The 72089-nt window shown below is 42.2% G+C and overlaps 1 long non-coding RNA gene across 1 annotated transcript; it reads left to right on the forward strand.

Moving 5' to 3' along the window:
- Positions 1–22108: 22108 nt before the first annotated feature.
- On the forward strand, positions 22109–40472 carry LOC125693810 (uncharacterized). Its single transcript, XR_007377256.1, has 5 exons — positions 22109–22303; positions 22703–22814; positions 34202–34271; positions 34401–34500; positions 39627–40472. It is a non-coding gene; the product is annotated as an uncharacterized LOC125693810 (long non-coding RNA).
- The last annotated feature ends 31617 nt before the right edge of the window (positions 40473–72089 follow it).

A 72089-nucleotide genomic window follows, 5' to 3' on the forward strand; every position in this document is an offset into this window, starting at 1 on the left:
GTGCATAACTTTCTTAACCTTAACCTCATCTGCTCATCTCTGGGGAATCCAGACGAGTGCAAGGGATAAACGAAAATCAATGCTGAGTTTGGTTCTGGTAAATGTTTATGTCTGTATGCAAAGGAAGAAGAGAGAGAGCTTGAAACTATCACTTCCCAATGAAAGCTTTTAATTAAATGAGGTCTTAGAAATGTGGAGTGTGATCTTTGCTGTGTTTTGATTTCGCTAAAGATTATGACTAGACTTGCCAAAACCAACTGCAAAGTCTTACATTTGTAAACTTTGCACACAACACTCACGAATTCGATACATCCCAAAGAAAGAGCCCAAGTGCTGCTGTTTACATTCCTAAAGTCTTTACAAACAAGGAGAACAATAACAGCTCTTTACAGATTACTGTGGTCAGGTTCTTGTGTACAGCACCGAGTGACCTTTCCAAGTTAAGCAATCTATATGTACTCAACCCCAAGTGTTGTAAAAAGCTCAGGTGTATCAGCTTACCATGAGTTAATATGAAATTCAGAAAGAATGATTTTTACAGTATCCAGCTGCCAAATATCAAATGATTGAATTTTCCATTGTAAATGAGGTCCTTTCTCTTATGTATGTAGAGTGCTCTGAAAGTAGTGCCTCTGAACAGTATCAAGGTTGGTTACATTCATAAATGCATCCTATCTTTGCAGCTAGGTTTGGACTTTCTTTTCATACAGAAGGAATGTGGAAACAAATACAGAAAACGTACAATACAGATTCTACTGTAGTACTCATGTATGCAACTATAATAGAAAGAAAATAATCACTGTCTCATACTGTCAGCAAGTGCTGTTCTGCTTCTGAAAACCTGAGCATTACTGGTTAGGTGGAGTGAGATAATGAGAGAAACATCCTGTGAAATGGTAACTCAAGCATTTGGGTGGTTGAACTTGAGGAAAGGGCACATGTTATCAGCCATATTCCATTCTCAATTCGCTACAGGAGACTGCGAGAGAAATGGTCTAAAACCAGGCAATCAATAATTTGTATAGTGAACACAGTGTGCTGTTAAGTGGTCTAATCTTTAGAACTCTCAAGCATGAGGTGATACAGAAGAGGAATTACTACGAAGGAGAAAGCAACCTGAGGTGTAACTCATAAGAACAAAGACTCAAAGGGAATTTGTACTACATTGTCTTTGCATTAGAAAACCTGATAGGTCACAGGGTTTAGGTGGTCTTTTGCAGAGAATTTTCTACAATGAAAGATTGTGTAGGAACATACTAGTTTCAGCCACAAATCCACCAATGTCTTCTGCAGAATATTTGTTCCCATGCATCCTCATACTGAGTAAAGTTCTGTAGCAGAAGTTTTCCAGTTCCTGAGGATGCTGCTGACTTCCTTTCCTAGCTTGCTCCACGGTGCTGGAAAGAACCATTTGGAGGACATCCTGCTAACAGGGGATCACACTCGTGTCGTGCGTTGAAAACCTTAACAATCTTCTCCAGAAACTCTCTGAAGAGCTTCTGATATTTGAAATGGAAGCACGATCCAGTAATTCCAGATTTTAACAACACTACTCATATAAAATCTCTCCGATGTTACAAAGAACATGAGGAAAAAGACTTCAGTTCTGAAGGCTGAATTGGCCTCTACCATTCTGACTTATTATTCTGTTAAGTAATTAAACAGAATCATAGACTCATCAGGATCCATCAGGCCAGAAATGGTGGCTGGCATCATTTAAGTTGATCCGTGTAACATGAACCATAAGATATCCCAGAATTGTTGAATTTGTTTGAATTAAATTTGAATTTCATTTAATTAAATTAATCTTTCAGGGGGAAAACTTAATCTCAGTTTCAAACCGATGGGTTCACTCATCTGAGGCAATAGTCCAGGGAAGAATTTTTCTTGGGTAAGGGACTAAGTAACTTGAATAACAATGATATTGCTTTTGTCTCCTTGTACTGTCCAAGTGGTGATTAGGTCTGAACTTTACTTTCAAGGCAATAACACGCTTCCAGGGGTGACTCACTGAGTGAAAAGAGAGTTTTCAGTACTGTGGGTCTGAGTGGATTAACAGACTGTCTATAAAATGAGGGAAGAGAATCAGAAGGGAAAGAGGAAAAAGCCAAAGAGAGAGTAGAACTTGGAATTGAAAAAGCAATTCCAGTTCCAGATGAAATATTTCATTATATCTGATGGGTTTAAAAGCAGTTTGCCCAATGATTTTTGATTTAACAAGGCATTGTGTGAAACATGGCGTTGTTCCTTACAGGAAATAAAGAACAAGAAATGTACTTATTTCTTGCATACTTGTATTGCGAGTGGAATGAAGTTGTAATGTGGAAGTAATAGCTCTGAAGCACAGTAACCTTGTGGTATTTCCTCTTGGAGCTGTACGGCTTTATCTAAAAATGAGAAATGAGACTACTGGGCCTGGAAGGATGTTACTAACTCCTAGAAGTTCAGCCTGCATTCTTTCTTTCTTTTCTTTCTTCCCCTCTTTCTTTCTTTCTTTCTTTCTTTCTTCCTTCCTTCCTTCCTTCCTTCCTTCCTTCCTTCCTTCCTTCCTTCCTTCCTTCCTTCCTTCCTTCCTTCCTTCCTTCCTTCCTTCCTTCCTTCCTTCCTTCCTTCCTTCCTTCCTTCCTTCCTTCCTTCCTTCCTTCCTTCCTTTCCTTCCTTTCCTTCCTTTCCTTCCTTTCCTTCCTTTCCTTCCTTTCCTTCCTTTCCTTCCTTTCCTTCCTTTCCTTCCTTTCCTTCCTTTCCTTCCTTTCCTTCCTTTCCTTCTTTCCTTCTTTCTCTCTCTCTCTCTCTCTCCCTCTTTCTCTCTCTCTTTCTCTTTCTTTCTTTCTTTCTCTTTCTCTCTTTCTTTCTTTCATTCTTTCTTTCTCTTTCTTTCTTTCTTTCATTCATTCATTCATTCATTCATTCATTCATTCATTCATTCATTCATTCATTCTTTCCTTTTCTTCAACTGAAATTCTTTATTAAATACCTTTAGTGTGCTGACATAATTCAGTCTTTTCTCATGGAGGTATTAAGATCCCTATGGAGCCAGCTGGGGCCAAAGCCTGAAGTGCGGAGCCTCTGCTACCTTAACCCAATTCGGTGCTTCTCAATTTCTGTCTTTTATTTCTCACAAATGCTGTGAAGAAAATGAAGTCCAAGATGAGTGTTCTGCACATTTCCATTGCAGCTCGAGGAGGAAGGGCTCAGATGAAGTTCCAACAAGGCAAGAGAATGTTCTGTTTTCTTTTCTCCTGAGGTTTATGCATGACCTTTTTGTTGTTTTACTCCATTGCTAACTCACCTGGACTGAAAGCAGAAAACAAAATCCTAAAAGCCCCATGCACCAGCAGAGGATGCCATGGAGGATGTCTTGGAGTTGGCTGAGCAGAACTATGCCACATCTGTCCTAAGCTCTGCACTCCTGGGTTGTGGGTGGGCAGTGTGATGAGCCGCGCGGTGCTTGGAGGTGCTTCACAATCCGTGCTGCCAGGTGTCCGTGTGCTGATAACTCTGGGGAAGTTTTTCACTGCCCTGTTTCACGAATGCATCCCCTTAACATGATGCTTGTTTTGTTGAAGAAGGAAATTTCGTATTTGCACTTGATTTAATTAAAGCTTCCAGTAATTCTCCCTTTCACGGGTGGGCTTGGCCTCTGTCTGCTCCTGAAGTGCTGTTTGTTGGTGTGAGTAGAGGCAAAGAAGAGTAGCATGGGCAGTTGGCATGGTGGTGAAGGATTGATGGTTGGACTGGATGATCTTAGTGGTCTTTTCCAACCTTAACAATTCCATGTAATTATGGATTTTTTCACTGATTTTTTCCCTTCCTTATTCTTTTCCAATTTCTTTACTTTCTTTACTGAAGAAACACCTTACTCTTTTTTTTTTTTTTACCTCCTCAGCCATTGGTAAGGTTTTTACTACATTTCCTCCCTGTTTATTGCAGGACCAAACTTCACCCTACGCTCAGCACTGCAGATTGCTGCACCATCTTTGTGCACAGGAGAAGCAAAGCACACGAGGAGGGAGCGTGCTCCCAGCTGCCAGGGGCTGACAACCAAAAGGTGCAAGATGGGACAAAGCAGAGCACAGAGAGTGATGTGGGAACATTAACACTTGTAAGGTACCCTCTTCTTCCCAGCCTGCTTTGTGAGGACGGAAAAGCTGCTGGGCCTTTGTCCAAAAAAGCACTTAAGCATGTGCTTGACCTTAAAACATGTGAAAATCCTCTTCACGTCCTCGTCCATTCCTAAGGTTTTCTGTTACCTGGATGTGCATTTAATGGAATAAGTTTTCATGTCTTTCACCAAATACTTAGGGAAGACGATCCGTATTTTTTACTCTCAGAAAATGTGAAAACCTGTTTGTTATATCCCAGCTGTGCAAACAACTTTCCAGGAAACTTAACACTGGGCCTTTATCATTTGGTGGGCTGCACCAACCCTTGATTAGCAGGGGAGAGTTATCACATGGAAAAAAGTGTGGAGGGATTGTTTTGATCCAATCTCGTATGGGATTGAGAAAGGGAAAGGATTAAAGTGTCTTAAACATAAAGCTTGGCAGCAACTGTCGAGAACCAAAATGGAAATAGTTTAAGAGAGCAGTGCAGGCAATAACTCACTTGGGGGGTCGGCAGAGGACCAGAAGAAGTGGCCAGACTGACATTGCTTGGTTTTATTAACTCATCCATAATTAGCCCATAGCTTAGATACAATTTAGCTTGTGCCATATGGGCTAATATAGTGCTGAAAGTTACCCCCCATGCAGGTGACAGTCTGTCACACTGAAGGAAGATTAGCATAAAACAAACAACAATGCACTCTTAATTATAGTGGCACCATTTGCAACGCCATACTTAAGGATGTATAAGCACCTCCATTATAACCCAATCTTCAAGATTTTATTAAGCAGACATAAAAGGCAAGTGCAAGGCACACATATGCATCCCCTATAGCCCAGTGAATCTCTTCTTCAGTTCACAGGCAAACGCTTCTTTTTTTTTTTTTTCAATTCCCCCCCCCCCCCCCCTTTTTTCTATTTGCAATTTATTATTATTATTGTTGTTATTATTATTGTTATTATTAATGGTGCCAATGCCTGACACAGACCCTTCTTAGCATTTTTACTGGTTTTCCTTACACAGTAGGTGCAATGAGTTGGTCTAGGTAAAACACGTTGGGCAAACAGATCCAGGTGGTTCCTGCTTTGATAAAGGCACAGCATAACGGTGGTTAAGCTCAGATAAATATGAGAAAGCTACACTGCATGTGTCTGTCAACTTGCTTAGAACTTTTTGGAGCATACATGAATCTAACCAAATAGTAACATTATAACCATGTAGGCAGTAGACGTTCTGAGAGTATAATTTACACTAGGAAGAAAGTAAGCCACCATCTTTATTGATTCCCCTTTATTGAATAGGAATTGCACTATTAAAATGATACCCATGTGTTGCTGATACGTCCTGCATTTATGTTAATTTGGCTACATATTGCCAATATTTTCATTTTAAAATCAAGAACGAAATCCTGTGCCAAAGCCTTTTCCAAATTGTTCTGAGCCTTTGACACAAAGCAGCAGAAGCCATTAGCATTCTCAGTTAAGGCTGATCAGTCATGCTGTTGAACCATTTCTTCTCTTCCCCCCGACATATTTGCTTTCCTGTGTTATCCAGATAAAAGGGAAGCTCTCCCTCCAATAAGTTGTATGGACTTTTCTTTTGAAAGGCAGTCTAATCATTTAAAATGTTTTAAATGAAGTGAGTTTTGTTATGCAGACAGGAGCTAAATTTTTTTTTCTAGCTCTCATCGGCTATTTATGTGACTCTATGGTTTTCAAATGGTATAATGCTAGAGGATGCCAAATGTCCTGCCATTTAATAACCAGTAGCATACAGAGCTCTTTTCAAAATGCCACCGCTCTGAGCATCTGTTGTTATTAAGTAAGATGATCAAATTTTGTGCAGGACTTCAATTTTGCTTTTCACATCACTTATAGAGCAAGAATAATATGCAGTCTGTGTATAAAACTAATGTGCTGGGATCATTGAGCCAATTGCTGGTTTTTGTGTTCTGCTTTATTGCAGATTGTAAAATAAACTTTGGCCTTTTTTTTTTTTTAATAAATGTTATAAAAATGCTCTGTGAATCAGGAGAGTGTCAGCAATCAAAGCAATTTAACATTGTAATAATTAAAAATGCAGTACTCCGATGTAGTCAGCTCTGGTTCACATAAAAAGCCACATTGATGGTCTTTAATACTTACATTATTTGACAGACATGAGAAAGAAATAGAAAAGGTGCACGCCGTTAGCATCAGACGAGCAACTAATTCTTATTGTTTCTGAAAATTGCACTTAATTCCTTTACTGTTGCTGCTTTTCAGCTAACAGATGTGCAGGAATGTCCATCGCTTTTCTCTCCAGCAGAATATGACTGACAACAGAACACCAGGGAACAGCTGGGTCGAAACGCATAATATTTTCCTGCTAGAGAAAGACACTGATTAGGCTGCAGAGTACCTAATTGGGTAAGATGCCCCTCATTTCCAAACTATAAAATTCAGATAGTGTATAGCAGCAAAGGGTGGACGAGCTGGCAAGAGCTGCATGTTTGTCCCGCAGCACAACTGGACCTTTAAATGGAGCGCTGCCTTTACAGTTGTGTGGGAAGGTGCCTGAGCTCAGGGCTGTGCAGAGCTGGGATCTTGGGAAGGGACTGCAATAGCACTGAGCATTCTCCTCTCTCTTCCATTTTTGCATAGGCACGGGGCAGATTTTCTCACTGGCTTCTTTTTTATTTCGAGGAAAAATAAAGCAAAATGGAAACGAAGCACAGATTTTACAGATGCAGGTATTTCTTCCTTGAGTATCCTAAGTGGTGCAGGCTTCTTCCTTTCTTCCTTCTCTCCATCGATTTCTGTATGTTGCTGCGCAGTGACCGTGCAGTAGATGGAGTGTTTTTTCCAAACTGGGTAGAGATCGAGAAGTTTTGGTGGTGGGACTATGGCAAGGGTAGAGCTAGTATCCTCACATCTCCTAGAAGTGATAAACTAGTAAATTTTGAAGGACAGTTAAGCCCATCCTGCCTCTGGAAATAGCAGAAAATAGGATTGAAAATGGACTGTGCTGATGAGGCATTCTTTGCCTGCCTGGAAAATCTGAGAGCTTTTTCAGTTCTCACCATTAGTCTGTGGAAACATTCCCAGACTTTGGCAAATGGATTTTTTTTTCGTTTGCTCCATCTTTATTGCTATTTTAGCCTACTATTTTATTTTTTTCCTTCTTTTTCTAAAATGTAGCTTTGAACATGTCTCCCATCCCACAGCCTGCAGTCTCTAGAGGTAAGCTGCAGGAGCGGTTGAAAACACGGCCACAGAGAAGTTCCCTACATCCAGTTCACAGTGCACATTCACTCATAGAACCACTTGTTTGTTGCAACCACTATTAAAAATGCACCTTGTTTTTCCTTCTGTTTTCACAAACATCCAAGCAAGCGAAGAGCTCCTCAAACTGAAGTGAAAACTGCTTACTGTTACGAGGCAGAGAGGGCTCAGCCCTCAGTACAGTGGCTGGGAGATGTACTTTGCCCACCGAACAGCACCCAACGGTCTGCAGGCTGAGAGCTGGGGGCTCAGGCGTGAAAATCTTGCCCTGATTTTTCTCCTCTTTCATTGCTTTGTGCATTCTGGAATGATTTGAACAGCCTGTCACCAGCAGCATTTGCTGTTCTTTAAGAAAACAAACGATTCAGCAGCTGCAGTTTGATGTTGGGATAAAGGAATAATAAATATTTGTGAAGTTTGTGATACATAAGTGTCACAACTGATCTGAAGGTAAACAAATCTGTGTCCCTCCGAGCGTGGCCAGAGGTGAGTTTGTGCAGGACTGTCTTGTCTGCAGCATCTCAGGAATATGCTTGTTCTTCTCGAGGTCTAGGCCTCGAATGATGGAAAACTAAAGCCAGCAGGAGCACACCAGTGAGCAGCACCATGTTACCAGCAGAAGTTTTGTGCCTGGAGGAATGGAGCGGTGGCACATCCCTAAGGCCAGGAACGAGTGCTTTAAAAGCAGTGAGAGCATCTGAAAGGCTGGAGCCCCTCCTGGAACCTTCCTCCTTGGGATGTAATTCATATGCGTGCAATTATTTTAGTTCAAATATTAACCCTCGATTTTAAACAGATTATAATTTTGTAGGGAAATGGCCATAATTATGTGACAGAGAGGGATTTGATTTGCAGTTCTGGAAAACAATTTGCTTCTCGAGCACCAGAAGAGTCTTTAGGTGAAAGTATAAAAGAACCACATTATCCTCTGATTAACCTGAATCAAATAATGGAAATACAATTCCATCTGCCATAGAAATCATAAATAATAAATACATTATTAAATCAATAACCTCGGTACAACAATGAATTTTAAATCTTATGTTGTGATTAAAGCCAGCTCTTTCTTTGGGACATATTAAACTATATTCACAGCACATTCCACTTGGGTTTTTTAATAGGTGATCTGTTTCTTTTTCAGGAAGTTCATATGAAGTTTCTGAACCTCCACTTTGGCCCTTAGGGAGAAACAGCCCGGAAATAAGGTGAAAGTGTTCTGAAAGAAACGAGGAAATCTCAAAAGGGGAAAAAAAATAGCACATTATAGAAATGCTGGTAAATAAAATATAACCAACGAGCAGCATGGGAAGCAGGTTTAACCCACTACACACCAGTTTTCCTGTAGTGCTAGCCAACTGAATGCTGAATGTAGAATATCAAGTATTATGGCTTTATATGTATTACTGCCATAAAGTGTGATACGAACATGAATCAATTAAATTAGAGGAAAAAAATAGCGTACAAAGAACGAATGTATGAAGCCATTGCTCTTTGAGTCCTTTGTGATAGCTGACCCTGATGAAAAATAAAATAAAATAACATAAGGGCAGAGATTCAACAAGAAAAACAGCATCAATATTTAAAAAGTTAGATTTTGGAAAACTGTTGTGGCTCAAGGGGCTTTTGTTGTACAATTCTGCATTCGTGTGACAGATGCAATTGCCAGACCTTCGGTTGGTCTACAGGAAACCTGAAAGAGATCAATATTTTATTGGAACAGATACGTAAATTTACCTAGTGCTTTAAAACCACTCTAGGACCAAATCCAGAGGTGCTGAGGATCTCTAGTCTTAGAAGACTGAAGTAGATGTTTTGTCTTTGGAGCTTCTTCAAGTGGTGCTTTATGAAATCAGAATTCTTTGTTTCAGATATGGACAATGACCCTTCCAACACAGTCCCAGACCTCTGCCTTGAAACATGGTGGGTGAGCAAGGAGGTGAGGAGGTGGAGCAAAGAAGATGGGCTGGATGAGGAATATGGTGACAAAAGGTAAGTAGGAATTCCACAAAAACAACCTGTTGTTGCAATATAGCATTATCCTGGGATTCCTCTGTTCTGGAGTGAGTCTTCCTGCCGGGCCCAGCACCAGAGGATACCTCAGCATCCTCCATCCCCAAATGTTTATTAACTATGAGCCCAAAGCTCCTGAGTGTTCATTTTCTCCAGGAAGCTCTGTACCTCCTAGACTGTCTTTTTTTTACCCACTGTCAAGATTTGTGGAGGAATTATTTGTGCCTTTTTTCTTGCAGTGGGATGAAACCTATATGATTTCTTCAGGTATTACTTCAAAATATCAAATCTTAAGCTTTTGTTGGCTTATAACCTACACCTGTTTTCATTTCTACCATGTCTAGGGATCCACTGACTGCTGCCACAGTGTGTGCTCTTGTTCCTGCCACTCTTCCAAAGAAGCTGTTGTGGGGATAAGAGTTCTTTTGCCAGTTTGGTTCATCACAGTGGATCTCACAAGTTTATGTAGCAATTTTCACTGCTCTTTGAGCATCCCTTAGATGCAAGGGCCTCCTTCCATCTTCGCTCTGTAGCCAAGACAGCCCTCCCACAGCATCAGTTGCCACCAATTCTTCAGCACTAGGCATTAATCCTTCCCTCACCGCTCCTATTCTCCCTCAGCCATACACAAGCATCATCCCAGCCCATAAGATCCAGTAGTAGAGACAGTCTGACTGGATTTAAAGGTCGCCGAAGTGGTGACATTCAGCTTGGCAACGTTTCTGTTGCGGAGGCTATGCTCCCCCAACTTATTTTTTAATGCAAATCAGAAGATGATTGGATGTGTTCTTACTTCACTGTGTTTATTTTCTCTTGTTCTTTGGCTGTTTTTCACGCCTCATCTTGGCTGAATTATCTCCCATTTTTCTCCTTTCCTGTGTGTCTCTGCTCCTGCTCTGTTCTCTGCCCTTTGTTCTCAGTGAGTGTTTCTCCCCCTCTTTCCTTCTGTGCCTCACTTGCATATTTTCTGCTGCTCTATCATCTCTGTTCTTTGTCTTTTCTTTTCTTTGTCTTTTCATTTTGCCTATCTTTGTTCTGCGTAGTCTTTGGTGTCTCCCTGTTCTTTGTCTTCACTTTTTCCTTGTTCTTTCTTTTCCTCTATCTGTCTCTTTTTATGATTCCCTTTTATCTCAGTTGTGTTCTGAGTAGGTTTGTCTTGATCTTTGTCTTTGCGGAGAACGTGCTCAAATGAAGACAAAACACGCCATTCAAACAGAAATTGCTTATTAATTATAACATGGACACACTGCTGAAACCCAAGCCTCCCACAAAGCCTGCAATCCAAATCAGAGGTGTTCAGATACCAGCATGGGATTTTCTGGTCGTCTGAACTCTGTGTAAGGCCCATGCATTGCCCCGTGGTGGAGCATTCAACATTTAAAAAACATCCTACCCCATTCCCCTAAATGTTGCTGTCAGGCGATAATCCCATCCTAATCTTTATTACTGGCCTCATGGCTGAAAACATCCCAGCTCGAGTTCTGCATCACCTAGGAGTAAAAGCAGATATTTTGGTCTCCATTGTGGAATCCACACAATCTTCACGTCCTAGATTTGCCCCTTCAACCTGTGGTAGGGGGTATAATTTACTGAAGGCGTCTTTGACCTATCATCAGCACAGAATCATTGGTTGCTGATAGAAGAAATGTTTTAATTCACTAACCAGCTCAGCTGGGAATGGGCAACAGCTACAGCCGTGTGAAAGGCAGGAATTCTTGGTACACTTGGCACTCAGTCATGTTATTGTTAATTTTTTCATATTTGAAAAACAAAGCATCTTAAAACATCTGCCCAGAGAGGTCGTGGATACCCCACCCCTGGAGGCATTCAAGGCCAGGCTGGATGTGGCTCTGGGCAGCCTGGTCTGGTGGTTGGTGACCCTGCACACAGATGGGGGGTTGAAACCAGATGATGGTTGTGATCCTTTTCAACCCATGCTATTCTATGATTCTATGACTAAAAATGTGACGAACATTGCAGAGTTGGTTTGGTGAAGGAAGGTCTGTTTGGTCCTCCCCACTTTTTTTTTTTTTTTTTGTGATCTCTTTCATCCTAGCAAAGATTGATATTTCAAACAGATTTCAAAGTTTAAGATCAAAACAAAATATTTCACATAAATAAAATTTACCTTTCTGTTCATTTTCTCCCTCAGTTTTCCCTTCTAATAATTCAGTATAATCTCTCTGCCTGTATGACATTTGATTAATTCTCATTGCAGTCTTGGCTGAGAAACATAGCCTAGACCTTTTGAGCTTACCCTAATAGCTGCTGTTCACCATCTTTAATTTTTTTTGTTCTTCTTGTTCTGCAGGAGCCATGCCATGCTGTCAAGACACAAAGTCAATGAGCTGAGAGAAGACAGAGGGGTCGGGTTCTCTCAGGGACCCATCATGGTCCGAAGTGGGTCACTGCCCCCCAGGGGCTCAGGGGACCTTGCACTGCCTGCACCGCTGCCTTTGCAGGCACCTTCACACCCCATCCTCTTACCTTTGCCGTTAAATTGTCACTTCCTTGGCCAGGCTGCAGTATATAAATAGAAATCTCATATCTTCTACCTGCTGTGCTCTGGGGAAGCCTCAGAATACCCAGCACATTGCATTTCTCTGCAAGCTGGCTGTAGAACTCAGCCACAATATTGCAGCAAATTACCTGGCTCTGATGTGAATTGCCCTGAATGTGGGAAACAGAGCAGGTTCCCCTGGGGCTGAGCATCGAGCTGAGGTCAGGTTGGGATGTTCTTGTTGCTGGAGCTTCAGTGCTGGACCATGGCTGGTGAATGGAGGGGGATGCGGGATGGGGACTTCATCTTGTCTGGTCCCTATACATGCACTTTTGAAAGAGGCAGGTGATCTCCCAGGCTGCATAAACATCCATTAATTACAGGTTTCCGGAGCTAGATATTTTTTTGTCTTAATAACATTGATTTAAATTACGCTTAAATATTAATCAAGTGATTTAAGACCAGGCCACTTAGGCCAAACGTACATTCAAATTCCCCTTCTATTTTCCCTCTTTTTAAATCCTCCTCCTTCAGTTTATTCCCAGTGGGAAGGTTTGGGTCCTGAACTCATTGTGCGATCTTCAAACACATAATAAGAATTAATCACCATTAGTCCTCTATTTTAACAGCTGCTTCCTATTCCCCCCCAAACCAGTACAGCTGCAAACTTCCCTCCCTCTGCCGACACCGTAATCCCATTACAGCTGCAAACTTCCACACGTAAAACGCAGATTTAAGCTTCTTTGGAAACAACTCACATCTCATGATGGTGCCGGGGACGTAGCAGAGGTTGCAGCCTGGTGAGTGGGAGCTGGGAGCGACATGGTCCTCCTGCATCCCAGAGCCAAGCTCTGCCTCACCTACCTTAATATTCCTCATCCTTAATATCTGTAGGGTAAAAAAGTGACTCATTTGTCAACAGAGAGAAGAGATTTGCCTGCTTGTGGGAATTTCTTTTTCTTGATCGTGGGCTTTCTTGTAGTTTCTCCGTCCCAATATCTGCCCTTAGATTTAGAATTATTTTATTTTGTTTTTGCTTTTTAGCATTAAGGTTAGAAATAGATAATTATTTTGCTTAATAGTAAATTTCACTGCAACGTGCCCAGGGGGATATGAAATAAAAGGTATTTAAAAATCTACCATGTTAGAAAAGTAAAATAATTTCAGCTAATGAGATTATCAAGGATAATCGGTTTACAAAAGCACATTATGCGACAGATTCATTGATGTCTTAAAACAGAAAAGGAGAATCCTATTTATTTTTTGAAATGGTGTAGAATAAATTGCTTTTCATGATGTAAAATGCTGTTCCTCATATTATTATTTTTTTTTAAATGTGACAATTTCTGTAGCCCCATCTGCTGTTTGCTGTTGGAAGCATCCAGAAGAATGTTTGGTAAAACATAGAATTCTTCTGAAAATTGGAATGGGTGAGACATGTGTGAGACTTGACTTATGGATTTGATTCAGGACAGTAAAGAAAGATTTCCTTTATTGTAGAACTGGTGGGAAGAAGTTGCAGAATAATGGAGATCCCACTGCCATTCAGCCGTGATGGGGAACGTATTTTCGGACACAACAGGAACAGGAGAAAGAGGAGGAAGAGGAGAAGGAGAGGACAGTACTGGTGGTTGCTCTGGCTGCAGCAGCTGCGGAGGCCATGCCAACACAGTGACTTCCTTATCTCAGGAAACCCAAGTGGCTCCAACAAGAGAAACAGGGTGGGACAATCCACGAGAAGGCAGCGGACTGCAATGTCTACAGGTCTGCAGAATAGACAATAGGATCATTTTTTACATTGTTAAAATTGATCAGAACATTTTCCACTGGAGTTAAGCAGATAAGAATTACTTCATTTTTTGCCCCTAAACACCCTAGGAGACCTGTGCTAGATCTGGGCTTTGTCTGCTTGAGGAAATTGAAGGGTTCACCTGCTGAAGGGAGCGTCACAAAAGTGCTCCAACATTACCGTGGTCTTATAATGTCTGAGACAGATCACAGGATTAACTCTTATAATCAACCACAAGATCATCAATTTGTACATTATATAAATTAAAGTGTATGTGTATAAATCTGCAACCTTAAATACTATAACAGCTTCTGCTTTATTTGTTTTGTGCAGCTTATTGCTTCGAACATGCATCTGGAGCTACCTAGAATATACCTGCTGGGTCTGGTGCATGAAATCTCTTCCAAGTCCTGCCTTTTGCTTCACGATGATGCAGAAGGTGACTCTTCGGTAAGTAGCACAAAATGATTTTAGACTTGTATAAATAATATACATGTTCTGTCTCCCTTTGATTGAATGATGAATAGCATTTAGAGCGATTGATTTGCCGGCAGGAGCACTCGGCAGTGGCTGGAACAGCTTGTGCTGCCCTTGGATCTCCCAAATGAGTTCTGCATCTCCTGTGGCTTGATCTTCTGGTGCTCCTCCAGCACTGCACAAGTGCCTGGCTTTGGCTTGGTCACCCTGCCCCAGCACACCCGTGTCTTGTGTCCCTCCCTGCCCAAGAACGCCTTGCACAGCAGCTTGATCTGCTGCTCAGATGGCTCCCTTTTTATTTTCTTTGATATTTAACAGAAAATAATTCAGCAGTGAGCTTTATTTAAGCAGCAGGGTAGATTAAAAAATGAAATATGTTTAGCAAGATTTGGGGGAAAGGCTGGAGTAATTAATTTTCAATAATACCTGGCATTTCTAGAACTCCTTTCATCCCGAGATCACCAAACAGTTTACAGACGTTAATTAATTAAAGCATTATGATGCCCCAGTGTGGGGCCATTGCCTGCGTGTCTGACTCAGACAAACTCTCCCCAAATCCCCGGACGGGCAAGCGCCGTGCACTGCAGTGTCTGCACCAGGGCTATTCCTAGGAGTAAGTACCACTCAGCGTTCCTAAGGTTTGCACTCTGTGGCCCTATGTAAATATTTTCCAGTGAGTTTGACTGTCTTTTATTCTCTATCGGGAAAGCCCCCAAAATCTCAGTAATAAAATTTCCAGTGCGTGTTTGCAGGAGGGCAGTTTTGATGGTTATATTTTGATCCAGCTTCCCATTAAAACAGCTCTGTTCTTGAGACTCTCCTTCCAGGCTCAGAGCTGGACATGTATTTTAAGTTTTCATTTTGGACTGAGCTTGCTGGACATTTTTTGACAGCACGGTGAATTCCATGGGAAGAGAAGAGATGTTCTGTGTTCACCCAGAGGGATGCACATAACATCACACTCCTGGAAATCACCCTGAAGTGCAAGTTCAGTGGAATCTTACGAAAGCTATAGATTATACAAACTTTCCTCACTCCAATGATTTGATTCATGAACGCATAAATAGATAGATAGATCCATCAAGGAAATCCCAAGGGAACAATGCAATGGTGTTTGTGATTGGAAAAATATTATAAAAGAGCTCACGTAGAGCCAATAGTTAGGCAGTTTTGTAGCGCTGAGATAAATAGAGAACAAATGGCATTTCACGATCACATTTTTAAAGGATGTTGGAAGTTACCAAAGCAGGGGAAACGGATGTCCTGCAGGGATTGCCTATAATACTCAGGTGTGTTCCCTTGTGGTTCTGTCACTGGCTGGCCAGCTGTGGCTCTAGTGCTGCCCTGGGACTATGGAATAATGAGATGGCACTGTGTACACGGGCAATGCTCTTGTATGAAGGGTGTGATCCTATCTCTCAGCCACTCCAGCCGCTGGATGATGTTCCCATTTACCATAAGACCTTCCAGTTCAGCTGGGATATTCAACAGCTGTCTCTGATCCAGAGACAGTCCTGAAGGATGCATTTGTAACGGAAAAATGGAAAAAATGAACTGATTTTTTGTTGACCACTTTACCCCTGGATTGGCTATTTTCAAATAAACCAAATGAAAATCGATAGCAGTATGCAAGTCCCTTCCACACCAGGTTACCAAGTCAGCATCTAGCCAGAGGTTGGGCTGGGTAAGTCTGCCACTTCTGATTTTTCATTTATTCCAACTTTCTATTTATTCCAGGTCAACACTAGGGTGAAAAAACAAAAAGAGGCCACTCATTGGCAGAGACATGCATTGGAGGAAATGCAGGCAAGTGCTACAGCATCTTGGTGTCCCAGCAGCTCCCACTGGGAGGTTAACACCCAAGGTGCTCAGCATGAGCCATGTAGAAGTGGATGTGGAAACACTCATGGGTGGTGGGAAAAGTGCTGTGCCAAGCAGGAAGCTCCAGTGGATGATGGGACACTGCTGGCTTGTTGACTGGATGGAAAGCGCATCACTGGGGAGAACCACGACAAGGAGGTATGAGCAAAAATTCTTAAATAAACACAAGTGACATTTGGCATATAAATAAGGCAGGGAATACTCTTGCACAAGCAGTGCGGGTCAACAGTGATCTTTTATCTCCCAGAGTAAAATAGGTTGCTTTAGAAATGTAAAAGCACAAAGTAGTCGTGGAAGGGGTGGCAGAGGGCCCCGACTGGTGCTGCTGCAGGTGCAGGTGCTGCCCTTGATGGCACAACCCGGCCCCTGGCTGGGCATCTCTGCAACTTCCCTGCTTGATTTTTTTTTCCTTGCATCTGATTAATGCATACCAAGTCCCTTCAGAGAGTAAATACTGATCTGAAATAGCACAGTAAACAAATAACACGGGAACAGGCTTAGAGTGTCTATGTACATCCGTCTATAAAATGCATCGCATATGCACGCGTGCTCATGTTGTTATTGTGTAGGTTAGCTAAGGGGATTTACCTCCTTTTTAATATTTTTGAAGACTGCTTTATGATCCTGTTGACCCGCCATTAGCAAAAGCTTAGCTTTCAACAAAGGTAATTAAATTATAAAATCACTGCTGCAATCATCAAACTACTCATAAAACAAGAAATGAAAAAAAAAAAAAATACCCTGAAATAAAAATCTTGCAGGCTTCTCCTTGTGTAATATTGCTCCCTGATGTTAATTACATTTAAATGGGAGAGTACTATTTTGGTATCATTCATACGCCTCCAAAAGTACTTTCCAGTTTATCATACCTGTCAACCCCAGTGCATCACAGGCTAATACTTTATTAAGAAAAAAATCATTAGGGAGCTGCTGATCCCATTTAAGTACATTGGGCAGAATGTAAGACTAATTAAAAAGCATATTTTTACATTATTAATTTCTGAGTTTCACACTTAATGAATGTGAAATGACAGGGCTACTATTTTTATATTCAGGCTCTCTGGGCTCTTCAGCCAGGGGAATTAAATTCTGGGGATTTTTGCAAAGATGCTTCTTGGGAGATTTGTTTTCAAGAACAGCTAAGCTTTTTTAGCTATGTCTTTTTCTGGGAAATTATACCAAAGCATATTACAGCCACTTAAAAAGAGTAGTTAAATAGATGTTGTGTTGGGTTGGTTTTTTTTTTTTGTTTTTTTTTTTCATCGCGCTGCTATAAAAGTATTTCAGATGAGGTATAAAATATGGTTTTTAAATGATATTATGATTTGCAAACACTAAAAAATAATTGCGGCGGAGTTGAGAGAGAGCGAAAACATCTAATCTTTATTGTGTAAGACAATGTGATAAAATATTTTACAGCCAAAAGCTCATTTTGCATCTGGAAAATTGTGCAAACTGATGGGGGGAAAAAATCTCATTAAAACTAAAGGTTATTTTTAATATTCCTCAAACAAAGCAACGCATTATAACCGCGTTTCTCCTCCGCGTATTTATTAAATCAGACAATTGTACGAATGCCTGACGCTCTATTTAAATAAAGACATAAAACGGCAGAGGCCGCGCGATCAGGCAGGCTGAGCTGGATTTATACCGGCTTTTAGAGACCACCAGAGTCAAAGCACAGCGCCGGTGTTGGAGGGGTTTTCTTGTTTGTGCTGAGCAGTCGCAGCATTCTGGTTGTTATTAAGCAGGAGGGGTTGCAGTAGTGGAACCTGTGCGGGGTGAGGCTGGCACCGCCGTCCCTGCAAGCACGGCACAGCTCAGCTCACTTTTATAGGGCTGTGCAAGGAGGAGTGGAGAAAAGCTTTTTCCCCCCTCCTCTCTTTTTTTTTTTTTCCCTCTCCAAATGTGCTTACAATTACCTCTCTGTATTTTTATTGTCTTTTTACTAACCACAAAACTCACACTGGAGGCAAAGCTTAACGGCTGAGGCTTTCCTCGTGTAAATATTAGGAAATTACATTTGTACAAACTGCGCGGCTTTGTAAAGGGGGCTGGAGCCACTCCAACACAAATTAATCAGGATAAAGTTGCTCTATGTTCAACATGACCATAGTTTATTTTCTTAAAGTATTAATTTGTCAACAGCTTTCCTGCCTCGCTGTGACTCATGTAGATGGCATTGAGGGAAGACACAGATGCAATCTTGCTGCTATACCTTGCGGCCTTAGGAACGAGCTCTGGTTAATCAAAACGTGATTGTGTTTAATTTCTCAATATTTGTTTCCATACAAAAGTTGAACGATTGAGATAGGAATGCAAACCTATGTTTAAATATTGTCTTTCCTTAAAAAAAAAAAAAGAAGAAAAAAAAAAAAAAAGAAAAGAAAAGAAAGGAGAAGTGTGAAACTATTTTAACTGTTTGTTAAACGGTTTGTGCTACTTTGCACTTTTAGGTCCTTCCCTCCTCTGCTGCCTCCCCCCTCCGACCAAAATAAACAAATAAGCACTGCCAAGAGCTTTTCAGCTGCTGTCCTTTGCTGCCTTCCCTCCTCAGCCATCCCCTGCGCTGAAAGCAATGCTTTCCAGCATGCCTCTTCTCATTCTTCTGCCTTCACTCGCTGCTTGTTATATCACACTATTTTTAATTATATCTTGATTTTCGTAACATTATTGTTCGTTGTTATGTTTCTAGAATGCAAACGTGAGCGTAATGGGATCTATTTTTCAGAGTTGCCAAAACAAATTAAGGAAAACGCTCGGCTCTTCCTTTGCCAAATGTTTTAGTGCTTTTCCATGAAAGCAAATCTTATTTCTAACTGTATATTAAGCCTTAAGTAAATAATGCAGTCTGTCAGAAGCAAATTCTATTGTAAAAGCAGTAACTGTTCCCAGGATTTGCCTGTGATGCCCGCACGCTGCTCTGCCCGGGAAGGACTGGGCTAGCAATGAATTACTGCTCATTTCAATCAGCCTTTTGCAGAAACGTCTAACTTTTTTGTTTACACTGGACCCAGACCCCATAAATATGGAGCATTTGTTGCGGCCGCTCCACGTCTGCCCAGGTAAGTAAGAGATGTGGAATAAAAATATCAGGGAAAAGAGACCGGTTTGAAGCTCTGCCTTTTGTTAATGGTGAGGTTCAGGGCTTTCCTGATCTTTAGCATCTTTTATTAACACACATCACCAAATAATATTGACACTCTTCGTGTTTTATTAGTACACATTTACCTTGTTCGTGGTTTTATTATTCAAGAATGCAGTTGTTGCCAAGTATTAATCAATATATTATGCTGCTCAGTTGGGCAAGCTGTACAAAAACATAGTGCCCCTAGGGTTAATACAGTCAAGAACTAGAAAAGTGTTTCAGACATGTACACAACATGTGGTTTACTATTATCATTAAATGAGGTGAACTGGGACTCTATACATATGGATTTTGAATTGCATAAATTTTGATTGATATCATTTGAAGACTGAGACCCTGAAAGGCTAGATTTTGTGAAAGACGATACACAGGCCAGCTATTACCACATACAATAATACCAGGAAAAATATCTGAAATGAGCAAGGCAGCTGGCTTTTAAATAGCTAAAACATAACATCAATACTTATTTTGAATAATGGAAAAAAGAGGTAAAAGATGTTGACCTCTGCCTGACAATAACATGTTCCAAAAGTAGAACTGGTCCCGGGAGAAAACCCCCTGCTCAACAGTAGCGACTAAGACATTTTTTTTCGCTCCTTCTCTCTCTCTTTTTCCTTCTGTCTTCTCTTCTCTTCTCTTCTCTTCTCTTCTCTTCTCTTCTCTTCTCTTCTCTTCTCTTCTCTTCTCTTCTCTTCTCTTCTCTTCTCTTCTCTTCTCTTCTCTTCTCTTCTCTTCTCTTCTCTTCTCTTCTCTTCTCTTCTCTCTTCCTTTTTTTTTTTTTTCACATATCAATTTTATTTTTTTTATTTCTTTTCTCCCCCCCCCCCCCCCCACACTCCATGGTCCCAGGGAGGGAGGGGCAAATGAGCTTCTTGCACAAGAAGCCGCCACATACAACTGCCAGCAAAAAAAAAAAAAAAAAAAAGAAAAGGATTTTTCACAAATTCAGGAAACACTTGAGAGGCAAAACCAACATCCTGGCGCAGGAGACGAGGCCGGCTCCTGACAGCGGGCCAGCCTGCCTGGCCCAGGGAGGCCTGCAGCCAGGAAATGGCCGCCGCAGGGTCAGGTCATGGGGGACCCCGCGCCCGGGCGGGCCTCGCACCCCTCGCCACGCACTGGCAAAACCAACAGACCTCTTCATGGGAAATGTGCTGAAAAATGTGCTGATCTGTGTTCAACTTTTCTGTGTTAAACATTTCTGGGAGGGGGAGAACAGGAGCCAGCCCTTGGCTCTGGTGGGCTGCACTCAGAGCAAGGTCTATAGGCAGCTATCCCAGCCGTGGGGATGGTGTGGGTCTCTGAAGCCCCAAATCCATTTTTCCCAATGTGTGATGCGCACGGAAAATTATCAATACCTCTCCCTGCCAGATTCATTCAATTTGCCTGTGTTTGTTAAAACTTTTTAGAGAGCACTGGATGCTTAACACTTCATTTATGATTTATGCTCCATAAATGTATTAAAACATTAACTGTATTTCTGTGGTGGCATACTAGAATCCCCCCAGGGAAAGCCCGGCCGTTTCTCAGGCTGCCGCTGGGGTTTCCCTGAGGAGGAGATTATTTGTGTTGTGCTACACCTCTGCACGTTCATTAGGCCACAGCGTTACCCCAGCAGACGCAGCGTGCGGGGCTGCTCTTAATGGGGTAATAAGCTGCAGCAACCACATGAAGGAAACGTCCCTTTTCAAGTCAGAAACAGCCCAAAGTTCCAGGGTAAACACTGTAAAGGTGCAACCCTGGCGATAACCTCTCATCAGAACTGTTGGCCATAGCACTTGGGTGGCTCAGGCAAATTTATCATCTGGATTTAAACTCTAATATTGCTGTGGCACCCATTGCCTAGCCCTACTTTTAACCATGCTCTGCAGGCTCCAAAATGCACAAATGCGGCTGCTAATTGGAAATCGGGAAGGTTAAAAAATAGACAAACTAGTTTTCTGGCTTGTGCTTGGCAGTATGGGTTATTTATGTGGGTGATTTTTTCAGTAGGGTGTTTTTTTTTTTTTCCCCCTCCTCTCTTTTTGTGCGTGCGTGCGATGGGGTGGAGGGGTGGGGGTGGTCTGGAGGGTTTCTTAGTGGTTGGGAAGCTTCACATTTTTCAGTAAGCATTATTGGGTAACAATTGGTGCAAACATTATGGAGGGGGAAAGGCACATAAATCAAGAAATAAAAAAATAGTTTCTGCACATTTTCAAAAAACACGTTGTGCTCTCTGAGGTCCTTTTCATTTTAACCAAATCAGGGGGAACTTGTCCTCACAGCGGCAAGGCAGATGGAACAATAAATCACAGGAACCATTGACTGCCTGCAGTGTACTCTCCGCAGCTGTCACTTTTTTGTCTCTTTGGTTTTAGCTGACATGGTTTGAGGTCCACTGTGAACCAATCTGGACTTTTTTTTTACCGTCATATCCATCAAAACGACCAGTAGCCATCAACCTACTGCAGCGATCGATTCGTTTGCTTATTCTCACGCATAAGCCAATACTCAGCTCACTAGGTGAGGCTTGGGAGAAGCACCTCATTTTAGCTTTTTTTTTTTTTCCCCCCTCTTTCTTTCTTTCTTTCCCTTTTTTTTTTTTTTTTTTTTTTCCTTTTGCCTCCAGCTACAGCTGTGATTTTCTGAGCAGTCTTGGCTAACGTTATTAAAGTTGCATCATGATAGATATAGAGCAGAGCAGATAACGGTCTCCACGCACAACAACAGAAAAATAATAACAACCGTGGGTTTCGCTGTTGTTGTCAGTGTTGCTTTTCAGGTGTACCGAGACGCTTGCTAAGCTCGGAGTTTCCAACTCATTGCTTATTTTGCAAAGTAAACAAGCAAATGTTATGTGCATAACCTTAGCTGTCTCTGCAAAGGTCAGTGCGTGGCTGCTAATTTCTTCTCCTGCCTTTTGGTGGCACTCTGATGCCAGCGATTACTTCTGGCGCGTTTGGGAAACAAGACGTCCTTTCTTAACAAAAGACTCAATCTACAAAGGCCACAAAACAAAAATTGATTAAAGTTGAACCGTAGTATGAAAGTTTACTTTGGTGTATCAAATAGCCCGGTAAGCTCTACGTAGCAGCTCATCTGTAACGGGGGCCATGGGGCGTCACTGGGCGCAACTGGGACTGCATGGACAGGTTGGTGATATGGGGGGGGTGGGGAGGGGGTGTTCTTTGCACTCAAACAATGCGGGTCTCCTCAACCCATGTACATATGTGTGCATATGTATGGGCAGTGCTGCCTGTCAGATGTCGCCGTTTGGCCTCAGTTTGTGACCTGAGCCATTGTAAAGTGTCTTTTGCATTTTATAAAAGTATATTCTTCGAACCGTGTCTCAGATATTAACAGGGACTGAAGTTCAGTCCACATTTTGGGAAGCAATTGTTTTGCAGTGTAAATAGAAGCAAGGAGATGTGTGGATAATATAGTGGTAGGTTTTTTCTTTCTTTTTTTTTTTTAATGTCAAAAAAAGCTGCTTGCTTTAAAAACCTTCAGTTAGGTCAAGTTAAATTTATTATATATAATTTTTTTTATAGCTGAACTCCATGATTTTGACTAGAGGTGACAGCTGAAAAGCACCAGAAACCCTTGGAATTTCAGATCTATATATTACTATAAAGGAAGAAAATAAAGTTCCGCTAGTAGAAGGTAGGTAATTGCATTTACCGAATATATGTAGTTTAAAAAATACAAATTCCTGAACATTTACTTTAAAAAAAAAACATCAAGACAGTGCAAGTTTCCTTTGTATCTATAGAGCAAACATCCCTGGGATTTGTAATAAAAACCTGGTTATGAGATACGGGGTCCCTCCTGTTAACAAGGATCTTTTAGCAGACTACTGAAATATTGCCATGTTGGAGAGAAGTTATTTAAGCAGTCTACAGGAGCTGATGTTAAGGCAGGTTCTGCAGAGACTGTTTTCCTCTGTACAGACCTTGGAAGGGTGTGTGTCCTGAACGTTTTCCATTGTGGAGAAACGCAACAAACAGCAAAGTGCAGTCAAAGCTAGCCTTGCTCCGTGATGAATTTCAAGGAGCGTGACCAATAATCTTCTACTTATCTTAAAAACCCTATGCAAGTACTAGACCAGTTCCAACAGAAGTGAGAGCAAACTGTGGGAAAAAAAAAAGAAACCTCACAAAAAAGCCATCTGTCTGAGAACAACCCGAGAATCCTAAGTCCACCCAAGTAGTCACTGCGTGTTTTTCTGCACTGCTAATGGATTGCATATTGTTGAAAATATGAATTACAGAATAAATCAGGAGAGAGTGACAATTAGGGGTCCAGTTCTGTTCTTGGCTGCAGTGGCATTATTGACCTAATGCTGTTTTCTGCTATTGTGGGACATACAGGATAATTATCCAATTTAAGAACTACTCCAGACCGAAGGAGTAAATGGGAGCTGTCTGAAGGCAGGGACTGCAAGAGGAGCGAGGCTGACAGTCAGTGAGGGTCAGACCACTGCAGGCTGTGGGTTTTCCCAAGGCTTTATACGCTGCTATTAACTCTGCCACATATACTCCACGGTATGAAATACATGTCTTAAATATACCTTTAAAAATGTCTTGTGCTGGGGACATGCCAAACATCACACGCTCCCTTTAGGGGACGCATGAAAAGTTACAAACTGTGAGCCCTATTGTGGATTTGCTGCCTCCAAAATCCCTGTTTGAAGTGAGGAAGAGTTTTGGCTGAGGATGGAGAGCGGGATAAGAGGGCCCTGCAATGTAAGGATTAGAAAGGAATCAGGAATTTCGCTATGATTACCGCGCCAGAAAAAAAGAGATATGTATGAATAATATCAGATAACATCCTCCTGCATGTGAAAGGAAAGCCACTAATTCAGCAGCATTCTTATTTTCAAATGAATTCCAACAGTGAGACAAGCAAGCAGCTTTGTGAAGAGGGACAGTCATTAATATGCCTGACGGGGGCTTTTTTCCTGTTCCTACCAAACGGGATGTAACATAATTCCACATTAAAACCGGGAAGCAGTCCTGCATATTTTCTAATTATCTTTGCTGCGGTCGATGCTGCATCAAGGAAAGATAGAAAAGGAAAAAATAAAAGGGTCTGAATGGACGTGAAACTTTACTCATCACTTGCATGCTAAACAGTGCAGGTTTAACCTCCTGCACATTGCAAAAAAAAAAGACATGTGGCATTGCTTCTCCTTGCGTGGAAGCCCTGGGCTGACCCGGTGGTGGATCAGAGCAGGATTGGGCCCAGCAGCACTGGCAGAGCTCTGCGGGTGTATCTGAGAGCAGCAATTCGGGTCTGCCCCAGCATCAGCGCAGCGCATCGCTGCGGCAGCGTTCCCCGCTGACTGCGGGGCTGTTTGATGAGTAATTAGGAGACCTTCTCTTTAGTTTGTTTGACATATTTTACAAAACGTGTGAATCTGTTAAAAAAATTGCTTGTTCATTGAAAAGACGTAGCTCCTAAATGAAGCAGGGTATCCACTAAGTGGGGATAATTTTAGGATTTATTATTATTATTTTTTTTTCATTACGACTTCAAACACAATGGGTTCTCTTTCACTTGAAAAGGGTTTTTTTGTTGTTGTTGCTTCTTTTGAGAAGCAATTATTCTGTTGCTGCGTCTGTGTAGCTTCACCCGGAGCTCATACAGAGAAAATCACTGTAATGCTCAGAGATAAACATATCTAGACATACAGATATCCATGTGCCTACTGAAGTTTGTTTGTATTTTACACCCACATGTCACAGTCGGTATAATTAACTACTTACTGGAAAGCAGCAAACAGAGCCCCTGTCTGCTGCCGGACTGGAGGGGGTCATTTTTACTGTCTGCCTTTAAGACATCTCTAGCAAAGAAACCTCCCCTCAAAAACACAAAATATCCCTCAAATATTCCAGCACCCGTACTGCTCCATTTGTGAAATATGCTTTGAAGATCATCTGATGATATGCTTTAATGATTCAACTTCCCCAACTATAGCAGCTTTGTGCGATGAAACAATTGAATTTTACTTACTTTAAAACCACTTGGTGACTTTAAGTGTGATCAGAATTTCCCTTCCTTCAGCACTTTGGTGGTGATGAACTGAAGGGCCACTGCTGAGCACCCACAACTGCAGTCCAACTTGCAGCTTGCAAAATTGTAGGCACCAATTTTTTATTATTATTATTATTATTATTATTATTATTATTATTATTATTATTAAATCAGAAATGCAATTTCAGGTATTTTAAAGCAAGGCATTGGCCCTGTGGTTAAAGTTGCCTCAGAAAAGCACTGCCATAAGAAGGCTGGCTAGCTTAGATTAAAACCTCACTATACTTTTGGTTGTAAGTGCAGGGATGATTTAAAAGCCCCGTGCTTTCCTAGGCAGCTATACTGCCTATTATTGCTTCAGGCTGAGCATTTTGTTTTTCCTTTTTTTTTCTTTTTTTTCCCTGTGAAGGCTCAGTTTCTTATTTTGGGGAAGCATCTCATTTATTTCAACCTGCTTCTTGCTCAGACTTCTTCCTTTTGGAGAACGGCTGCGTGGCACATCAATAAGCTGCAAATTACGTAAGGGCTGTGTTTAACTTGCAGCCGGATTGCCATTTTCATACAGGTCCACATCTTTTAGTGAAAACGCCTCTTCCTGAGGAATCTCAGACGTCTGTAATTGCTGCTCCTTTCAGCACAGCTTAAGGTATCAATATCAACCAGATTTGAATATCATAAGCGGTAAGTTGCTCTAAGCAAAACACAAACATGTCAGTTGCCCAGGTGACATTTTGTAGCAAACAAGGAAATCACAACTCCAGGAAGTGTTGTATTTTATGCCAACAACAATATGACAGTTTTCTCTGTAAAGAAAACATGACACTTTTCCAAATATCAGAGGATGCCTCCGCCGCTCAAGGGATTCCTGTACTGTCACTGAAATGGAAGGTCACAGGCTGGTTTCATGATTTCTATAGTTTCAAAATGTTGTGGAGGAGCGTTTGCACGCTAAATGCTGTAGGCTAAGGGAAATCTTTCCCTTCATCTCTGAAAGAAGTGACAGGAAGAAAAAGGTCCTGCTCTGACAGCAGTAACCTCTAGGTCTGGAGGTTCTGCCCCAAGCTACTCTGAAGCGAAATTACCTATGTTAATGTGTTGTCCTCCCTGTCATGCCTGCGTGCACGTGCAAAGCAGAAAGCACAGAAAATGTGAGGGTACAGCGTGTGCCGAGGGGTTTCTGCAGCCCCAAGGAGGCTCTGCCCAGTGGGAACCATTGCAAAGCTACCCTAAAAGCAATATGCTTTCCCTTTGGCAGCCTGGGCCGTCCTGGAACCGCGGCAAACACTCCCATGCCATTTTGGACATGGCCTTGGCTGTAATAAAGATGACAAAGTTTCTGCAAACAATTTCTTTTAAGAGGTGGGGTTTCCAGTTCAACTTCACAAAGGTAGGGACCTGCTTGCCCCGCTGGTACCTGATTCTTGACGTTTAAATAAACAGATTTTTGCTGTAAGCCAGAGAAAGTATTAACTTCAAGGCTGTGGCTGGGATCAAAACACATTTGTTTCCAGCCTTCCTCCTTTTTTTATTCTTCCCTCTCCCCCTTAAAAAAAAAGCACACCTTAGTCTATAGATTATATACTTCCTGCTGCCCTTTTTATAAGCAATAAGAATTTAATAACTGAGGGCAACTCTATAGTAATATTTATATGGGTCAAGTGGCTTAAAAGTATGCAATAAATGTAAAGTTATGAACCACATTGCCCCTTTTTAAATAATGCAGCTAGCACTAAGATATTATGTTTCATATGCTGGAAAAAGGTGTTTTAGCCCAGGCTTTAGGAGTACACCAGACATGAAAAGTTATACTGATCCCATAATAAAGTCACTGCCTGCTTAATATGGTGTGTTATGTAGAGCTCCAGATCTTAATAGCAGACCACAGCAAGAACGTCCCAGATGATATCAACAAAACCTTCGCTTTCTCATTAGCAATCAGCAAATTCTCCTGGTGTCTGCTAGTTTCAAATAAGGGCAAGTGCCTCTATTCCTAGTGTGAAGCCCAATAGGATAATAGAAATAATGTAGTCTAATCAGTGGTGAACGCAGGCAATCCCCAGCCAGAGCAGGCTGTCGTGCCTTCGGTGACGGCCGTCAGCAGCTTTCTGCAGGTCTTGAAGTCCCAAGGAGAAGGGTGGGAGCAATTGCATGGGGGGAGTGGGGGAACTCAGCCTGGCACAGCTCATCCCATGGCCTCTTTGGGAGAGGGCAGCTACAGACACAGGGCTTCTGAGGATATCTGTGTGAAAACAGATCGTGAGCGCTTTAAATATGTAATGAAATGCCGTGTGTGGTTTGCACGTCTCTCTATGAGTATGTACATTGCCACGCACATGGTTTGACTTGGTCCATCTAACTGTCTACCTCTCAGATGAATGAAATGAAGTATTTGTCATTGCGGCATAGAGGACCATCCCTTTGTTGGCTGGCACGTTGTTAGAATCTCCTCACTATCTGCACCTGATCTGTTACCTGCATTTTTATATTTTTCTGTGTTACTGTTAAGTTTTAATATCTTCGTCTTTGGACAATTTGCAGCACGGTTTAATTAAGCACTGGGACAACCACTGCTGTTAGCAATTATGATGGAAGTGCAAAGGACACGAGATCGCGCTCTCATCTTTTACTGCCATATCCTCTTTCAGTTCTTGCAGCCTGAGTAATCTACAGGTTATTCTTGGGGAAATGCAGCACAGCTTTAGTTTTTTGCTGATGTTGTGATTTAGCATTTTTGTCCCCATTTTCCCTTGTGATTTTTGCATGCTCTTATATCACTAATTTGTACTTAAGAGCAATTTTTGCGCTCCTACTCAATCTCAGTTAAAATTTAAGAACGAAATTGTGGCTAATGCCATGCAAGGAAATGCAAGCCTAAGCTGCAGCAATGTAAACAAAAAAGTGTTTTAAGACGTGCTGAGCTGTGTTTTGAACCCTGATGAAGCCTAAGGTTACCCAGTGTTTATATGTGCATTTGCAGTGCACTGGGAAAATTCAGTGTTTAATGGTTCCTGTGCTGATCCTTTGTCAGAGCACTGGGGAGCAGCAATTACTGGTCAGATTAAAAACCACAGAAGTGATTTCTTGTTCTGAGTTTTGTCCAACTTTAATAATTTTGATGGGAAGCAGGGGTCCATATACCTGTGTAGTTAAGATTTTTAAAAACTGACACCACAACTCAGACCCCCGAGCTCTTATTTAGCTACCAGAATAACAGTCAGGCAGTGCTGTTTTGTACACGTCCAGCAAACTGAATATAGCTGCTATCTATGGGCCTTGTTATGAGCCAAGCCTAAGATTCCTGAGTCTGAATTTTTATTGTAAACACCGTGAGACAGTATAAGGGTGGTAGCCATGAAGGTCAGTTGGCTCCAGTGATGCTGGTGGCACAGGTAACTCCAGGGAAGATTTCCAGCAGGCCCGCATGTCATTCCCTCCATGCCATCCCCTCCACTTTCAATAGGGATGTGCATGGCTTGGCAGAGTTGCTGCACAATTTGGCTTTGCACCCAGCAGCTTGGGTGTGCCAGCATAGTCTCGGCACCTTCACCGAGGGATGCTGGCAGCGCTGGTGCCGACCTGGAGCCAGCCAACCAGGCAATATCAATGGGCAACAGAGCAAATCCTCTTGCTTCCAACCTTGCTGGAGTATCATTAATTCCGTGGATGACCTTGAAGAGTATTTATTCTCTGAAAGGAAGAGTGTTTATTTTCCTAAAATAACAAGCTGGTCAATACCAGTCCTGCTTGTGTGATAAAATTCAGCAAATACTTGCAGTGCTGATCCATGCGATCAGGACATTCTCACCAACAAATCCTTGGCCATTCAGGTAAAGAAAACCACGCATGTCAAAATGGGATAAAAAAAACCCCAAAACATCCAGAGAATGAGAAAAGGGAAGATGGTTTTGGCAAATAAATTCATACTGAACAAGAAAAAAACTCCTATTTTTGTGAAGTAAGAGGTGAAATGTAGACTGCTGATACTACTGTACCTGATTATTGAATTCAAATGAGAGAAAAAAGGGCTGTGTGACAAAGCTTTCTCTACAGCAAATAAGCACCAGCTACTTGCAACTACACAAAGGCTAGAAATTTGGGAGAAGGTTTCTGATATCAAAGCAGCAAAACCGTGGAGCAGCCTCCATATGTGGGTAACGATGTGAAAAACCACTAACGGCTCTTAAAGCAAAGCCTGATGACAGGGGATTATAGAACGTGTTGTCTGTGATAGAAAGGACCTGGGCATGAAAACCCAAATAGCCTGTTCCAGCCCTGTTTAATGGAAATGCCCAATAAATGGGCAACACCAAGCCCAGGTGGGCAAAACTTCCATTTGAGGCTACATTCCTTGGTAAGGATTTAATGTGTGTAGTTTCCAGAGTTGGGGAGCTCGTGGGCTCAGCTCCAATAGTGCCATGGATGGGCACCTGGGCAGCCCAGAGCTCACAGAGATGTACCGCAACATCTGGAGCAGGGGCTTAGCTCTTGTACCAAAACAAAAGGTTTTGGAGTGATTTCAGCAGTGGTCAGCAGTGAGGGGAACAGGGCAGGGGAAAGTGAAGGATTTCCCTGTGCAGACACTGCATGTCCATATTGCTAAGGTACTCTTGTGTAAGGACAAAGCTAAAAAACAGTGTGCGTTGCCCAAGCTGCCAAGGCATCAATCACTTGGTGTTTGCTTAGTTTTACAAAATGATGCTTTTTTTTCTTTTTTTCCTTTTTTTCTTTTCCCCAAGACAGTTGCAAAAGCTTAAGAAAGAATACTTACACAAATATGCTTAAACTTTACAAGGAGCAGAGAGGAAAGGGAGAAGTCGGATGGGAAAAGTAATAAGACAGGGTATGGGAATCAGTTCATTTTTACTTTAGGGCCACACATTCTGGGGAAAGTGGCTAGGGATATTGGCATGTGGTTCTGGACCACCTAAGCTCAGAATGAAACCATACGTGGGGGAATCATGGGATCATGTCACAGACTCCTAGAATGGCTTGGGTTGGAAGAGACCAGCCACTGAGCAAGACCGGGAAACATCCCCATGGAGCACAGGAAAGCTTTTGGGAAGCAGCAGGCTGTGGAGGGGGATTGTCACGCAAAAGTGAAGCGTGCCATCTGATGCACTGGAACTTTCATGGTAACTTTGCCCTGAAAGCCCCCAAAGCCTGTAAGTCATGACGTTTCAGTGTTTGGCAACCTCCTGGGGACCTTGAAGCAGTACCTGCAGGACTCCTCCCAGCAGCACCAATGCCACCGCGCAGCAAGGTGACTCCTCTGCTGCTCCAATGGGCTCTTTGCCACGGGGGAAAGGAGCAGAACGAGTCTGTGGGAAGTGGACGGGTACAGTATGTAAATAAAAGCCGATTGCACCCTCATTATGTGGGCTCTTTTGAATAAATGTTAGCCTTTAAGTGCCAGCTGTCACTCTATGCATGGCCTCCCTTCTTACAACTAACCTCTCCGTCACCTCGCCTTGTCTCTCTAACTTGTCCTATTATGCAGTACCAAGCTGAGTCATTGTTTCAAGCAGGAGGTGACATGTTAATAGCTTAATAATAGTATAATCTCGCAAATAATAATATGCTGTCACACTGTCTGAAGCACAATGTTTACAGGAGAAGTGGTAATGTATGATGACAGTAATTTGAATAAAAATGAATTTACTGCTCTTGTCTCATTTGCAGTAAATTTTCGCATCTTTCATGCACAACTGGTGCTCCATGACCTCTTTCATTATTGTGTTCTCAGTGGCTGCTGCTTGCTTTAAAGTGAAAGGCAGGCAAATGAAACAGAAACCTGCAGCTTAATAACCGATCTCCAGAAAAGAGTTTGTGCCGCGGCTTCTGAAAATCTCTCTTGGTTTGTTTACTGAGATGATACGGTGTCAGGCAGGCTGTTTAATTAATGCAAGCTGGAGGTGCCGATTGAAAAGCAGGCATGAGCTGATATGATTATGTATTGACAATTTACAAAATTATTGTCATTAAAATGTGTCAGAGGGAAAAAAAAAAGTGCCTGGAATACAGAGAGGATCGTTTGGTTTGAAATTAAAGTTTGCACAGCTTAAGAAAAAACTGTTTTAAACGCTCTCGGTACTGTTTGACGGGGGAGGAAGCAATCCTGTGCTTTCTGTTTGATGCAGGGAACGTGTTGGAAGCTATCCACTTTATTAGCTTTAGTTATAAATGCATACAGCTATGATGCTAGAGTGTACAACTTACAAATGATCCCTGGATGTATCAATTATTTGTGGCTCCTGCTGTGTGCTCACATGTCTTGACCCTGAAATTCTGCCACTTTTGCGTGCAAGATGGACCAGGACTTGTCTGCTATCCTGGCAAATAAATCGGAAATCTATAGATCAAAACCGCCTTTGGAAAACCTAAATTCCTAGGACAGTTCTGTGTCTGCAAAAGAAAAAAGAACTTATGACGTGATTTTGTGCATTTGATGAAAGAAGAAGGAAGTTTACAACTCACAGCTGATGTGCCTGGACTAAATTCGGTGTGATGGAATGAGGACAACTAATTGAAACTTACTGGGACTCAAAACACTGCACAGGACAAATTGTCAAAAAAATGCTGTATTTTATCTAAGTTTAAGGGAACGTACAGAATAAAAAAAATGGGCTCTGTGTGACCTAGTTCATAGGTTAAAGTCACTAGGACTACAGATTACCTCCCTATCTGTGTATATACAAATGCACACATGCATTTTTTTATTATTTCTATTTTGCACCCAATCAGTACATTATTTTCCCTCTGAATAGAAAGTTAAGCAATATTAATTTTTCAGGAAGAGCTCGATGCTTGCTGTGTAGGAGTTTTTTGAGTGACAGTATGATTTTCAATTTTAAAATAAATCTTCAGAAGAGGCAGGAGGAATCATAGAATCACAGAATCATAGAATGGCCAGTGTTGGAAGGGACCTCAAGGATCATGAAGCTCCAACCCCCCCACTGCATGCAGGGCTGCCAACCTCCATATCTAATACTAGACCAGGCTGCCCAACACCCCATCCAACTGTCCTTGAACACCTCCAGGGATGGGGTATCCACAGCCTTTCTGGGCAAGAGATGGCAAAATGGCAGAACACTACTTGCTCTCAATAAACCAAGGAATGGGTTGTCAGTGTGCTTTGTCCTGCTCCCATTTACTGACCACCTGTGAGCTGGAGTTGGCAACACCGGATTGTGAAGCCTTGGAGGCACCTGTGAGTGGTGTAGTCCTAACCCAACATCAACCTAAGCAATTCAAAGCCACTTTCCAACACACCTCCCGTTTTCATTTTCAAAGCACTTGCATCCCTCACCCCATGAATACTGCACAAGCATCGGGAAATGCCCACACGTGGTGCTGGAAGTGGGAACATCCCATGGATGGTTCTACAACTCACCTCCCACGTGCTGTATTGCTTTTTGTATGGGTGATGCAGAACAACGCATTGTGGCTGTGGAGTGCTGGGGTGCAGCACCCAAATCCCATAGGGGTGCAGATGGGCAGTAGCAACCACCACCCCATGGTTTTTCTCAGTGGTTTCAAAGACTTTGCATACAGGAAGGAACCTTCTCTCTTTATGCTGATTTTTACCTTTGGAGGGTGACATTCTGAAAAAACCCAAACAAACAGGAAAGTCACATTACTGGCAGCAGTAATCTGATGTGGGTCTTTGGAGAGTGCGTGCAGCCCCATGCAGGAGTCTATGGAGACAGCAGAAGACACAACTTTGAGGCTGTCTCTCTGATACTATTCTCTCTGAACGTAGAGGAAAACAAGTTGTCTCCATTAGGAAGAGGCAATGTGGTGGTATGATGTATCCAAACATGTGCTTGGCTTCAAACCTCACAGTAATTGTAGTGAAGTAAGCACAGAGCTATTTGCATGCTTTGAGTGAAGGCTGATGCGTTTCATAAGCACCTTGCAAGGCTGGGAGGAGGTTTGAACTGAGTTTTCAGTTCTTGTTTACATGAAAATTTCCAGGGGATTACTCAGAGCAGTGAGAGCTGTGTGACCCCCACCAGTTCATTGCACTAAAAGAAGCTGTTTTGCTGAAAAACCCTTTCCGTTTTCCGCTGGAAAATATTTTCTGTTTAAAAATAATTTCTGTTTTCCCAGTGTACGTTTAACACTTTCATCCGAGAGTATTTCATATCATGCTGGAAATCCCAGTCATGTGAGTTAAAAATAAAAATATTTATGTAATCAGAGGATTAAATAATGATTAACAGAGATCACGTGTGAATGGGAAGTGGAGAACAGAGCAGCGAAGCCTCACTTTGGCTGATGGAGTTTCTTTCATGTATATAAAAGGTGTCTTTTCCCCGAGCCACCAATGTTCAAGGGGATGTCTGGTCTTCTGTGTCGTGCTTGAAACTGAGAGGTCCTCTTTGTTGCTTAGTGCTGCCTTTAAATTATTTAAATGTAGAAGAGTCTGATTAGAGGTCTTAATTAGGTGTACCGATGAGTGGTAAAAATACCACTGTTCTGAATGGCCTCACGGATCTTTGAGCATGCAAGTTATTCAACCAAACATGAGGAATTTTCACAGGGGGTGAAAATGGTATGTGAGGAAATCGATAAATCAATAAAGTGGGTGGAGCTAACTTCTCCACGTGGAAGTCAAGTGGATTTTTAATTGAGTCGGAGAGGCGCTGGCTCAGGGCTGTGGGGTGTGCGGTGCTCAGTTACCAGCTAGTGCTCTCCCTAATCACCTTGTTCTCTAAAGGAAATAGATACTAAACAGGAACCATCTGGTAATACATTCTGTACCTCTTAATTACAATGTTTTGAGTGGCACCTAAATAAATTTCATTTACAAGCACATGACTGCTTGTCAAAAGCTCCGTTGATAATTTTATTATTGTAGTATACCTTCTTGCTTAATGACCCCGGCCCAGTAAAGTCAGGAATATTCAGTCCTATAGAGAGAATGCGTTTGTCAGAAGGAAGGAAAGACACAAACTCTACCTTTCATGCAACATCTCTAATTACTGGCAAATACATTTGTTTCTCTGTTTCAGTTTGGCATGTACTTACCAACAGCATGGCGGGATGTCTGCAGTGAAATGTTCCCAGCCCTGTGACCTCCTGGTAAGCAGGAGGAGTTCACACAGCTCTGTGGAGAGCTCTGGCATTGCTGTAATATGTCTGTGTTCTTTTATGATCTCTGTGTTTCTCTGCAGATGTACTGTAGCATTTAGACAATTTTCTCTTTGTTAGCTGCAGGAAAAGATCAATATTATAAAGAGGTCGAGTGACTCCGTGAATTAGTCTCCTGCGTTTTCACTCCTGGAAGCTGCGGATCTAATCCTGTTTGGAGGTGAGATGAGGCTGAGCCATGAACGCTGTCCCTGGTCTGTGCTGGAGCCTCCTCCAAATCTGAGAGCTCACCGTTTAACAGAATAGTTTGGTGCTGTGTGATGTGATTGACATAGAGTCATAGCATCATAGAATAGCCTGGGTTGAAAAGAACCACAATGATCACCTAGTTTCAACCCCCCTTTTATGTGCTGCCCAGAGCCCCATCCAGCCTGGCGTTGAATGCCCCCAAGGATGGGGCAGCCACAGCCTCTCTTGGCAGCCCTTTCCAGTGTGTCACCACCCTCATACTCCACTAGAGAAAAATTTAAAACTATGGTTGGTTTCCATGATGAAGAGATGTGCATGGACAGAGGATGAGCCACCACTGCTCTCTCCCATACAGCTTTTTTTTGGGTGCAAGAGAAGGTTTTCTTTTGTCCTTGCTGGGAGCAGTGTCACTTGCAGGAAGATCTTGGCTCATCCCAGTGCAATATGCACAGAGTACAAAAATATTACCAGTCATTGCAGATTTTGATATGTTTTACAGGCAAAGTGCTAATTCATCCCCGTGTTTGAATGTCCTTTTTGAACAGCAAGTAAGTTGGAGGAGACAAAACTCCTATGAGGGAGGGCAGAGGAGGGGTTTCTGGGAAAACAGGAGGAATATGGCACCTGGAGGGGTTTTGGCTGCTTCTTTGGGATGAGCTGCCCATGGGAAAAGAGCCTCATAAACTGTAAAATAGCCCTATTTCTAAATCCATGGCAAATTAAGAAAAGGAATTCTACTGCTCTCAGCAGGATCCTTTACTTCTTTCTAGTTGCAGTTCCTGTGTTGTTTTTTTCTTTAAAATAATTTTGTCTCTAGGTCTCAGTCTAGGTGTGAGAACTTTGGGAAACAAATAAGCTTTCAAATACTTTTTTTAATCAATGCTTTAGCAACCTGAGATTGAAATGATACATAAATTCAGGAAGGAGTGGGTGAAATAGAGTAAGTGTCACCAAATGGGGCTGTATGATTGGGTTTGTGAAGCCTGAGCAATCTGGGCAAGGAATGGGGAATTCACTGTATGCAGCAAACTCTTAGACTGTACGATATAATATCTGGATCTGCAGCTAATGTTTAAGGAGGGCACTTGCTTTACTTATGAGATTAAAGGCAAATGCTCTCTTTTAAAAATGAAGTCATGCTGTGTTTTGCACCTTTTGACACTTATTAACTCAGGTCATTAAAAAGAGGCTAATTAAAAAAGAATGTAAAACAAAAGAGTCATTTGTCTATTGCCGAGCTGGGTTCTTCATGTATGCTGACTGGAGGCAGTCTCTGTTTAAGCCGTGGGTACAGAAAGCACTGATGGCCACTGGGGCATGCTTGGAGCTTGTCATGGCTTTTGGCTAGACTGTGGTCCGGCTCATTATGCACCTCATAAAGAAGAGAAGTCATTGTCATCAAAATTAGCTGAAGCTGGAATTTACATTCATGGAAATTTTGGTTTCACCATTGTCCTCTGGGGCTGGACAATAAAGGAAACCTTTTACCAGCTGCAGTTAAAGTAAGTGAAGTTCAATAAATGCTTAGTGCTTCATTAAGGCATTTCCGAACATACTGTGCTATATGCTAGCGATATTTCACAGGCGAGGAGGGTTTGGTACAAACAGCTTGTGAGGCTCAGTAGTTCCAGGGGCACGAGATGTGCAATACACACCAAATCCGGCTTGTAACAACCAGCCTTTCTAGCCATTGTTTATCCCAGAGGCGTTCCAGTCCTCTACAATGGACACTTGGTTAACAGGCACTTTCTCACTGGTCAGGTAAAAAAGTGTCCTTTCACAGCAATGACAGAGTTCTCCTGCAATTGAGGGAGCCAGGCTGACTTTTTCACCCTCTTGAATACTTGGAGCGTTGCACTTACCTGCACAGCACCATGGGGCAGGCTTAGAACCTCTCCGATTGCGGCAAGGCCAGAGGCTGACTGAAGGCCCATTCACCTTCCCAGTAAATCCTCCCAAGGACTTCCAGGAGGATGTGGACAGATTTGTGGTTTATTGCTGAAAGCTCAGACGGGCAGCGGGAGCTGGGCTGCACCCATCGCTCTTCCCTGAGCTCCTCTGAGCTGAGATGACACGGAGGCATTTGGAGGACAGGAGTCTTGCTAGGGCCATTTTATGCCCAAAAAGGAAGCCATAATGACTAGTTAGCCACCTGTCTTCCCGCACCTTCACTTGACAGTACATGGTGTAGTTTTTTTTCCATGCTGCTGAACTTCCAAAGCCATGAAGATATTTATGGAAATATCTTCAGCAGGATTTCAATCACTCTCCGTAGCGGTGCGCCTTGCTGGCCTACAGAGAATCAGATCAATCACAAATGTTTCTAGAGAGGGTTCTCCAAACAGAAGTGCGCTTCTCCGAAATCCAAGATTTGTGAGTTGGAATCGATTTTGCTCGTTGTTTTTTAAAGCCTCCCCACTCCTTCCTCACACAGATGACCGTAAATTCAGTCCAGAGCTTTGATTCATAAGGTATTTAAACAGATGCTCTTATTTAAACATAAATCCTATCATAAACTTCAAATTTATGCTTACATGATATCCTGACTTAGGGTCTTAGAGCTGGAAAACACAAAGGGATTAATGAACTTAAGGAAAAGGTTAGGAATGTCATTCAAATGCTGATTGAGGCAATGGCCTTTCAAAGACGAGATCTCTCCAGTGCTGGAGCCAAGCCCAAGCCTGGGAAGGGCAGGAGGCAGATGGGGGCACAGCCTGCCCCGATTCTGTGCTGCGGTGGTGGTGGCAGGGATTTGCGATGCCGGCAAAGCCATCCAGCCCTGGTGGGTGCTGGGCTGCCCATGTCTGTCCCAACCAGGCCATGCCGATGGAGAAAAAGCCGTATCGGCGTTGAGCAAATGCACACAGCCCGATTTCAGATGCAGCCACACACAGGACAAAAGGGTTAAGGAAGAAGCGCAACTCAGCGCCTGGCGCAGGCAGGGCTCTGCTCATCGCAGGGGGCAGTGGGACCCGCTTTGTGCTGGAATCTGGCTGCAACCAGAATATCCTGCAGGAAGCAGTCGTTTCAAACAAGCCATCTTCTTTTTTTTTTTTTTTTTTTATTCTAGAATGTAATTAATACATCAGGTCATGTTTTGTACTGCCAGTGGCGTGTTTATTACATTATTACTTCACAGGCATTTTTAGCGGTAGTCCAGGAGTTAGGAGTCAGTGGCTTTCTAGCAGAGCTATCCCATTTAAGCAGGGTAGGTTTATACCTAGTCTGTGAATATTCATGTCTCCTGAAAATAATAACAGTATTATTGTTGCTGAAATCTTCAGGGAAGCTAGCTGCCAGTGAGAGATTATTTAAAGCAGGTTCTCCCATCACCCCTCCCTAGTGAAAATGCTCAGAAAAAATCCTTATAGACAGATAGGCACAGAGTGGTTTTTGCTTTTTTTTTTCTTTTTCTTTTTCCTTTTCTATTTTTTTTTTCCTAAAGCCGTGTTTCCAAGGATAAAATCTTACTTGCAAAGATCCTTATTACATGTGTGTACCCTTAAGCTGCTGAGATGACACCACCGCTTACAGGTGGTGGAGTGAAAGCAAGCAAAAGCACCAAACCCCTGAAGTCTCAAGTCACTGCAATCATCTTCAACTCCCAAATTGTCCTGGAAGGAGAATAGCATCGGATTTGTCTTAGGCTGTTTGGCCAAACTGGGGCACAGATGGGATAATGACTTTTACAAACAGCATTTTGATGAGAGGAGGGGAGAAGGAATCATATGTAAAATGCACAAAGGCTGCATAAACACACTGATGCCTGCAGCTGGAACAAACTAAAAAGATGTTTAATAATTTAGAACCAAGCAGGCAGGGCCTGTGCAGCTGTTGTGTGCAGGGGACCATGAAAGTCTTCCATTTGACAGCTGGCTCCATCTTTCCCCAGTTGCTACGTGAAGAAGCGAATGCAGATTTGGGATTAGCCAATCCCTGTTACCCCTGCCCATCTGCCACCAAGACCCCCGGCTCCGGCTCCTCTCGCCGGAGAAACACACACATAAAAAAGTCCACACTCTCCCAAACATATGTATGCATCAGTATCAGCCGTCAGCCGTTCCGAGGATCTGTTGACATGCCGCCAGTACATGGCTGCTGTCGTTTTTGCTGCAGGGCACATTTTGCATTTCACACATTTGCAGAAATACAAAATGCTGTTGGATGCAAACAATTCAGGGCCTAATTGGCTGAATTACTTCAATGTTACCTTGTGTCCCCCACCTGATTAACATAGCTCAGCTGGGAGGGCTGGGAAAGAAGGAGCAGAGAGGGATTTGGAGGGCAGGTGAAGCTGTGTTTGCCCATGAAAGCGAGATCCTTAGCGAAGTCCCAGCTGAGCCGTGCGGGGCCGTGCCAGGCAGCGAGCTGTGAGACAAGGGAGCTGCTGGGGGCTGCAGCTCCAGCACAGAGACCTGGCAATGGCTGTCCCTGCTCCAAAATGGGCAGCGCTGGGCACTGCAGTGGCTCTCACGGATTGGAAACTATGTGCAAAATGAGAGGGTTTGCTAAGCCAGACACCAAGCTCACAGCAGCAGAGCAAAAGCCACAAAGGAGCTAATGATCATTATTAGAGCCTATTCCAAAATTGCATTCTGTTATTATTAATGAGGCAGATTATCATTTGTTCTTATTCAAGAGAATGTAAAGAGCTTCGGAAAGATGCAACAATTACAAAGAGGAGGTTGGTTATTATTATTATTATTATTTTTAATGTCAAAATGCTCCAAAAAAATAAGAGTTTAGGCTTTATTGTCTTTTTTTTTTTTTTTTTTTTTTTCTCTTTTGCTGAGAAATTATTTCTGTTGAATTTTGCACATAAATATTTACATGTGATTTGCATTTTCACCCAGCCTATTCAGGGTAATGTTCTGTACTGGGAATCTTCTTTCTGGCTTTTTGTATTGTTTTGTTTTAAATAATACAGCTTATGGGGAGAAGATGCCCTGGTTTGTTAAAGGAAGTAACCATCTCCACGCTGATAGGACAGGAGAAACGGGGAAAATCCATGCTGTGATTTTTATAAAATGGAATTGCTAACCAAAGTGCATGCCTGTAAATCTTCTCATAATAAGGTGCCTCCACTTCTCTGCCCAGGTTGGCTTTCTGTCTGCTCCTTGCAGAAGAAAAGAGGGAAACACAGCCTCCCATTGTCCGTGCTGCCCGCAGCGGTGCCAGGCGGCCCTTCGCGTGCAGCTGCCTCTGTAATGCCGAGAGGATTTCCCCCCCTCTGCCTCTGATTACTGTGACCACAGTAAAACGTCTAGACAAAACGGATGAAATCATCACCTTTTGAAAGATCTAATTACATCATATGCTTTAAATTCCCAAATTCATCTCGCCGGCGGAGTCGCCTTTCATATCTCCCCGTTCTGGGGCGAAACAGCAGTGAGCACATGGTGGGGAGGAGAGCTCCTCGACGATGGGCAGGTAGGTGCTTAGCCATTCACCAGCCATCAGCCCTGCCCACGCTTGTCCTACCCCACCAGACTCTCCCTGCCGAGTGCAGAGGTGACGATGTGGGGCCATCGATTAGGGTGACCTCTCCTCATCTCCTCTTCCCTCCTCAAACACTTAGCAGAGCACTGAGGGAGTCGAGCAGGAGGGCTCGGACCTCCTCTGCCTGCCCTGGGCTCACAGAGGGCCAAGTCGTTCTGATGTGGATGTCTACTTTACAGGTCTGAATATTCAGCTGCCATAGAAATGCTCTTTAGCTGACCCTAAATTTGTACCATAGCGGTCCTTGGTGGCTAGACAGTTAATGCCAGAGGTGTGGTCCCTCGGGCTGACTTTTATTTATGTTTCAGACCGACTTCTTTTCTTTAAAGTGTGCACTTGTAAAATCCATTTTCCTTTTCCACTCCTCCTGATTGTGCTATAATTTTTATTCTTGCTTCATCAGCAGCCCTGAGATTTACAATTAAGTGCAAAAAAAAAAAAAAAAAAAAACTGTGTTAAGGTTGCAACACACACGAAAGCAAAGAGATTCAAAGGTAAGGGTGAAACTCTATCCTTAATTCACTATTTTTTCCCCACCTTTTTGATTTTCTTTTTGTATTATTAACTTGGGGAAAACATAAGAAAAAAGCACAAAAGCACATGAGGAAGGGGCTGGCGCTGGCCGGAGCCATGCTGCCAAATTCCAGTGCATTCGCAGGATGACCCGCAACAACCCTATTTCAGGCTTGGGTGTCTCTTTGGCTGTGGCTGCCAATTAGAGCAGGCAGTGCCAAATTATTTGGCGGATTGGTGCCACGGATAGACAGGCAGTCCCAGATTTGTGCTGCTTTCCTTGAAGCAATTACCATGACAATGACGCTGACTCAAATAAAAAAAAAAACATGCTTTTATGGTGGAGGAGAGGACTGTGAGAAGACGTGGATGGGAAGCTTGAGACGAACTGATCCCATTTCTGTCAAAACGTTCCACTTGGCCTGTGACACCAACACATCTGCTGCTGCTTCTCTGGTCTGCAAACATGACCCAGTACTGATGGGCTGCAGGGTCCGGTGTTGGAGGACACAGGACATGGTCCATGCCTCCCAGCTCTATGCAGTTCTGTGCAGTGTTGGCCACCTGGGGTGATCGCAGTGGATGATGTGAGCATGTGTCCCCCTTGAGATCTTTGGCTCCATTCTCCAACAGCACATCACTGCAATCCTCTTGTATTTTTTTATTTTTTTTTTAAATTTCCTGCATAATAGTGACAACAGGAAAGCGAGGACAGGATAAATTTTAAAGGAGAACTGTGCTGATAGATTTGGGTAAACACAAGCCAAGCCTTTAGGGTCGGATGGCCCCAAGTTGGCCAAGTGGGGTACCCACCACAGCTGTCCCTACAAAAATAAGTCAGTGCTTTTGGCTAAGCTGGTCTTAGAGCAATGGGAAGAAACTTAGTGTTGGCCACGGCTCCAGGGGCTCTTCAGGACCTCCACCATCCATGTGTTGCTTAGGCACCAATTTCAACCCATGAAGGTAGAGGTGGATCCTCTCGAAAGGGGCACAGAAATTCCCTCCTGTGTGTGCCCTGCCCCACCAGCGGCTCCCGCATGCAAGGCTTCATGAGAGCATTTCGTTCCGACCCGAAACAAAGGCAGTCACTTCACGGCTGGAAGAAGTGGACTGTCAGGGGGAGTTTGTTTCCTTTGTTAATAAAAAGAGAAGAAAAAAGAGTTTATGGATCTTTTCCTGCATATGAATATTAAGTAGACTAGTTGTGGGAACGCTGATTTTAATTTCCTATGTCTTTATTTGGAATTCTACTCCCTCTTGGAAAGGTGTCTACTTAAATATAGGGGGAAAGGGAATTTAATGAATTACAAAAAGGGTTATTTTACATGGAAAATGTGTATTCCTGGCTATTTCCATTTAAAGAACATGACATTAGTGTGGAAATTGCCCCTTATGAACAGGTCATTAATGTCAACTCTACTAAAACTGACATCACCTGCTACTATTTTAATTGTGTGTTTTACTAATGCTAACCATTTTCCTGACAATAGAACCCCCATAAGCTTAATGAATCCGTGCAGAATACATAAACCAAGGTCAATATGTAAGAAATGCTTCAAACGTTAGGAAACTCTCTCTGCAAAGCTGAAAGAAAAGTTTATTATTCTTCTACATTCGCATGAAAAAGAACAAAAATAGAAATCCTACGCAATGTGTTTTCCAGACCATAGTATATGTAAAGCTTTGATGCTTTTGGGAAATCTTTTCGATTAGCTACTATTTTATATGAAGAATAGGGCTTATTTAACCAGGTTACGTTTCCAAGATTTATCCTTTATTTTCCAATACAAGTGGCATATTAAAAAAAATAAAAAAAATCCCAAATACTTCCTTAGTGTCATATGTAACAGTCACATTTTTTTCCCATGGTTTGGGGGGTGTGGGGGGAAAGAGAGAAAATGAAATCCAGATTTGTAATTCCTAACAGGAGAAATTCGATCCTTTCCAATGTTTAAGTAATATTTCCTGTAAAACATACGAGGCCATCTGCAGAGCTGTTTCCAGACACATTTTGAAGTGGCAAGGGCAACTGAAAGAGACCCGAATGGAGGCTGGCATTTCACCTCTGGGAGATGGAGCATTAAAGGTTTCTAAAAGCTGGTTCTACGATTTTACAAAGTATTCAACCACTGCATAGTTAATAATTTGTTTAATTTACCTACCTTTTATAGATGTGAGGAGGGGGAAATCCGCTCGGTAAGAGACGGTATAAAAACCAAGACAGCTGTAAAAAGCTAATGTACATCTATCGCGAATGCTTTGTGATTTTAGTTGATTGAAACTGTGTTTTATTCTTTACAGGCCACGTAGAAAAATTATAGGGAAATACTCACCTAGAACAACCGTACAGATTGAAACATATTTGGGCAGACAACAGAAACACCGAGCCCTTTTTGCTATTAAGTCTATTATGGAATTTTGTTTTATTGTTGATCTCCAGGGTCACCTTATGAATTCGTGTTAGTAAAATGTTACGGCCTCACTATAATATTCACTTTGTGGAAGGGCCTGCATTTACCAAATCTCATCCGAGATCGAATATAAATGAGAAACTTGCATCTCTCTTCAAGGAACACATTTTACACTGTTTTCTCCCCCTTTTGAATTACAGACAGATTCTAAAATTGAATTCTTTTTTTATGCCAGGGTTCAGTAAAAGTGGCTGAGCAGCCAGGATTACCTCTTGATGTATGTCTGAAATTCAAAATTTGCATTGCTCAAATAGTTAATGTCAGGGCCAGAATCTGCCCTTAGACATGCATATTTGGGAACCCTATTAACTTTCATGGAAACTGCACTTTATAATGTTTGGATGCACTCAAATGTGATACATTACAGAGCTATGTTCCTTCACTCTCCTTTAAGACTCAGAATTTGCTGCTATTTTTACTGTGCAGACCAATGCATCCATTTCTATTCTCTCAGCACAGACCAGTCTGCAGTGTGTTGTTGTACCTGTACTCTGATGCCTCTTGCCACGCACTTGAGATCTAACAAGACAAACAGGATATGGCCCACAATGCCTATGACATTTGAAAATTGTCACCAGAATTCTGGACTGGTGTTTAAGTAGCACTGCTGTGTGTGCTTGAGGGGACAGTCATGGCTTCCTGCCCCAGACACTCCCTCCCCAGGCACCCTTGTCTCCAGCAATTTTTGGTAAAAAATTGAGTTGAGAAAGTATTTGGAAAATTCACTACTGTTCCACTATTCATTTATTCTTATTAATAATAAAATGAAGTCAGATTCCATCTTCATGCTGTGCTTATGGCACAGCTCTTCATCTAGGGGGTGGAAGAGCCCTCTGCTATCAACATCCTTGCCTTCGTACAAATGTGTTTTGGACCTACTCCATTCAGGCACCAGTGGTACCAGGACCCCACCAGCATCCCAAACAGTCATCCACTGGCCTGTGTCCTGGGAGTCAGTGCAGGGATCAAAGAGATCTTCAGCCCCTCGCTGTCACCCCATGTGCTGCCCTGAGTCTTGAAACATCCCCTATGTGAAGATGGATTTGCTCCCACCCCTGCATCTTTTCCTTTTGTACTTGCAAGAGTTCTATCATTGCATTTCAAAGGCTGTGCGGAATGAGTGGGAGGAAATGCATGAAGCCATTTTCCAGATTAGGGCTTTTTTCACAGCACCTTGCCCATCCCATCAGCTGCTTCCAGCACGCGGTGCCGCGGCGGTGCGCTCTGATCCCATATGAAGTCAGAAAGAGCCTTCACAGCTGTCACTTCCAGTTCCTACCAAAGCGAAACACTTCCTACAAGGGAAGCACACATTACAGCTGAATTATAAATGAGGGTTGGTATTTTTGCGAGGTACAAATCGGAGGCATTCTCCATATTGTTAGAATACCAATTTTATTTTCCTGGTATGTAGTACCCAGTGCAGCGCGGCGTCCCCGGAGATGCGGCCATTCTCCGGAGATTACTTCAGCATTGCATTACCGCTATCACATATCCATTATATATACTCTTTCAGACAAGTGGAAATGTTTTCACAAAAACAATCTGGAATCTTGGCTTAAAACCCAAGTTTGCTGTCAAGACAAACAGAGTAGCCTCAAAGAGGACTTATTTTTATTTTGTTCAGACAAGTATGTTGTTTCTGGATTATAATAAGTGAAAATATAGCAGCTATCAGTCTTCGGTTTATTTGACAAGCTCCCTCTGACATACCTACAGGAATAAGCCCCAGTCTTGCAAACTCACTCTCACTCAGGTATTCCCTTTGGCTTCAGTGCTTTTATTAGCGTGATTAAGGGCCACACTCGTTTACAGGACAGAAGCCATAGGATGGGATGATTTATCTGTTCACCCATTCCTTATTTTGTAAAGTTTTAAAAGCCTTTGCTGTGCTCAGGGCTCGTCAGCATCAGTCAGAGCTCGTGTCCCATCACCTATCAAGCAAGGTCAATGAGCAGGTTATAATCAGGTGCCAAATAAACAAATGCAAACTTGAAATCAAGTGATTTACTGTCCATTTTCATTAAGCTCTTCCCAAGGATGCAAACACTTTATGCCGCACAGGGGACCTTTGGGGAGGGTCAGCTGCTGTGCTGAAGTGAAGCGCAGTGTGATGCTTTTCACCCAAATGGAGTTTCACCATATTGAGCGTAAAGGGAGGGCAGCCTGGCCTGGGGAGCAGCACACTGTAAACAGAGCTGTGTCTTCACCTGGTAGCAAATTCTCTGTTGCAAAGTGCGTGGAGTGTTAACATTTATGTGCTTACGTTACTCTCAGTTTTCTTGCTTCTAGACGAGGATTTTCCTTCTATTGTAAGCTAAAAATGTGTTGGGACATGATGGATTCTAGCTTCATTATGAACTTCTGCCCACCTTTCAATTGAAATTTCAGTTTGTGTAAGGATTCCAGCACGGAGCTGGGTTGTTTGAAGGCAGCAAGACATGTCTGAAAGCATGCTGAGGTCTGGCCTTGATGGAAAATCAAGAGCCCAGTCCAAGCTTTGGGGTCTAACCCATTAAATCCAAGGCTGGGTGGTTCTGGTGAGACTCTGAAACATTATCTTGGTCTTCTGCAGACTGCCGGGCTCCTTCCAGCTGGTCATATCCGTCCAGGCTCTATGTGGCTCTGGGCAGCTTGCTCTAGCAGTTGGCAACCCTGCACGTAGCAGGAGGTTGAAACTAGATGATCGTTGCTGTCCTTTTCAACCCAGGCCGTTCTATGATTCTGTATGTGTGGTTTATAGCAGCGTGGGCTGAGCTGCACATCCGGATGCAGTCGGAAGAGGGACATCAGCGGGCAGAGCAATGGGCTGCCCTGAGGCACACAGAGAAGACTCTCCAGAGTTTGATGGTATAAATCAGATTGAGACTGTGCTGAAGCGCTGTTTAGGAAAGACATGTCACTTGGAGCACGCAAAATATTGAGCAACTTGAATTGTTTTTCCACGAAGCTTATCCCTTGATAGCACTTTCCTCTCTTATATCTCCTTAATACAGCATAATTTAAATGTTTTCTAGGCAGAGTTATGCTTATACTGCTTCTTTTCCAATGTAATATTGGCTGTAATATAGATGTATTGGCAAGAAGTCACGGTTTGCTTCTTTGCCATTTTGTGAGTTTCCTAATCCAAAACAAGAATGTAGAACTTAACTTACTCTGAAATTTCGCAAATGCTTCTTACAAACAAATGGTTTATACGCAGTTTTTCTGTGTTTGTTTTATAAATTGTTCCATTCCCATATCTTAGAAAATTTCCCAAATGAGACCGAGCAAAAATTTTTTTCACCCTCTCTTTTTTCTTTTTCCTAAAGGTTGCATAAATATTTCACATGTATCTCCCTTTAATTAGATTAAAAGATTGTAAAGTGGCAGAGAGTTTTCTCTTTCCCCAAATTAGACATGAGAACCACAAACAAATTAATTTGTGTCTCAGGGTTCTGACTGGGCCTCTTGGCCTCCTCCAGCTCTAACACAGGCACTCGTGACCCTCTGGATTTCAAACGCCTGAGGGTAAAAAGCAATTATAAAAACATGACTCTCCCAGATCAGCTTTCGAATCTGCCTTGTCTCTGTTTTATTGATGGGAGATTGAAGGAAGATTCAAATCAGCTCTCCTTCAATTCTTTACCAGCAGCAAAATGCAGAAATCATTTGCTTTTTCTTTATAAATGACTTTGTCCTGCTTTATTATTCTGGGTATTTGACTTAACAAGGCTATATTGAATATTTATTTCTAGTTTTCCTATTTGTAAATATTCATTGCTTTGCCCCTTGTTTTCTTTTTCAGAATATTTTTTTTTCACAGCAATTAGAGCAAGAACTAATTAATACGGGTATTTTTTAATAGCTAAGGAATGCACACTCACTCAAATTAGGATGATCTTTTTCTCATTGGCCTGTCATTGGGACCTTAATACACAACCATATTAGAAAACTAAAACAATTAAGTATCTGGTAGCTTTTACTTCTCTGCATGATTACTGATGATCATGTTTTTGTATTTACTGGTATGGTTGGGGTGAGAACAAACCATTAACTTTAAATCCTAGTGCAGCATTGTGCACATGTACAAAATCCAATCATTTCCCAAAGAAAGGAAGGAGGAGAGGTTGGCACAGAAGTTGGGAAGTACAGGCATGGGGAGTAGTCAGGCTCTTTATTTGCACCCAATCTAATGTAAGACACATGGGTGGTGATGTCTGAGCCTGGGAGGAGACTTTGTGTGAGTGCCGCAAGGGCAGCCTCTCTTTTTCTTCTTCTTTTTGGAATAACGTGGTTTTGGCTTTGGTTTCAGGCCAGGTGGAGGGCAGGCTCCAGGTTGCGAGGCATTTGCATTCCAGATGAATGCAGTTGTCAGATGAATATCATAGAATCATAGAATCATGGAATGACTTTGATTGCAAGGGACCTCAAGGATCATGAAGCTCCAAGCCCTCCGTCACAGATAGGGCCGCCAACCTCCACATTTAATACTAGACCAGGCTGCCCAGGGCATGACAGGGAATACAAAGGGCTAAGGGCCAATGATGGGGCCTTACAATTTTGTGCAAGTGAACATACCCTTCAGCCCACATGTTGCCTTTCTGAACACTACTGGGGTGGCTTTGCAGATAAAAACGCCTTGTAGCTCAGATGGTGGCTTGTTTAAATGATACAACACAGACATTCAATTTTAAGAAGCTGGAGCTTTATTTTTGGAATCCTAGAATGCGTACAGAATTTAAAAAGCCTAAAGCTATAATGTTTTACTGCTCCTTTGATAAAATTTATATTTAATCATATCTTAAAAACTGTTCTCATTCTGCCACTTGATGTTACCAACCAAGCGGAACCCATCAATGCAACACTATCTATCAACTCTTCTTTTATTTCATTCTCCTACAACTCCTTTTTAATGGTATATACGTTAATGAATTACAGTGGAGTTTCTGTGAAGTGCAAATGAAAATTATGCTCATACCAAGAGTGGAACCATTACCCACGGATTCTTTGTTATTCTGTTGGAAACAAAATGCTGAATCTGACCCATTTATGCTGCAGAACCTCCAACATGCAGAAGATGAGATTTCCAAAAGTTGTGATCTGTGGCCATTATTCAGCGTCTTCAGATCTTAGGAGGAAATTCAATACCCAGAGGGTGATGAGGCCCTGGCTGTGCTGCCCAGAGCTGTGAGCGCCCATCCCTGGATGTTTCCAAGGCCATGGATGGGCCCTGGGCAACCTGAGCTGGGAGAGGTGTCCTTGGACATAACAGAGCTGGAACTGGATGGGCTTTAAAGTCTTCCAACCCAGCTCTTCCCATGATTCTATGATCTTCATCTAAGCTTTTCATTAACTTTTTTTAGGACACTTCCTGAAGAGGTGGGGGCATTGTGCATGCAGTGGTTCACAGCCCAGCCTGATGAGGATGAGCAACTCATTGGTAGCTTGGCTGAATTTCCAATGATGCCCACTTGCTGCTGGCAATTATGGGATTACACAGGGATTTGTGCAGTGAGATACCGATCTCTTTATCAAATTTGTCTCTTTAAAACAGTAGTTAGACTGATTAGAATCTCTGCTAAACTCTCCCTACAGCTACACCTGTTATCTCTGCTGTTGTAATGCTGTTGGATGTGCACTTCTGGGGGTAGACGGTGCCGTTTGGTGATGCACTGTGCATGTTCCATGCAGCATGAATGAGTTAAATGCGTTTCTCTCCATTTTTTTTTTTTCTTCAGAACTGAAACATGTCCAGCAAAGTTGGTGGTCTCCATAAGAAATTCAAACTCTCTGCTGACCAAGTGAAAACACATATGTGAATGTATCAGGCATATACATAATCTTGGCTGAAAGTCAGCACCGGTGACAATTTCACTCAGTGGAATCTTAATTTTGATCCCCACTCTTAAAAATCATGTTTGTGTCAGGAATTTTACTTAGAAGACCTTTTAGCCTTTTAGTATCAGGCTGATTTCTCAAGTTGTTAATAATTTTGTTACAATATGAAGACACTCTATTTTTAATCCTGTATAAATTTGAATTAAAAATCACATCCATTCAGTATAGTGAGCCAGAAGAATTCTTTTCTTTTTCTTTTTCTTTTTCTTTTTCTTTTTCTTTTTCTTTTTCTTTTTCTTTTTCTTTTTCTTTTTCTTTTTCTTTTTCTTTTTCTTTTTCTTTTTCTTTTTCTTTTTCTTTTTCTTTTTCTTTTTCTTTTTCTTTTTCTTTTTCTTTTTTTTCTTTTCCTTTTCCTTTTCCTTTTCCTTTTCCTTTTCCTTTTCCTTTTCCTTTTCCTTTTCCTTTTCCTTTTCCTTTTCCTTTTCCTTTTCCTTTTCCTTTTCCTTTTCCTTTTCCTTTTCCTTTTCCTTTTCCTTTTCCTTTTCCTTTTCCTTTTCCTTTTCCTTTTTCTTTTTCTTGTATCCAGTATGGACTACAGCTGCTGAGAAGACACCAGACTAAACGGACCATTGGAAATTGCACGTGCCGATATCATTCCTTTAAATAGGAATGATTTGCTCTTATGCTTGATAAACACATAAGTAGAAGCCTAGTCTTTTCATTTCTGCCTCTTTTCCTGGAGGGCCAGGGGATCTCCCAGTGCTGTCTGTTCTTTTCCTCTGTGTTTTGCAGGCAAGGGAATCTCATGCAAGCCTCAGCTCCACATCCTCTGAAGAGGCAACATTAAAGTCAGCACTTGACTGCACTGAATTTTACAGGATTTTCTCCCAAGTATGATATTGATATCTTTTAAGTGAATGGAGTAATTGAGGAATCTTTCTCTAAATTATTGACTGGGTGTCTGGAGAAGAGATGAATGAGAAATATCTTTATTCCTGCAAAAGGTTTAGGTGCACTGAGTTAATCTTGTGCCTTCTGATGTGACCCTTTCTGAGTGTTATTTAGGAAGAACCCTTCATGCTAAGCCTGTGGGGACACTGCACGTGTGTGAGGAAGAATAGACTAAATTTTGGTGCTAGACACTCGAGATTTTCCACGTTTCCAATTTGCTTTTCTTCTAGTTAGTCAGGAGACAGAAGCAAGAGGAGGGAGCTGAAGAACAGACATTATAACCCGACATCGCCCTGCCTTTCCGTTCACAGTCTCCTAGTATTTGGCAGTGATATTTATGCTGTCTTAGGTAGAAAAGTTTGGGGGTGAGCAACGGGAGGAGAAGCTGCTCAGAGGCATTGCATTCAGCAGGAGCTGAGCTCTGGGAGGGCTGGGAGGGCCTGCAGTGCCGGGTTGGCTCGGGGAAGTTGTGCCATGAATGCACCCAGAGGGAATGTGCATTCTGGTTGGAGTGGCTTGGGAAGGCAAAATGCATCTCAGCTCACTGCCGGGCTTATGTGTAGGCAGCCTGAATTTGTTCTGGAGGGAAAAAAAGGTAAGGGAAGGCATATATATAGCTCTGCATTTATAGAGAAAGGTTAACAGGAAAGAGAACGCAGACACTGCAATGGGTTTTCTTCTTCCAGCAACGTCTCCAGCATCGCTTGAGTGAGAGAAGGGGACTGTAAGTATCTGTTTTTCTGTAAAAAGAAAAATTATTTGATACAAATTTGATCACACTGGTAAGGATTAAAGGCTGTTTTCTGCAGAATGTATTCTCTTCTTAAGAGAAACAAATGGAAATCATTTACAGATAGCTTTGAAATGCTTTCCCAAAATTATTTTCCTGCTTTGTTTTGTTTTTCTTTTTCTTTCTTTTGCCCCTCGTGTGCCACTAGAGATCAGCATATTTTTAGGTATTTAAGCAATCATTATGCCAACAGAGGGGCTTAAATAGGGATACAGCATGACTATTGAGCAGGGAAATTGCTCATGACTGGCAAAACAAAACAAATAAAAATCAGGCCTGAAGGCATTCTGAGAACAACTTTTTGCATCCAGTCTTCATATTCCCCTGCTTTCTCAGAGGTTTGGGGCAAATCTCTCTCTTTCCATTATACCAGGTTTTTTTTGTTGTTGTTGTTTTTCTGATGACACAGAAATCAGTGTGAAATATGGGAGCACACACTTCTAATTTTATTACTGCTTTAATGCATTCATTGCATTATTGGATCCATGATTCTGTATAGGCATCTTCAAGACCGAAAACTAGCAGGATCTTCTCCAACTTCCAGGTTGCCACAGAAAATTAAAATAAATATAGATTTTTACATTTTATCAATTTCTGGTTCTGTGAAGCCTGTCCATTTCCTCACTTTTACAAATCGACTAAGCTTTCCATTTCATATCTGAGAGGGCTCAGGAGACCCGCAGGCGAGGCTCCTGCCTTTGAAGATGTTCTCTCCTCCATGCACACGCACACTCACAAGTTCACGCACACTCTTGTTGCTCAGTTTGCTGGTCAGCCCTTCCAAGTAATTAATGTTTGGCAATCACCAGTCAAAGAAGAGCTCATCATTTTTCTGATTTTGGAAGATTTCTCACGCTGAATGGAGCTTACTAATCCTGTGCTGGCACACAGTTTTACAGGCTTTGTGTGCATGGCTTGGAGGGGATTGCCAGTCAGACCTGGAGCATGGTGACGTCCCCAGTCCGGGAGTTACTCACCATGGGGCAATCCCATTGCTGCCCCGTTGTCCCCTAACAAACTACTGATCAGGTTTAAGGTTACTGTCCTTCTGACGTCTCCCCAAAGGATTTCATTTTCATACATGGGATAGCTCAGCAGTAAGAGTAAAATTAGGAAGCACATATTGTGGTTCACACAAGGGCACCTTCTCTTCTTCCCAGGCTTTTGTTTACCTTCATGCCTTGAGTTCAGGCACAGCAAGACCCATGAAACGTTCATTCACACTTCACAATTCCAAATGCCTCTTGGCTTTGTCAGCTTGTCAGGTGCTGGATTTCTGCAGGAAAACTCCTCAGAAAGGAGTTACTGTGACAAACTTAGCTTCCATCAGGACAGCATTCAGTCAGCACCTTCCATGGGGTCCTGGTGCAGATGGGCACAGAAGATGGGGAGCAGCACCCAAGGACACATGGCTTTTTGACCTCAGTGCTTGCAAGAAGAAGTAACTGAACCAACACGATTTTTTTATTATTTGTCAGGTAATATTTTTGAGGCTTAGCACCAAGAGGTGGTTAAGCTGAAATTTTACAGGCACTAAACTGTTTTTGCAAATCCCAGTGAGGCAGCTCCATCCCACGCTGAAGGCTATGTCCACTGTGGCTGTGGGATGGGGATAGCAGCGAGGTGGTCGAACCAGGGGGGGGATGAAGCAGGGACATGGGGTGCAGGCAGCCCCAATGGGCTTTGGAGGCAGCTCCCATCTTTGCTTCTACAGATTTCAGTCACACTGTCCTTGTCAGAGACTTCTCCCTCAAAATGAAATGTGATCAATGAGCATTTGCACACTGTAATAATTGTGTTTTTCTTTGGAGCTTGTTACAGAAAAGCTGACTCTGTCAGCACATCCTAAAGTGGGTTTCCAGCTTAAAAACAAGAGTGCCAACAGAAGAGGTTAGGGAGATTTGTGCTGCTCTGAAATGGAGTCTCTAGGTGAAATTAATGTATTAAATTTTCAAGGTAATTGTAACTTCTTGCCTTAAAATGTTTTTAATACTCTCAAGATGAAACATAGATATCTTTTCAAAACTTTCATGGTCAGGCTTCTCTCTAATATCCACAGCACTAATTTACTGGGAACATTAAGTAGCAAGAACTCCTTTTATTTGATATAGGTTTTTACCAAGGACATAATGATCCAAATCAAGAATCCATGGATCTCCTGCAAAACTCCTTGGATTTTGAATCACTGATTAAAACAAATGTGAGCAAAGGACAAATAAAAATGTTAGCATGCAGTTGTGCAAGAGAATCCTTATCTCTTCTGCTTTTTTAACTAATTGAAGAAGCTAATTTCAAGCAAAAACAACACAATGCTCACTTGGATGAAACAGTTTCCAGTACTAACAAGGGAATTCATGTAAAGGTAATGGTTGCAACTTGTTCTGAGTCCTTGCAAAAAGAAGCGGAAAGAAAATATTGATTGTTCACTGCTAACAAAAAAGGAAGAAAATAGAAAGAGGAGAGTGAGATAAACCAAGTGTTTTCACAAAGCTCTTTTTGGTCAATTTTGGATGTAATTAGAGAAGTAGCTTGCAAGGTTGGGAAAAGCTACACAGCCAAGTGAGCTGAGCTCTGCCAATGCCTGGGTCCATTTCATGAGCAGGGTTGTGACTTGTGAGAAGGTGCATGCACACCTGAGGGGAAAAGGAGATTGCTGGGTGACAGAAGGCTTTGCAAATGTCTTATCAGCATCCAGACAGTTGCTTGTGAATCTGGTTTGTCTTTATCTGACGTTTTTGTCATGGAAGGGGAAAAACCAGCACCCTTCATTAGCCTTGTAAATCCTGGCCTAGAACACCCCATGCAGCTTGCTCTCAAGACAAGGAATCCTCCAACTGCACGTTTTCAGTCAGTCCTCTCGATCCCTGCTCTTGCTATTCCCCAAAATCTGCCAAGTCTGTTGAACTTCCTCAGAGTGACCCTCCCATTTAATTCATGGGCCATTTTGTATTTACAGAGAGGTCAATAAAAGCTTTCCAGAGCTGCAAACCCCTCTGTAATGGTTGTCCTGAGCAATACAGCCTGAAGAGCCCCAACAGGAAATTGGTAAAGCAGCAGCCAATTTCCTCCTGCTCTTTTACTGCCTTTTGGTCTTCCTGCTCTGCTCATATCCCCACTGCTGAATTATGCTAGAAATGGTGGGAGATTTCCAGCGCCACGTATGCAGGAGAGCTCATGTCATTCACAGAATTTTATGTGAGGTTAATCAAACATTGGATTTGTTTAATTAATAGTAGCTGTTAGGTGAAAGCTGAGTTCGGTGTCTGGTCCCATTTTGTTTCTGGCATTGTACTGATCTTTTGTTACCCATGCTTAAAATGAGGGCAACGTCTGTGCACGTTCCAGGCTGTGGTTTCCAGACACGGGGAAATCTTTGGGTGTAGGGAGAGATGCAGTGCAGTGACAGCCCTCAACTTCTGCCCTCTGCTCCAAGAAAAGAATATCTTCTCTAGAAGAGTGAGGAGTGGTGTTATGAAGCATCTTTGGTTAGTAAAGGTGCTAGAAAGGCTGCAGTGGAACTGGCAACAACTCACTGGAGCAGATCGGTTCAGTGAAACTGTTGGTACTGAGTACCAGATGTTCTCAACAAAAGCCTTTCCAAGGTGATCGTGATGACAGTGAGCCCAGTCCTGCAAACTGCAAACCCACGACAGCCTAGAACACGTCTTCTGGTTTAGTTTCACTCAAAAGAGATGCAGCCTGTGTGCTCCACGCTGGCTGTGTGATGCCAACCCAATCGGGGACATCTGGGAGGTGGCCTTCAAAAGCGTATTCCCAACCTGAGCTCCATCAATTGCACTGATGCACGAAGGGACTTTCCTTCATTGAGCTCGGTGGCACACAACTGCTGCACCCCACGTCCCAGGAGAAGAGCACACAGCTCTAATTTAGATGCCTGGGCTGCCTCTGCAGTGCCTGGGGAGTGTTTAGCATCTTGGAAAGCCCTACTTACCTGTGACAGCAAAGGTCCTGAGTGCCCAAAATAATCAATGGGATATGCGAATGCTACAGCACCTAAATCCCACACCTCCCCGAGCCTTCCTCTGTGCCTCACAGCCTCAGTCCTTTGTCTAAGGTAGCTGTTTACTTGTCATCTCCCCCAGGCAGAGGGATGGAAGGCTGAGGAAACTGTAGCAATTGCGTGTTCTTTCCTAAATGATCGCAGCACACATTTTGGTCTTCACACTTGTAACTTGTCTGTGTTTCCTTCAATGGCTGGTAGTTCTAAAAGAAATAAAATAGCTCTCCAATTTGGTAAAGCTCTCCTTTCTCTCAAAGAAACACACTAATTGCTTATAGCCATGCATTCCTAGCTGTAACGGTGTCATTGTTTTCTGAAAAGTAGAACATTTCCAACACAAAGCAATTGTCTTTAACCCAAACAGCTGAAAGAATCACTCCAGAAGTTAAGAGAGCATTTTGACTCTCCTTTTCCCTGCTGGCTGTGAACCCTTTGTGTACCAGGAGGGGTTCCTCCCCAGGTGGCCCTGCGAAGAATAATCCCACCTGGGGCTTCCATTTTGGGCACCTGGACGCAACGTAGGGACTCACAGCATGAGAGCAAAGCTAAACTGGGAACCAGGAATGATTAAACTGGGAGCGTTAAGGACTTCAGTATCAGTTCAGGATTGCTCAGGTAAAGAACTTTTGCAATTAAAATTAACGATAAAAAAAAAATCAGATTATTAAAGAAAAAATAGTGGTGGAGCAGTGCCATTTAGATTAACTTTGCTTTGTGCGTGGATGCAATGCAGAGTCGCGGTTGAAGCTCTCCCGCAGCACTCAAGGCCACTGGCTCTGATTTTTCCAGCCTCAAAAGAAAAAACAAATCCGAATAACGGTGCTTGTGATTTCCTGAATTTATTCATTTATGGAAAGAAATGAAGCACAATCGAATCTCTCTCGTGGAGAAGATTGCAGTCATAAACTCTTAAATGATTGGATTACCTGTCTTGTATCGTATTATCTTTTGTGCTAGTTACGTATTGTTTCAAAGCTACAAAAATAACAGCTCTTCTGTTTGAAATATTTTTCTTAGCTTTGCCTCTTGGTCATAAAATGTAATCTGATACTTTTTTTCTTGAAAGGTTCCTTGTAGGTTTTAGCTGTTCTTTAAGTTATGCGCTTCAGTCTCAAGTTTGATTTTTGTCAGTTAACCTCACACCTCAAATACAGATTTTCTCTCCAGGCTACCACTTTGATTCTTCTAGTCAACCCCAAACTTAGCAAAACTACGGATGTGCATATTCTCTTTTTTTAACCATAATTATCAAGTTTGTTCATTTTTTTTTTTCTTCTCCCCTTCAGGATCTTTCTGGCAAGCATTGCACTCTCCTGGGTTTCGATGCTGTGAGAATTACAATTCATCCAGAGTTCAAGCCTTTGGTTAAGACAATGTCCTCAGGGTTATGAGGTATGTTAAATGGCAGAAGAAAAAGCTACTGTTCTGGTTCTCCTGCTCAGCTGCATTGCATCAGGTGTGCCGTGGAATAGCTAATCCCATTCTATTTAGACATCCAGACCTCAACTCCACAGAGGTCACTTCTGCAACCCAGCAGAGCTTTGTGGGCTTTCCCTTTGACCTTGGCCATGTAGAAGCACCAGGACCTCACACGCAATTAAAAACATGGGGTAGGAGTACCACAACTCAGTGTCAGGCCCATTCTTTATTCCCTTTTCTCTGGAAGGAAATGACTGGAATATGACTCAGCCCACTGCTAATCCCAGAAGTAGGTGAGATCAATCCCCGTGTAAAGGCATGGCACCTCCCACAGTTCTGCTTCTTGACATGGTGCTTGTGGGTTTTAGCAGCCTCTAGTGAAAAGACAAGGAGAAATTCTTTGCTGTTTTTTTTTTCTTTTGTTGTTTTTGTTTCATACTTTCATTTTTGTTTTATCCATAAAGACTCCTTGAAGATGAAACACTTTGCAGAAGCACCCATTGATGCCCAGAAAGAGGAGCACTTTCTACTTAAGTCAGCAGCTTGCTTATCTTGTAGACTGCCAGGGAGACCGAGCCCACGGGTTACAGCTTTTAGAGGCCCCTCTACATCACCCAGCTCTCCCTCCATCAGCATGGGGCTGCCAAGGGCTGTGTTGAACCCATCTGAAGTGAGGCCTCAGCTCCCAGGAGTGCCCCAGCCTCTGGTCAAGCAGATCCCATCCTGCTGGCTCCTGGCAGATTGGGTATTCAACAAGCTTCACAGACCCATCACAGGGGCCCTTTCCTATTTCTTTTTAAGGAAACATTCTGATATGATATTTTCTCCCTCTGTGGGAAATGTCAACATTTATGAAATGGGAGCAAACTGTTTAAATTTTTTATAGACTGAAAAGATTAAGCTTCGGCCAGCTCTCGTCAAAATTTCCCTGGTTCCCCATAAGCAAATGAATTTGAGTGAAAAAGCGTCGTTGTCTGTAGTGCTGCACAGAGAAAGCCATCAACTTGTTCCCTGCAGTCCTACCTTGTTACTTGAGTATGCATGGGAATCTGAGGTGTGTCTTTATAGGTCCGTATTTCCACGACCTCCAGTATTCTTTCTCTCATTTGTTATTTTATCGTGTAACCTGGATAGAGCTACAATTCTAGTGGCACTTTAAAACACTATTGCTTGTATATGCTCCAATTGCAGCTCTGATGAAGCAGATGAGATAAAGCAGCGTTCTCATCTCTGCATCTCAGACACAATAAGGACAGATAAAGAAATGCAAAGACCATTGCAAAACACTGTTTATTACTATTTTCAGTGGCAGTGAGTACTCCAAATGAATCTCTGCACAGCTGAACTTTTGCACAGACAATACTGCTGGGACCTCAGCAGACCACAGTCAGCTCATTTTTGCATCTGAATCCCTAAAAAAAGAACACCCAGACTTTTAGGGTGGAATTCATTTTAATCAAATATTTGGGTCTTATGCTGCGGCTTTGAAATAATCACTGTCCAGTGGAAAGTGATACAATATGGCACACTGAAAAACATTCCCAAATTCACCGGAATGCAATCACTGAGGAGTTCATTTTCTGTAAGGTCTTAAAACACAACCATGCAGTAAAAAAACTTTATTTCATTGTCTGGCTATTCTGCCAAGTCCGTTCCTTCCTGGAATGTTTATTAAATTTAGTTTCATGTGGTCTGTAAATATACATACATATATGCATTCATATCTGGTCTCCTCTTGCCTCAGGAGGCTGGGTGGGCTGCAGCCTGCTTTGGGGGAATTAGTACTAGCGCTCAAATTTTAGCTACATGCAAAGATGTGACAAAACAAATTTGCTTTCCCTGTGGGAGCTTTGTCCTCCCTGTGGATGACTAAATCTAGATTACATAGCTCGTGCCCATAAAAATGCAACAATCTTTTCTTTCGTTATTATTTTTGTGTTTGAGTTTTTCTTTCTTTTTTTTGTTTTCTTTTTTGACCAAGAGCACGGAGTATTGACTTGATGATTCCAACGCAGCTGTCTGGCAGTGTTAATCAATGATCTCTGCTTGCTCACAATGTACTACCAGCGTTAGATCATGGTGACAAGAGCAGTACAAGCTTAGTGCAGCCTCCGAGTAAATCATCACTTTCTTAGTCACTGTGAGCACTTGGACTAAATGAGCATTTGGAGTAAATACTGTTTTCTGCATGTTAGAAATGAAGCAAAATTCCTCTCCTCTCCTCTCCTCTCCTCTCCTCTCCTCTCCTCTCCTCTCCTCTCCTCTCCTCTCCTCTCCTCTCCTCTCCTCTCCTCTCCTCTCCTCTCCTCTCCTCTCCTCTCCTCTCCTCTCCTCTTTTCACAAGCTGTTTCATATCTCTTACTATTGCGCCTGTCAAGATATTCTTCTGTCTTCCATAGCTAGATAATTGAATCCCTATTATTTCCATAGTCTTAATGAAGGTTCTCTAAGATCCTTGCTTGTTACATCTGAAAATTGAATAAAAAATTCCTTTGTGCTGACAGCTTCATTGTAGTCAGTGTTCAAAATATCAAAGGAAGAATGCTAAATGTTCATAATGTAAAGTGTCAGGAGTGCAATCTGGGATAATAGAATACATGTCTTGCAAACTTGCACTTTAATATGGCAAACTACTTGGTCAGCAAGCAAATTAATTCATTTAGGATTTGATATTATTGCATGTAGTGGGTCAGCTTTTGCAGGCAGCTCTGTCTTATGATGAATTTTGCTAGCACACGACACTGTGTGTGCAGATGCCAACCACGGAATGACTGCATGCTTGGTGTAAGGATATAACAGCAGTGACTTCCCAAATATGTCTCTGTTCACTGTATTTCTTCGTAAGCTGGCTTCCTTTTTTTTTTCTCCAATGCATGCTCGCTGTTCAAAGAGACTAATAAACATTTGCTGTAATTATCTGGTTATCCCTTCAAAATACCAAATGTTGTACAGTATGAATTGATGGCACAGATGTTTGAAGCATGAACAGATGAATGCAGTGAAATGCTGTCAATGGAGTGTTGTCTCCCACAGTTCCACCAAGAAACCTGAACATATTTTCTGGCAGAACTGCTCATTTTCCCAGGGCAGATATTTGCAAGCTTACCTCTGTAGCTTGTGAATACCAAAATGAATGGTAAATATTAACCTCTGAGAGCTAGAACAATGTGAAAAATTACAAAAGTAAATGTTAGCAGAGATATCTGTTACACAGGCAAAGAGAGAGACGGCACTGAAAGGATTTATGTTATTTTTGAGCCTTGGCTTGCACACGAATGATGTGAATTTTTCTACTGAAAGAAAACTGAGGTCCAATTTTTCAAAACGTTGCCTTGAAGTTTTGTTTTTCAGAGTTGGGGACCTGATTGGAAAAGCAGCTCTCTGGAAAAATAATTATGGAAGACAAAAAATAATAATAAAAGAGAAAGAAAATATGTGACGCGCTGTAGAAGTTACAGCTGCAAACAGGTTTTCATTCTCTTGTGCATAAGCAAATAAATACAAAATAAAAGAAACTACACAAATGGATTAACAGATTTTGTTGATCTCTTTCTTGCAGAGAAGAAACAGAATTTGGTCACTCTTTGGCTGGTTAACTGTGTCCTTCTTCACTGGTACTATTTATGAAGAACACACATTTGTAACTTACTGTCGTTATCTGTTACTAGGTATATGTATTTTATATAATATCCTACAGATGGGTCCTTAGAAATACTAAATAAGGAACTGCTAAAACCGAAGCCTGTAAGGGAAATAATTCAGAGATGCTTGCAGAGCACTTGCTTAAAAGAGAAGCAGAGATGGTCCATATTTCTGGGGGATAAAGTCCTGTTTTTTGGGTGTGTTGTGCATCTGATTTGGATGTCTCACAGAGAAATACCCATTCCATCACTGCCCAAGGGAATTTCAGCAGAATGTGACGTTGATTTTGCAGTTACAGAACCTCAGGTCCCTTCCAGTTGTTGGGATGCTTTTTGCTTTCAGAGAAGCATCGCCCATGTTAGCCCTGCTTCTCTCCTACCCCTGCCAGTACTGCACCTCTCCAACAGAGCCCTTCTCAGCACACTTTAGATGTTGAGCAGGTTTAGCTGAGCTGCTGCAAATCCCTCAAGGCAGAAAAATAGTTGGAGGGATGAACTTGTAGCCCCGTGACAGCCCTGTCACATACACCCACTGCCTGCTGCTGCTTTACGGGCAATCCGGTGGTCTTCCTGCCACTGACATCTCAGTGTCATCCATTTCCTTTGTCCCATCCCAGAAGCAGCATCAGCAAAAACATACTGGAAGATCTCACTGGGCTGGGAGCCAACACAGATTTATGTCTTCCCCACACCCCCCCCCTATTTTTTTTTTCTTTTTTTTTTTTTCTTTTCTTTTTTGGTGGGCTGCCTTTGATTTCCAGACCAGGCTTTCCTTACGGATGAGGTGTTGATCTAAGGATCGGCTCTTGGCAGCGAGCTCCTGTTGACTGGCCCCTGGCAGGACATTTGGCCCAAATTCTGCTCATGCATTGGGGTTTGAACTGTTTAAAACCCATTTAGAGCTCTCTACTCCTTTGTAATTCTGAGTCAGACTTGGATTTATTTTCTAAAAGCTGATAGAATGCAGAATGGCAGCTCAGTGTCCCAAGAGCACCAGGTTATGGATGCCACCTCTGCTCAGCAGGGATCAGGACAACCCCTATAACAACCTGAGTGTTCAGGCTATGGCTCAAACATCTCTGTATTTGTTTACTGAGCACTGATTGCATTACCATTTGCATTTGCAGAGAAGGTTCTGTTTACTCCATTCTTTTTTTGCTAAAGTTATTTCAACTGAGCAAAGGTTAAGTATGACTTTCAACATATCTAAGTAAATGTGTTAGGGTAACGCTGATTCCCAAAGTGAAAGTCTTTAAGCAGTGACTGGCTTAAAGGAGCTCTTAGTGTTTGCTACCAATGCCACTGCATTTACAAGATTTCAGGTGCATTACATTGCAGCATTTAATTGGTTGCTTTTTTTTTTTTTTAAATAATTGACACTAATTGCAAATTCAATATTTAATATTCATTATTGCAGTTTGTATAACTGTTTTTCCTTTTTGAAAGATTTTAGGTTACAACTGCATCTTTAGCTAGTTGTTTTCTTAAAGTCTTTCAGAAGCGCGTGCCTTGACTAATCCTCAAGAAAGTTTATTCCCAATTACAGTGTGGACTATTACTTAATTTGTTGTTTTTTTCCTCACATCTGGCCCAGCACACGGCACACATGGGGACTTGGCCCCGTGGCCACGACTGAAATTATTGCCCTGGCCCCTAAGACAGTGCTGCAAAAGTCATTATTGACAATGATTCCTGCAAAGAAAGCCCATTCGAGATGTCTGTTAAATACAGTTCAAACAACATTGCACCAGAAATGTTATGAATATTTTTAAATGCCTTCTTAAAGTTTGGGACTGCCTAATGAAGGCAGTCATTAGTGCAGGTTTCATTAGAGAAGCAGACTGAAATGAGTTATTGAGTTACCAACTAATTTAGATTATATCTATTAAAACATCCTTCTTTTTTTCTTACATAAAACAAGGGGCATCAGGGTTTATAAAATAGATCAGGGCTAAAAATGAAAGCTGATAACTATCTAATGTTACAGTGCATCGTTAAGTTGATACAGCATACAGTAAGCTGAGTAAATATTGCAGAGGATGATCTGAGCAGCCCTTGAAGAGCCCTCAAAGTAAGTGTAGGGCAATGCCTGGAACATTTCATGGTGCAATTTCCAGGTCTTCACATGAGGTGATCCTTCCTTGGCCCTGTAACAGTGCATTGCTTAAGCTGGCCACTACCTGAGTGCATCTGACTTTGTTTTACCCAGTAATTCATTAATGAATCCTCCGCATGCCTTAGGTGGCTCGTATCCATTATCCTCACTTAATAGCTTAGCCTAAGGATGTCTTTCACTATAAATAATCTTTCACAATGCTTAGATAGCAGAGTTGTGTTCTTTGGGTAGTAAATGGAAATGAGCTGAAGGCTTTTGCCCAGATTTGGAATCACATGGCATGCAAAGGACCAGATAAAGGATCTACCTCTTTTTTTGTTTTAAAGGAGGGTATATTACCCCCCCGGTGCAATATCTCCCACACAGACAGAAGAAATTCATCCAACACGTGTTCAAGCAATTTTCTCTCTCCGACTTTTAGCCGGCCACGTAGACTTTTAAACTACCCATGCTGCTTTAAATGTAGTTTTAAATTGCACCTAATATTTGGTGGGTAATTCTTTAAAGCTGTTAGCACCTCTTCACGGTGTAAGTAGGGGGATTTTTCTTTTTTCATGTGTGCCTTCCGGGACGTTAATGGATCCAAGGCTGGGGACGCAATCTCAATCCAAAACTGATCTCTGCAGTTTCCTGCAAGGGTGAAATGGGAAATATAAAATATTACTTTATTAAAAATTGCTCAAAACACATCTTCCTTGTTAAATATGCAGAGCTATTCAAATATATTGCCTTTCTGGGAACAGTAACAATACTCTGTTTGCCTGAATTACTATTGCCAGTACTTGTTTTACTGCTAAGGTAAAATTAGGATTTCAGGAGAAGAAATGAATTCCTGCGTTTTCTGAAAACCCAAAACCAAACATGCACAAAATGTAGACAAATGAGGGGCTTGTGCTGCTTATTGTGACTGGGAGAGTCACTCATGTGTGACAGTAAAGGAAATGGGACAAAAATTAGCAAACGTGCATACACATGACTGGTGAGTTTGTGTCATACGCATCGTGAAGACATCCCTGCACCAGCCACCAACCTCAGGGCAGAAATGGAAAGTAACATTCTTCACACCTCATATTGAGTAACCGTGTCTTTGACACCCGTGCTTACAGTCTTTATAAGACTACAGTGTTTTCTCTGTGAATCAAATTTATTTGGAACCATTTGTAGACAAAGTCCATGCGGGTCTGAATCTCTTCCAGGATGCTTTCCACAAACTAGATTTTCTATGCAAATAAATTATTCTACAATTATCTCGGCGAAATTAATTCTACGTACTCTATCTGCTAATGAGAGTCCACCAAATATTTTGCTATTGCACACACTCATTAGCTTGCTTTCATTTACAGGGAGCAATCAGCATCTGCCAAGCAGCAAGAGTACCAAAGCTGCCATTAGTATTTCCCAAATCTAACTGCTTCTAATTCCTGCTCACCTCTGAAGGACAATCCCTCACAGCAGCTGTACCAGCATCAATACTGCTGGGGGGTTGTTGCCTTCTGCAATAGTGCCTGGGACCCTCAACCAAAACCTTCTGCCTTCTTGCTAAATGATTGAAGAATATCTAGTAAATCATTTACCTCTCCCTGCTGCTGGCTTTCTGTTTGATAGTGTTTACTCTGCTTCCAACATGAAGGCAAAGTTAAATTTTCATCTTGCAGAAAAAAAAAGAAAAAAAAAAGAACAAAATACGGTGAGCCTTTTTGCTCGTTATTGCCTGATCTTTCCGGAGCGAGCTGTTTCTCAATCCCATGCATCACAGATGTCCTGTCAAGGCTCATATACACCCAGTGAAGTATTTGCATCCCCGTGCCTGCTGATAGAGTGAGCATGTTTGTCTACAAAGTGCTTTTAAATGAACTAATACATGATTCATGCGGGCTCCTTTGAGCAGAACACCAATCTGTCTGGACACAGTTTGCTGTAGGCTTGACAACAGGAGAGTTTCTCTGGGTGAGACGGGTGCAGCGACCTCCTGGCGGTGTGGGGCAGCATCCAGGTGCCAGCAGGGGACAGACCCCACTTGTCTGCCATGTCCCTCGTGTCGTCTTTCTCTGGTGCCGGTGACACAGACCTCTGCCTGCTCAGTCATGCTTGTGCAGGAGTGGGTAGTGCACTACCTTTATCATCTATACAGGGATACAATGAGAATCTTTGCACTCAAGGATAGAAAAAAAATGATCCCAAGTATACTGTTTCCTTCTGAACTAAAAAGATTTTTAATCGAGTCTCTGCTCCTTCGGGTAATTGACTTAACAATGTGGGCAAATTAATTTCAGATAAACCATCGCTGGGATTTTCCAAGGAGATTTTCCTAGGGTGCTGGGAGTCAGCCCGGTGCAGCAGCAGTGGGGCAAGCATCTGAGTTCCTCTGCTGCTGCCCATAATGGTTCAACCTAGGACCAAATTCAGGAGCTTTTATGTGAGGCAATCTCCCACTGAAGTCACTGATTCAGGAAGAATTTAATAGGAAGTTTTTCACCCAGAGGGTGGTGAGGCACTGGAACAGGTTGCCCAAGGAGGCTGTGGATGCCCCATCCCTGCAGGCATTCAAGGCCAGGCTGAATGTGGCTCTGGGCAGCCTGGGCTGCTGGTTGGTGACCTGCACACAGCAGGGGGTTTGAAACCAGATGATCAGCACGGTCGTTTTCAACCCAGGCCATTCTATGATTCTATGATAAGAATCAGCACAAATTGGTTCAAAAAATTTCCAATTGCTTGCAAATGTGTTATGCACACGTAACCTCCGCCCCTCGTTTAATAACCTAATCTAAATGTCGCTCCGTGCAGCCCATTATTGTTCAAGTCTTTCTGTGATATTTGGCACGAATACCTCCTTTTGGATCTTATCTGGGTAGAAAGGCCATTGAAACAAGTTTATTTTCCGGTGACCCAACCAGAACCCCACTCCAGTGGTGAAAGATTGGCAAGGAAAATTAGCATTGCACTGCGGCTCCAAAATATTTCCTTCTCTCTGGTCTAAAGCAGATAGCTCCACTTGTGTTAAAGACCTTTCCACATAGTACATTGGAAAAGTGAGGAACCTGGAGAACTTTCAATTCTATTCAAGTCATAAACAGGCGGGGAAGAAAATTACACTGTGGTTTATGTTCTTAGGGCATTTGTCCCTTTGATTTTCCCCAAATTTGGAGCCTCAGCAAGGCAAAGGAATCAGCGCTCTCTTGTCCAGGCTGGCAGCAGTGCTGGCCCAGAGTGGCGGCCAAGGGTGATGTGTGTAGAGCCCACAGCTTTTTCGTTGGTGAGAGAGAGGCAATTGTGTACATTTTCCATCCTTCCAATGTCAAAACTGTTAAATCCTAAACCATTTACATAGATCATGGTTCCTATGCTAACTTACTGAAGTAACGTTCCTCCCAGTATTTTTTAAGGAAATGAAAACTATACAATTTAAGAATCTATAGCTGCTTTTCATTGCTGAAAAATTATATTCTGCAGACTGAATACAATAAAAATGCTATTAAAGAAAGAAAGTCCACTCTATCTTACAATATCTTACATTACATGCTTTGGTGCCCTGCTCATAACTTTGGTAATTAAGGAGTAGATCTACTAGAAATTAAAAGAAAAATATTTATCAGTTGACCATTGCAGCTCTCATGAAATCAAAAAATATGCAAACAGTCTGTATCATTTTTGTCTCATAAATAAAGGGATAAGCATTTATCTACATAGTGGACAACTCCTAATAAAAATATCTGTAGTAATTCCTAACACAAAGCACAGCATTTTTTGCTCCGTAGAGTTGTTTGCAGTGCTGGTCAATTGCAGACATACTTGTGAATTTTTTTTTCTGTTATTCTGGTGTATCCTGTAAACCTGGATGCTCCCATTGGCACGTGATGAGTTATCACTCCAGTGGACTCAGTTCTGCTGCTGGTGGGAGGGATGTGGCAGAAAATGGTGCTGGGTGCTTTAGTGAGAGCTATGGGTGATGGGTGGGTGGTTGGACTGAACGATCTTGTGGGTCTTTTCCAGCCCTGGTGATTCTGTGATTCTGTGAAGATGGTTCAGCACACACTGATGGAGGCAGTAGGTACAGAGTGGAGACAAAGAGAAATGACTGAAAGAGGAAGATACACAGCAGAGAAGCAGTCAGCACTGCTCTTTTTGTACTCCAGACAGGATCATCTATTAGGAGATTATTCACAACAGCAAACAATAGCCTTCTCTGGGAAGAATTTGGAAAGTCCAGGTAAAAAAATTATATACTTTTTCCATGTTTTCCCAACAATAAGGTGGAACGTCAGAGTAGATGAAAGAAACATATTTCTCTTTGCTTCTCCTCTCCTTGTTTTGTTTTTTGTCTGGTTTCATCACCTGTGACACACGAGCCAGCCTTCCTGGCAAAGTGCTATGCCAAGCCAAATATTTTTTCTTTTTCCCAGAGAAGTGTATTAATATGATATTTAATAGTTTCTAGAAACTGTCATGTAGGAGGAGGGAGGAGTTACCCACAAAACCTCTTGACTACTAAAGGGAATTTGGGATATTAACATAAATTTTTAAAATAAATATTAACCACATGGCTTAGCTGTTTTCCTTCCTTTTCTTTGTAGCAATATAAAATTAAACACTATTTTAAGAGAGCTTTCTTTTTCCCCTGTCTCTTAGCTCGTTGCCCTCAAAACTTTGAACTCTACTTAGCTGTTAATTATTCTGCAGTGACAGACTTAGATTAGCTCTTCTTGCTATTCTGGTCCACTAATTTCTTTCTCAAAACACGGCACCTGCACAACCCTGCTCCCTGCCTCTCCCCATCCCAGACACGGTGCTGTATCCTGGTTGCTGCTCTGGAGGTCCAGCCCAACTCCTCTTCCTGCAAAAATGGGTACCGAGGCCATACGAAGGGTCTATAGGGCTGCTGAGACACAAGCCAGGCCAACAAGAGCAAATGGGGCACTGCAGGCCAGAAGTGGGGGATAATGAAGTTCCCTTCAACCCACACATAGCACTCATGTTATTTCAGAGCAAGTTTGTTGAAATTAAGAGACTTACCCTGGCTTAACACCAATGTAATGGGGAGAAAAGCCTTGCCCCCTGCTCTCAGTGTGACTACTTTTTTGGCAGATTTGGCCACTAATGCTCTCAATGGGTTTCAAGCTTACATTTAATGGCGCTACATTTATTTTAATATTTTTTAAATAGCTAGTGTAAATTGATTCCATTTAAAAAAAAAAAAAAGTCCCTTTACCTACCAGCGTTCATTTGTATTTCAAATGGCCCATTACATTTTCACTAACAATCATTAGAGCTGTGTGAGCTTATTGAAGCTTGGTCTTGGACTGAAACTGTAAAAACTGCCAGCTCTGGATTTTTTTGCTATGCTGAAAATAGCACTAGAAAAAGGCTATGTAACCTCAAATACACTAGAAAAAGGCTATGTAATCTAAAACACAGTTAAGAAATGATGGAGAAATATGCTGCATTATTTTTCTAAGTTCTCCAGTGGAAAATATGGTCATAACCTGAATCAACTCTTTTATATGCTCTGATCCGTATATTAATACTAAATATTTCAGATTTAGCCACAGCCACTCAATACAGCTGCAGTTTCTCATCAAAGAACTTTGACCAGAAGTTGCTTCAAAACTTGGAGAAGTCGTAAGCACAGAAAGCAATTCAAGCATGAAAAAGAAAGAAAGAAAGAAAGAAAAAAAATACCTTACAAGGATTTCCACTCATGCCTGGTAATAATCCTACAGCAAGCTCAGGATGCATCCATCAAAGCTGGAAGGCCACGTACTAATCTTACCTGTTATAATTGTAAATTTCACTACAGATGAGTAAAACAAGAGCATTAATTCAGTCATTTAGCCTTCAGTTATGCTCAGAAGCTGTGTTACTCTGCTCAGTCGTAGTAGTACAGCAAATGCAACAAAGGAAAAACGTCCAGCAGTCTGGATTGCCTGATAACATAGACCCATTTGGAATACAGGGTTTAAGGTTGCTAACTATGAAGTCATATGTCAGGCCACAGCAATATAGTGCTGAGCAGTTTAGGGTGGGTGCTGTCTCTTTGCTGTCTCTGAACAGAGCTACTAGCAGAAGCACTTGAAACTTGAGCATACAAAGGAGGCATTTTGCTGTGTGCTGTTAGTTGACTTAGTACTGCCAACCCCACCAATGCATTTCTCTGGGATCCATTCCTGGCTGTCTGCTGCTCACCTTCATTAACAGTATGTACATTTATAGGATCTCTAATTACTGCTCTGTCTTCCCTTTGTAGACCATCATGCAGAGCAAAATAAGATTGTGGGATTTGTAGTGTTATATTTGCCGTTGTTTTTGCTTTTTCCCAGATACTCTCAGCTTTCTCTGTGTTGAACTGCTCCCATTGCTGTGCCAAGCCAAGTCACTCTGAGTGGTTCCACTCTTGCTTTTATTTCCTCCTTGCAAACCTCCTCCCATACTGTGCCATTGGCAGGTTCCATCCTTTTACATGGCTTCTTCCAGGTCATTGATATTAGAGTGAATAATGCTGTCCTGACATTGATCTTGCTGTGCTCCAGTAGTCACTAAGAACAAACAATATTAGGTTATAGCATTGATTTCATGGATTTCAATCTTTTCCCAATCATGTTCTTGTTAAGTACCTTGTAAAATACATCATGTCACATGCTCATCTCTTCTGTTCCATGGCACAATGAATCCAACAGAGACAATCGCCTTCATACTGGGAGAATTTGTCCTCCCCAGTGCCAAGGAGTTAGCAGCGTTTAATTCAGAGTTGTATGCTCTGGGGAAACTTAAGGGCAGCCTATAGCATTCAGTGCAATATTTCAAATTATCATAATTTGTGAGCAACTGGACAAGCTGGCTACTGAAAATGGGTATCACGATCTAATAAAAACCTAATAAAACTTTCAAAGTCACTCCGGAGCTCTCGGGGGAGCATTATGCAATACTTCTGCTGCGGCAGGAGCCCATCTCCTTCCAGTTAATCCGCTATGAAGGCGAGGGCAGGCACAGCTGGTCATGCCTAAATGGCTTTTCATGTCCTCTCCAGCAAGCTCTTTTTTGGGATGAGCTCTGAACTCTTTTGGTAGGCATGTAAGTCAGTAGTAATACTTTTCAAAGCAGCTGAGCTGTGGTTTGCTGAGAGAGGAGGTGATGTGGCTATGAGGTTGAGGATGTACAAACACAGACGTAATGTCATTTAAGTGCTCTTCCTAATTATTTTATATACTAATGCACTGCCATTACTGCTTGCCAGGTAATCTTTCATACAGAGCTACCAAGAAAGATGTCAAGGCAAATTGTGCTGCTTCCTTCAATGCAGTTTAGGAAAGTTTATTTTGGCGAAACAGTAGTGCTCCTATGTGCAAGTATTACAGAAGAAATGACAACCAAAAAGCCATGTGGTCAATATTTGTGTTATTTATAAAATTGCTGCTTAGAAAAAATGGTGCCCTACAAAATATAGAGGAGGGGAGGCTCACATCTATGTACCTGGAAAGCTGCTCAGCCTGGATTTGGTGCCACTGAGCAGAGAAGTTTACAAAACATGCATATTTTGTATATATATATGTGTACATACACAATATCTTTCCTAAAAGTCAAACTTCTAGCATTCTTAACGCCATGGTTTTCTCATTGAAAGGTTGCACAGTTTTCAGGCACAAGATGGAATTTAACATTTCTAACTGCTCTTAATAGATTTGGTCCCAAAAATCTGTACTGACCTTACCCCATACACACAGCCCAGCTCGTGGAGGCAAGTAGAGACTGCATGGACCAAAGAGCCAGCCACTGGAATTCTTGTCTCCCTCAATCTTATGTAAGCTCCTGGATTTAAGTCAACAGAGCTGCAGTGTGCAGAGACGTAACACGGGCATCTGACTTCACGTACTCTTGCAAGAAAACCTGGGGTACAGAACTATGAAATCATGGCTGATTATGGGGAAAAGGAATGTAGAATCTTGCAGGAAGAAATACCTTTGTTATTCTTTCTCACCTTTCATAATGCCGAGTAAAATGTTTTAAAAGACATTTTAGTGACATGATGGATGTAAGCCATTTAAGGGTTTTATTGAGCTTTACTCTAGTGCAAATCTTAAAAATACTATAGAAATTATATCAAGGTTTCCAGTAAGGTTCCATGCAGTGCTATGAGTACATGTAAAATGGATTTCATATTGGAAATAGATGCTAGGCAAATTTTGCATATCGGGCAGAGCAATGAAATTACATTTATTGCTGTTTTGGTTTTGTTTTTTTATTTCTTGTTAGAAAAAAACACTTCAGCTCAGGTAATAATTGTACAGTCTATTATAATGATCCCAGGAGGTGCTTAACAGTACTGCAATTCTAAGTTTTTACACTTTTATTTTTCATTTGAAGAAAAACTTGTCACAATAAAAGTGATGCATTAACAGAACATCACTTCCTTGTTTTTTTTTGTTTTTTTTGTTTTTTTTTTTATTATGCATATTTAGATTATTTCCATGAAATTGCTTATCAAATCCCACAGGCCTTTAAAAGATAACTGAACAGTTACCCATTTGTGCTAACTCTGGGATATGTGCAAGAATTTGTGGTGGGACAATGAGAAGATAAAGCACTCCCTGAGGTTAGTATCTTCTCTCTCTTGTTTTTGGCATCCAAGGGCCAGGCTTTAAAGCTCTGCAAGGACGGATGATCAGCACCTCAGGGGCTGTTGAAGACAACAGGATGCTCACAGCAGGAGCAGATTCTTGAGAGTCAGCAATTCCTTGTCTATACCCACTTGTGGCTGTAAGGACTATTAAGAGTCCGATTCTCAGGTTGTTCATCAGTAGTGTGAGGTGGTCAGCCTGAACTACAGGCTCACTGTAAGCATGTCTCTTGTTACAAGGGCACAGAAGTTTGAATTCACAAAACATTTGGTTCACACTGCTTCGTTCTTTGTTCCTTGACACATTAGATAGTAAATCATTACACACATGATTATTCAGGGAACTCTTGTGACATTTTCTTTTCCCAAATCTCATAGCTAAGCTTCTCCATTTTACACCAAACTTTTTTCCTAAGTACTCACATTTCTGCCATCACCAGCCCATCACTCAGTTCATGACATCACACCCGTGGTAGACCCCAAGGGAGAAGATCCAGTGGGGTACATCTCATTCCCTTTCTATCAACCCAAGGAACCGACGGCTCCATTGCTTCTTGAGGGCTTGGGAACGCTTGTGCAGGAGAGGGAAATGACCCCAGCCTGAGAGCACAATGAGGGTAACGCTGTGTTTCCCAAAGAGGTTCCTAACATTGACTCCTGAATGTTCCTTTAGGGGGCTCAGAGGAGACATTATTGCTCTCTATACCTCTCTGAAAGGAGGTTGTAACGAGGCGGCAATGGGCCTCTGCTCCCGGGTAACAGCAATAGGATGTGAGGTCATGACCTCAAGTTGCACCAGGGGAGGTTCAGATGGGAATTAGGAGCAATTTCTTCTCCAAAAGAGCAGACAGGTGCTGGCACATCTGCCCAGGGGTGGGGAGTCCCCATCCCTGGCTGTGTTCAGACCCATGGCGATGTGGCACTGAGGGACATGGGCAGTGGGCACGGTGGAGTGGGAGTCCCAAAGGGCTTTTCCAACCTTCATGGCTCTGTGATTCTCTTGGTTTCTTTAGAGACCATACAGGGAGAAGGATGATTGGGGTTCTCGCAAGCATCGAGATGAGAACAAAGCAGCTTGTGTTGGTCAGAGCACAGTGGGCAACGCTCGGGGCTGCTGGCTTGGCCCTTCCCAGCACTTGCAGAATGAACACACAAGACACAGCTACGAGTGTGCATTAAAGATTTAGAGGGCAGCACAGTGCTGCCCGTCTGCTGTGGCAGCCACAGCCCCAACTTCAAGCAGCTCTGCCCCAAGACTCTCCCGTGGCACTGGACTGTGTCAGTGAATAGTGCCAGCTGAACTCATGCAGTAAAGAAGAGTGATTATACATCCTGTATGTAATCACGGAGCATATGTTAGAATGGCACATGAAATCTGGGCACACTTTATCCATGTAGTAAAGACCAGAAAAATTATGAACAAGCTACAGAAGGAAAACAACTTGCCAAAATTTCCCAAACCAAGCAGGAGGTTCCAGTGAGCTGGAACTCCACACGGTATATTCTTGAGGGGGTTTTGGAACAGAAATCTGGATATGTCTATAGCATGTTGGCAATGCTCATGATATAAAGAGCAGATGTCCTCACCTCCACCCACACGATTAAAGCTGCCAGTTTTTATAATATCTTCTGCCTGATGAACTGTCCAGTTGCAAGGGTTTAGGCAGAAAAATATAAATGGTATTTCTGAGTTAGGGACATTTTAGTGGAT

This window comes from Lagopus muta, chromosome 5 (genome assembly GCF_023343835.1).
Source record: "Lagopus muta isolate bLagMut1 chromosome 5, bLagMut1 primary, whole genome shotgun sequence".
Taxonomy (NCBI): Eukaryota; Metazoa; Chordata; class Aves; order Galliformes; family Phasianidae; genus Lagopus; species Lagopus muta.